At 38.9% G+C, this 72,089-nt stretch overlaps 4 protein-coding genes across 4 annotated transcripts; 1 reads left to right on the top strand and 3 right to left on the bottom strand.

Moving 5' to 3' along the window:
• On the bottom strand, window positions 22,647–23,591 carry LOC102186384 (olfactory receptor 478-like). Its single transcript, XM_005701192.2, has one exon. The coding sequence runs from the start codon at window positions 23,589–23,591 to the stop codon at window positions 22,647–22,649; it is 945 nt and encodes a 314-aa protein (XP_005701249.2).
• On the top strand, window positions 37,308–38,114 carry LOC102186675 (olfactory receptor 10Z1-like). Its single transcript, XM_005701193.2, has one exon. It carries the CDS (start codon window positions 37,308–37,310, stop codon window positions 38,112–38,114), a length of 807 nt encoding a protein of 268 aa, XP_005701250.1.
• LOC102186943 (olfactory receptor 481-like) lies at window positions 51,814–52,758 on the bottom strand. Its single transcript, XM_013976722.2, has one exon. It carries the CDS (start codon window positions 52,756–52,758, stop codon window positions 51,814–51,816), a length of 945 nt encoding a protein of 314 aa, XP_013832176.1.
• LOC102187205 (olfactory receptor 481-like) lies at window positions 68,321–69,259 on the bottom strand. Its single transcript, XM_005701195.1, has one exon. It carries the CDS (start codon window positions 69,257–69,259, stop codon window positions 68,321–68,323), a length of 939 nt encoding a protein of 312 aa, XP_005701252.1.

The raw sequence follows: 72,089 nt of genomic DNA, 5'->3' as shown, positions 1-72,089 counted from the left end.
TGTCTTTGCTTTTTAATATGCTGTCTAGGTTTGTCATAGCTTTTCTTTCAAGGAACAAGAGACTTTTAATTTCTTGGCTGCAGTCACCATCTGCAGTGATTCATTTAGTAACTATGCAGTAAATAATTACTGATCATAAAGTCCAATACACCTGACAATGAGTGGACAGCAGATAATCCTTTCAGCCTTCTGGGAGTTATTTTGAAAAGAGATACCTAGTTAGTTATATGTTTCATGATATCTATCACTTAAAATTTTTTGAAAGGAGAAATAGAAGTGTTCTTGACACTGTAACAGAAACAAATTTCAAATTTGAATAAAGTTACTACTGTAAATTTGTTGAGTATTTTTAAATTAAAAATTATATTGTTTTAACAACTAGCTTGAAATATCAATGTAATCACAATGCAAAAATCATGATTGATATTTAGCACATAATTTATTCAGATATATTTATTCTGAGATTTAACAGATCAAATCACTTCCTACTGTAACAGTATTTGGACTTTTGTAGAATGAAATATTATTTGCAACATAATACGAAGATAAATAAAGTGTGTTTGAAAACTTGAGAATTATCACCCAGATAATGATCCTCATGTCCAAATTTTCTGACTTATATCTTGAATGAAAGATCCTTCATCTTACCCATGATGTGATAATCTTGAGGCTAAAGCATCAGAGATATTCACAATATCTTTCCAAATTTAAAACTTACATTCAAGTCTTTAAACATCAATAAATGCTCAAGCATCTCTGGTAATAAATATATTAGCATTATGTTGGAGTGCTGAATTTGGTGAATGTTGAAAGACCATGTCATTTTCCATCTTATGGATTGATAAACAAGGGATCCTTGTTGTGGACTATGCCTGTTAATTCACATGAAATTAATGGTGGAAACAGCAATTCAGCCAAAGTTGCTTGCTATTAATAATTGCTTGATTATATCTGCCCTGTTCCCCAACCAAACTTGTGAGTATATTAATATAAATAACCAAGGAGTAGAATATTCTCATGGAGAAGAAAATGGCAACCCACTCCAGTATTGTTGTCTGGAGAATCCCATGGACACAGAAGCCTGGTTGGCTACAGTCCACAGGGTCGCAGAGTCAGACATGACTATAGTGACTTAGCACGCAAGCATAATGTTCTCAAATGATAAATGAAAATAAATATATCCGATTCATTAACAAAAGCCAAAATCTTACCTCTTAGAATAAGAGCTCATTCATTTGTAACAAATCATAGTTGTGGTTATAAAGCTATCTTTAATTCTTGCTTGCCTTTGGGGATAAATCTCTGGAGATTCTAGGGATTCAAATGTGAATTTAAAAGCATGTGAAACATCATTATGTTCTTTAGCAGCTATTGAACATCTCAATTCACACAGAAAGACAACTAATCTTTTAAGTGTTGTCAATTCTCAAGTGGTTAATTTATTCTTTTACTTCTAGTTAGGTGATTATACACTTTTCTATAGCCTTCTATCAGAAAGTATAACAACTTTTCCTAGAGATAATATTGGTTTCAAGTTTTCTTTGACATTTATGATTAAGAAATATTTGATACTAAACTTGAGGTTTAGAAAAAAACATAGATTTATCCCTTCAATATGTGCTTTTTCCCCCACAAAATTTATTTATTGACTGTGCTGGGTCTCATTGTTGCAAGCTTCTCTCTAGTTGTAGCTAGTGGGAGCCACTCTCTAGGTGTGTACAGGCCTCATTGTAGTGGCTTCTCTTGCCGCAGAGCATGGGCTCTAGGGTGGGCAGGCTTCAGTAGTTGCAGAATGTGGGCTCAGTAGTTGTGGCTCCCAGGCTCTAGTTCACAGGCTCAATGGTTGTGGCACATGGTCTTAGTTGTTCTGCTGTATGTTGGAGCTTTCAAGATCAGGGGTCAAAACTGTGTTTCCTACACTGACAGGCAGATTCCTCAGCACTGAGTCACCAGGGAAGCCCTCAATATGTGTTTTTGATAAGTATTTTGTGTATCTATATGATATGCTATTAACTACTTTGGGGGAATATGTGGTGGAATTTGATATAAAGTTGAATTAAAAATAGTCCAGTGGACCTTGGGAAGCATCGCTATGAACAAAGCTACTGGTGATGATGGAATTCCAGCTGAGCTATTTCAAATCCTAAAGATGGTGCTGTTAAAGTGCTGCACTCAATATGCCAGCAAATTTGGAAAACTCAGCAATGGCCACAAGACTGGAAAAGGTCAGATTTCACTCCAATTGCAAAGAAGGGCAATGCCAAAGAATGTTCAAACTACTGCACAATTGCACTCATCTCACATGCTAGCGAAGTAATGCTCAAAATTCTCCAACTGAGGCTTCAACAGTACATAAACTGAGAACTTCCAGATGTTCAAGCTGAATTTAGAAAAGGCAGAGGTACCAGAGATCAAATTACCAACATCTGTTACATCATAGAAAAAGCAAGAGAAGTCCAAAAGCATCTCCTTCTGCTTCACTGACTACGCCTTTGACTGTGTGGATCACAACAAACTGGAAAATTCTTAAAGATGTGGGAATACCAGACCACCTTACCTGCCTCCTGCAAAACCTGTATGCAGGTCAAGAAGCAACAGTTAGAACCAGACATGGAATAATGGACAGTTTCCAAATTGGGAAAGGAGTGTGTCAAGGCTATATATTGTCACCCTGTTCATTTATCTTATATGCAGAGTACATCATGTGAAATACTGGGCTGGATGAATCACAAGCTGGAATCAGGATTGCTGGAGAAATATCAATAACCTCAGATATGCAAGTGACATCACTGTTATGGCAGAATACAAAGAGGAATTAAAGAGCCTCTTGATGAAAGTGAAAGAAGAGAGTGAAAAACCTGGCTTAAAACTCAACATTCAAAAAACCAGGATCATGCCATCTGGTCCCATCACTTCATGGCAAACAGATGGAGAAGCAAAGGAAGCAGTGATAGGCTCTATTTTCTTGGGCTCCAAAATCACTGCAGATGGTGACTGCAGCCATAAAATTAAAAGATGCTTGCTCCTTGGGAGAAAAGCTGTGGCATACCTAGACAGCTACAAGGGACTTCCCTTATAGCATAGCTGAGCTGGTAAAAAATCCATCTGTAATGCAAGAGACCCAGCTTGATTCCTGGGTCGTGAAGATCCCCTGGAGAAGGGACAGGCTACCCACTCGAGTATTCTTGGGTTTCTCAGGTGGCTCAGTCAGTAAAGAATCTGTCTGCATTGTGGGAGACCTGGGTTCAATCCCTGGGTTGGGAAGGTCCCCTGGAGAAGGGCACGGTAATCCACTCCAGTATTCTTACCTGGAGAATCCCCATGGAAAGAGGAGCCTGGTGGGCTACAGTCCCTGGGGTCATAAAGAGTCGGACATGACTGAGTGACTAAGCACAGTACAGACAACACATTAAAAAGCAGAGATGTTACTTTGCTGACAAAGGTCCATATAGTCAAAGCTATGGTTTTTCCAGTGGTCGTGTATGGATGTGAGAGTTGGACCTCCAATCCATAAAGAAAGCTGAGCACCAAAGAATTGATGCTTTTGAACTGTGGCACTGGAGAAGACTCTTGAGAGTCCCTTGGACTGCAAGGAGATCAAGCCAGTCAATCCTAAAGGAAATCAATCCTGAAATATTCATCAGAGGGACTGATGCTGAGGCTGAAGCTCTGGCCACCTAATGCAAAGAGCTGACTCAATGGAAAAGACCCTGATGCTGGGAAAGATAGAAGGCAAGAGTAGAAGGGGATGACAGAGAAAGAGATGGTTGAATGGCATCACTGACTCAATGGACATGAGTTTGATCAAGCTCTGGGAGATGGTGAAGGACAGGGCATGCTGTGGTCCACAGGGTTGCAAAGAGTCAGACACGACTGAGTGACTGAACAACAACAATCATATGAAGACTAAGAGAGTAAAAGCCTTGAAAATCATATAGAGAACTACAAAGTAAAAGTGGATAAATTTCAGATAAGAACCTATGTGCACCTTATCTTTGACAAAGGGGCAAGAATATAGAATGGAAAACAGATAGTCGCTTCAATAAGTGGTGCTAGGAAACCTGGACAGATACTGTAAAGGAATGAAATTAGAATTCTTCCTAACAACATATACAAAGATAAACTCAAAATGGTTTAGAGACCTAAATGTAAGACCAGAAACTGGAAAACTCTTAGAGAAAAACATAGAAAAACTCAATATGACATAAATCACAGCAAGATCCTCTATGACCCACCTCCTAGAGTAATGGAGAGAAAAAACAAAAATAAACAGGTGGGACCTAATTAAACTTAAAAGCTTTTGCACAAAAAAGGAGACTATAAACAAGGTGAAATGCAGCCCTCAGAATAGGAGAAAATAGTAGCAAATGAAACAACTGACAAAAGATTAATTTCCAAAATATACAAGCAGTTCATGCAACTCAATACCAGGAAAACACACAATGCAATCAAAACATGGGCAGAAGACCTAAACAGACATTTCCCCAAAGAAGATATACAGATGGCTAATAAACACATGAAAAGAAGCTCAATATCACTCATCCTTAGAGAAATTAAAATCAAAACTACAATGAAATGTCATCCCACACCAGCCAGAGTGGCCATCATCAAGAAATCTACAAACAATAAATGCTGCAGAGGGTGTGGAGAAAAGGGAACACTGTTGCACTATTGGTAAATTAATACAGCCACTATAGAAGACTGTACGGAGATTCCTTTAAAAACTAGGAATAAAACTACCATATCACCCAACAGTCCCACTACTGGGCATATACCCTGAGGACACCACAAAGGAAAAAGACACAGGTACCTCAGTGTTCATTGCAGCACTATTTACAATAGCCAAGACATGGAAGCAACCCAGATGTCCATCAACAGATGAATAGATAAAGAAGTTGTGGTATATATATACAATGGAATAGATGAATGGATAAAGAAGTTGTGGTACATATATACAATGGAATAGATGAATAAAGAAGTTGTGATACATATATACAATGGAATATTACTCAGCCATAAAAAAAACAAATTTGAGTCCTAGTGAGGTGGAGGAACCGAGAGTGAAGTCAAAAAGAGAACAACAAATATTATATATTGATGCATATATATGAAATCTAGAAAAATGGTACTGATGAACCTATTTGCAGGGCAAGAATAGAGACACAGACATAGAGAATAGATGTGGACACAGCAGGGGAAGAAGAGGGAGGGATGAACTGAGAGAGTAGCATGGAAACATATATACTACCATATGTAAAAATTGATAGCTTGTGGGAATTTGCTATGTGACACAGGGAGCTCAAATCCAGTATTATGTGACAACCTAGAGGGTTGGGGTATGGTGGGAGGTGGGAAGGAGGTTCAAGAGGGAGGGAACGTATGTATAACTATGGCTGGTTTATGTTAATGTATAGAGGAATCCAATACAACCTTTTATAACAACTATCCTCCAATTAAAAGTAAATAAATTTTAAAAAGCTGATCAACAGTTACCTGGAGCCAGGGGTGAAGGGAAGCAAGAACTGCACACAGACATAAGAAATCTTTAGAAGGTCATGAAAGTGTTCTAGCTTTCAAAACTAGTTATTGAAATGAATAGCATAGAATATTACTATCAAATAATTTTTTTCTATTCCGGGACAATTTCATGATCCATATAGAATATTTCTGCATCCAAGAATATGGGTTTTATGGCCATATTTGCAAATTCTAGATCTCTGCTTTCTCTTTCTATATGTTCCCTATTGATCTTTCTCTCTCTGTTCCTTTCTAGAAGCTAGTATAGGATGTTTAAATGATTTGAAGTTAATTGGTGACTACTCTGCTTGAAAGGGTTATAGAATTATTCTTTCTTATCTTAATTTTATGGCTTATTTGCTTAATGCTAGGCCATAGTTTTTTCTCTTTCTGCCTTGGAGATGAAGGACAATAAATTCCATGAGGGCAGACATCTTTGATTGTTTGTAACTTGTATTTCCTTTAGTCTAGGACAATGCCTGAAATATGAGGCAGTCGATTTAAATTTTGAATAAAAGAATGAATGAAACAATTAATGCTCTATATTAGTATCCCTAGAAAGATTGTTAATAGTATTATAAAGAAAATGTAACATGCAAATGCTTTTTCAAATTTGAGGAGTAGGGGGTGGTGGTTGTGTCTATAACTTCGTTTTCAAGCCAGAAATGACACTGTGATTCCTATTACTATTTCTGTAGCTGAGTTATGTTGCATTTGAAAGTATAACTGATGAGATAATAGGAAAGATAGACTGAGATTCAGGGTAGAGAGACACAGAGCAGCAAGATCACGAAGTCCCATCTGTCTTTGGCATACTGTATTGCAGGCATCCATAGAAAATCAATAGTGTGAACTTAGTATTCACTAACTGTCCTCTGAATAGATGCATAAGAAAAATAAATATCAATCTCTAGTAATAAGAGCTATTTAGGGGAAGCAGAAGTCCCAGCAGTAGAAGGTGCAAGTGCAATAAGATCTAGGCACAGAAATTCAGTCTGTATGACTAGATGACTGTCAATGATGTTGAAGGGTTATAACTATTATAGTTCCTCAGCGAGGAGGACTCTGAGTCAACAATCAGAAACTGATGTGGTTACCTATAAATTTTTTTTTTATTTCAGGTGTGCTTATTTAAGTATATATAGTCCTCATTCCTGTGTATGCGTTGAGACTTGTCTTATCACAAATTCTTCAAGAGCAGGACCTTAAACTGCAATTCATATATGAGTGATTTAGTGAGGAGTGATCTCAGGGGAAAACTGTAAGGAGAGAGAGAAGTGAGACAGCCATGAAGAGAAGCCAGATAAACACGTGGGCTCTGCTGAAGTGTAGCTTTAGTCTGAAACCACAGGGAGAAGTGGAGCATGAATGGCATTGCAGAGTTCTCCTACCATGTGACAATAGGGTGTTTTTGTCCATTATTTTTTAAAACTATATCATTAACTTGTTGGCTATGGGATGCCCTGGAAATATATACTCCCAGACATTTGCAATCAGTTACATTCCTTTTATCAAAGAGTAATTCTTGAAAGAATATATTAGCAGCTGGGTCTCAAGTTGATGAAATGTTCACTGGTCTGATAAAGGAGACTGAGGAAAGACACAAATTATCTACTCAAGAAATCCCAATTAATTTTCTGTACAATTACCTAAACTGATACACCATATCTGCTAGCCTTGAGGTTCTGTGTCCATAAGGTTTACTTAATTAAGGGCTTCTTGGATGAGGTAGGATTTATGCTGAACATTTAAAAAATGGGGGAGAGTTTGGATGAGTAAAGTCAAGAGAAGGAATTTTCAGACAGATAGAATGAATAAGGTACAGATGTTAATCAGAAGATAATGTTTTGACTGGTTTACATCAAGTGTTGAGGTTCTGAAAGCAGATGTCAGAGAAGATGTGGTAGCATGTTAGACAGAAGGTAGTACAGTTTGGTGTATGACTTTGAAGGCCAGGCTGATGAGAGAGGAAACTGATTTTACAAATAACAGTGCATTAAAGGGGGAATATTTTTTTTAATTTTTTAAAATTTTAATTGGAGGCTAATTACTTTACAATATTGTGGCAGTTTTTGCCATGCATTCACATGAATCAGCCATGGTTGAACATGTGTTTCCCCATCCAGAACCTCCCTCCCACCTTCCTCCCCATTCCATTCCTCACGGTCATCCCTGTGCACCGGCCCTGAGCACCTTGTCTCATGCACCGAACCTGGACTGGCGATCTATTTCACATATGATAATATACATGTTTCAATGCTATTCTCTCAAATCATCCCACCCTCACCTTCTCCCACAGAGTCCAAAAGCCTGTTATTTACATCTGTGTCTCTTTTGCTGTCTTGGATATAGGGTCATCATTACCATCTTTCTAAATTCCACATATATGCATTAATATACTGTATTGGCGTTTTTCTTTCTGACTTACTTCACTCTGTATAATTAGGCTCCAGTTTCATTCACTTCATTAGAACTGATTCAAATGCATTCATTTTAACAGCTGAGTAGTATTACATTGTGTATATATGTACCATAGCCTTCTTATCCATTCATCTGCCAGTGGACATCTAGGTTGCTTCCATGTCCTGGCTATTGTAAACAGTGCTGCGATGAACATTGGGGTACACATGTCCCTTTCAATTCTGGTTTCCTTGGTGTGTATACCTAGCAGTGGGATTGCTGGGTCATGTGGCAGTTCTATTTCCAGTTTTTAAGGAATCTCCACACTGTTCTCCATAGTGGCTGTACTAGTTTGCATTCCCACCAACAGTGTAAGAGGGTTTAATGAGGGGATTTAGATGAAAGGGATCTTCTTTCACAGCAAGATCTTCTACTGCAGAGTTGCTTCTGAGAGAGAAATCACAGTACTTGCATTGTGTGTTAATATTCTTCCTATTTATCTTCTTCTAAATGATTCCCTAGACAATAGCTTCTCATGGCAGGCCATCCCATGTATAGCACAGAGGGATCCTGTGGGGCGTAGAAAGCTTTCAGAAAATAGAAATGATATTGTGCAGGAAGGAAAATATCCCTGAGGGAAGCATCTAAATCCCACAATTTATTTTTAATAAATTGAGTTTCCCATTATTTCAGTTGCTATTCAGAATTATAACTGCAAACATCACCAAAAATTCCCTATGATAGATCAGGATTTAAAAACATTTTTGAGGAAATCACATTGGGTGTTAGTCACAGAAACACTTCTGGTATCTAAAGCAATAGTCTCAAGAAAATGGTCTCTAGTGGCCAGAGGACTCTCATTAAAATTTTTATGGTACTGAGCTCCACCCTTAAGGAATGGAGAAGACATTTTATGATAAAGAGTCTAACGTCAGAGGGACTCATCATAGGCATTCAAAAGGAAAAATTGCCTTAAAATTTATTCCTGAATTATGCAATATATGAAATCACAGGAAGTAGTGAAGAAAGCCACACCTGAGTTGTAAGACTCTAATATAGACTGTTCTTCCTCCAATTTAATACCTCATGAATTTAAGACTAGAAAGTGATTTTTTAATTTTATTGAAGTATAGTAAAGAATAGCAAGGAGAAATAGGAAAGCCTTCCTCAGCGATCAATGCAAACAAATAGAGGAAAACAACAGAATGGGAAAGACTAGAGATCTCTTCAAGAAAATTAGAGATACCAAGGGAAAATTTCATGCAAAGATGGGCTCGATAAAGGACAGAAATGGTATGGACCTAACAGAAGCAGAAAATATTAAGAAGAGGTGGCAAGAATACACAGAAGAACTATACAGAAAAGATCTTCATGACCCAGATAATCACAATGGTGTGATCACTCACCTAGAGCCAGACATCCTGGAATGTGAAGTCATGTGGGCCTTAGGAAGCATCACTACGAACAAAGCTAGTGGAGGTGATGGCATTCCAGTTGAGCTATTTCAAATCCTAAAAGATGATGCTGTGAAAGTGCTACACTCAATATGCCAGCAAGTTTGGAAAACTCAGCACTGGCCACAGGACTGGAAAAGGTCAATTTTCATTCCAATCCCAAAGAAAGGCAGTGCCAAAGAATGCTCAAACTACCACACAATTGCACTCATCTCACATGCTAGTAAAGTAATGCTCAAAATTCTCTAATACAGGCTTCAGCAATACGTGAACCATGAACTTCCTGATGTTCAAGCTGGTTTTAGAAAAGGCAGAGGAACCAGAGATCAAATTGGCAACATTTGCTGGATCATGGAAAAAGCAAGAGAGTTCCAGAAAAACATCTATTTCTGCTTTGTTGACTATGCCAAAGCCTTTGACTGTGTGGATCACAATAAACTGTGGAAAATTCTTCAAGAGATGGGAATACCAGACCACCTGACCTGCCTCTTGAGAAACCTATATGTAGGTCAGGAAGCAACAGTTAAAACTGGACATGGAACAACAGACTGGTTCCAAATAAGAAAAGGAGTACATCAAGGCTATATATTGTCATCCTGCTTATTTAACTTATAGGCAGAGTACAACATGAGAAATGCTGGGCTGGATGAAGCACAAGCTGGAATCAAGATTGCCAGGAGAAATATCAATAACCTCATATGCAGATGATACCACCCTTATGGCAAGAAGTGAAGAAGAACTAAAAGAGCCTCTTGATGAAAGTGAAAGAGGAGAGTGAAAAAGCAGGCTTAAAATTCAACATTCAGAAAACTAAGATCATGGCATCTGGTCCCATTACTTTATGGAAAATAGATTGGGAAACAGTGGAAACAGTGGCTGACTTTATTTTTCTGGGCTCCAAAATCACTGCAGATGGTGATGGCAGCCTTGAAATTGAAAGACACTTACTCCTTGGAAGGAAAGTTATGACCAACCTAGATAGCATATTCAAAAGCAGAGACATTACTTTGCCAACAAAGGTCCATCTAGTCAAGGCTATGGTTTTTCCAGCGGTCATGTAAGGATGTGAGAGTTGGACTGTGAAGAAAGCTGAGCTCTGAAGAATTGATGCTTTTAAACTGTGGTGTTGGAGAAGACTCTTGAGAGTCCTTGGACTGCAAGGAGATCCAACCAGTCCATCCTAAAGGAGACCAGTCCTGGGTGTTCATTGGAAGGACTGATGTTGAAGCTGAAACTCCAATATTTTGGCCACCTGATGTGAAGAGCAGACTCATTTGAAAAGACCCTAATGTTAGGAAAGATTGAAGGCAGGAGGAGAGAGGACAACAGAGGATGAGATGGTTGGGTGGCATCACTGACTCAACGGACATGGATTTGGATGAACCTTGGGAGTTGGTGATGGACAGGGAGGTCTGGCATGCTGACGTTCATGGGGTCACAAAGAGTCAGACACAACTGAACGACTGAACTGAACTGATAGTTGATTTGCAATATTGTGTTAATTTCAACTATACAGCAAAGTGATTCAGTTCTACGTGTGTGTGTATATATATATATATTCTTTTTCATTATGTTTTATCATAGAATATTGAATATAGTTCCCTGTGCTATGCAGTAGAACTTTTTTGTATACCTATTCCAGATATAATAGTTTGCATCTGTGAATTCCAAACACCCAATTCTTCCCTGTTGGGGAAGAATTGGCAACCACAAATTTGTTCTCTATGTCTGTGAATCTGTTTATGTTTCATAAAGATATTCTTTTGTAGCATATTTTAGATTCCATAAGTGAATGATATCATATGGTGTTTGTCTTTCTCTCTCTGACTTACTTTGCTTAGTCTAAATAATCTCTAGATTCATCCATGTTGCTGCAAATGGCATTTCATTCTTTTCTGTGGCTCAGTTATATTTATTTGTGTATATGTGTGTGTATGTGTACCCAACTTCTTTATCCATTCATCTGTTAATGGATATTTAGTTTGTTTCCATGTCTTGGCTATTGTAAATAATGCTGCTTTGAATATAAAAGTGCAAGTATGTTTTCAAATTATAGTTTTGTCTGGGTATATGCCCAGGAATGGGATTGCTGAATCACATGGCAACTCTAGTTTTAGTTTTTGAGGAACCTCCATACTATTTTCCATAGTAGCAGCACCGAGTTACATTCCCACCAACATTAAAGGAGGGTTCCCTTTTCTCCACACCCTCTCCAGCATTTGTTATTTATAGACTTTTTTAATGATGGCCATTCTGACTGATGCAAGGTGGTACATCATTGTAGTTTTGATTTGCATTTCTATAGTAATTAGTGATGGTGAGCATCTTTTCATGTATCTTTTGGTTATCTGTGTATCTTCTTTGGATAATTGTCTGTTTAGGTGTTCTGCCCATTTTCAATTGGGCTGTTTAGTTTTTTGTTATTGAAATGTGTTAGCTGTTTGTATATTTTGGAAATTAAGCCCTTGTCACTCGTATCATTTGCAAATATTTTCTCCCATTCTAGGAGTTGTCTTTTCATTTTGTTTATTGTTCTCTTTGCTATGCAAAAGTTTTTGAGTTTAATTAGGCCCCATTTGTTTATTTTTGCTTTTATATCTATTGACTTGGGAGAATGGCCTAAGAAAACATTGGTATGATTTATGAGACTAGAAAATGATTTTCCTTCTGTAGATTGTAGGAATTTTAGTTTTATTCCTCTATACAAATTAATATTCTGTCTTTTAATGATCATGTACCTGTAGATGTAAATAACATGTTGGGATATATTGAAGAAAATACAGGCATGGATAATCTAGGAATTTGTCAAGTCTCTATTCCTGGTAGAGTTGGAACCCAGAAAACAGTTTTGGGGAAGCTTTGAAGAACTTCCAACAAAAACTAGGATGGCAAACTCAGGGCAAAAGCCATCACAGTAAAGAGAGTAATGCTTGCAAAAAACAAACAGGGAGCTGAAAAGATGGTATAGGCATCTTGTCTCCAGTGCCTCCAGGATTATTATCTGCCTTCAAGAAGAATCCAGATAATGTCATCTTAACATCATCTTCCATCATTACTGTACTACTAAAATAGTTAAAGACCAAAACTTCACATCAAAATTCAAGAAAAGTGTCATATAAGTCAAAAGTTCTCAACCAAATTTAGTGAGAAAGAATATGCAGAGTATATGTACCCTCATATGCTGGAGATTTCCTTTTCTGGGAGATCTGCCAAGAACTTGTTGTAAGTATAGATAGAGATGTATTGTTTTTTTTTTACACAGCTCCCCTAGAGAGTCTAATGTGTGTCTTAGTAGATGACCGCTGTTGTAGTTCAAGTGTGATTTGATTCTACAGTAAATTTTCTAACTTGAGAAAATGCTAGTCTCATCCTCTTAGACCCTGCTGCTGCTGCTTCTGCATCGCTTCAGTCGTGTCCGACTCTGTGCAACCCCAGAGATGGCAGCCCACCAGGCTCCTCCGTCCCTGGGATTCTCCAGGCAAGAACACTGGAGTGCATTGCCATTTCCTTCTCCAATGCATGAAAGTGAAGAGTGAAAATGAAGTCGCTCAGTCGTGTCTGACTCTTAGCGACCCCATGGACTGCAGCCTACCAGGCTCCTCCATCCATGGGATTTTCCAGGCAAGAGTACTGGAGTGGGATGCCATTGCCTTCTCCGTCTTAGACCCTATCTACTGACATTTTCAGAAGTTTATTGGATTTTTCACCATCGTTATTTCCATTAAGAGAGTATGTATAAAACTTCCATTCAGCATTCACATTGCTAGGTGATAAGATTCTTAATACCTATTTAGAGAGCAGCCAATTACTTTAGTATAAATACAATAAATTTTAAATAAACCAAAAATAAATTATAGAGGAATTAGGAAATGCCTCCAAATAATAAACATGAGAGGCTTTCTGGTGAAGAAAGAATTCCATTTTTTCCTACACTCACTGAAATAACCTTACTCAAAAGCCTACATTCACTAGACTTAGGCTGCCTAATGGGGGATGCAAAATTTTGAAACTGGTCTCCACCTGTCTAGTATATGAGTTAAACTTGAAAAACTGAAACAGAAGGAGGAGCAGAAGGAGAAGAAGAAAGGGAGGAGAACCCTGTCTCAAGAAAATGGAATGTGACTGGGAGAAATCACTAACCAAACTAGGGAAACAAGGTAGACTTCTGTGGGAAGCATTCCAAAGTTTTTCCTTTTTTGAGTGGGGAGGGGTTAGGGTTTGTAGGAAAGTGCCATTTAATGATTCATTAGAAATGCTAGACATTTAGCTGACCAAAAAGGAAGGGCATTGCAGGTTAGAGAAAATAATTTGTACAAAGTAGAAACCATGAAGGGTGTATGATGTTTGGGAAACAGGGGATTGTTCTATATATGGACAACTACTGAACCAAACGTGAGCCTTCTAGTCTGCCAGCAGTAAAGTCAACACGCTGACACCAGGTGGAGAAAAGTATGGTGTTGATTGCAAGTGCCCAATGTGGGGGTCAAGCAATAAGAATGGGCAGCTCATACTCAGAGGATCTGAACTCTGATGGTTCCGGGAAGGCTCTTTAAAGACAAGAGAGAGGGTCGCAGAGTGTGTGATCAGCTTGTGTACAACCTTCTGATTGGAGATGGTGAGGTAATAAGGTGATGTTTCATCAGCCTTCTGATTCCAAGCCTTCTGGGTCTACGTGCTGCTTCTCAGCATGCAGTTAACTTCTTCCCTCTGGTGGGAGCTTTAGTATTTGCAAAACTCAAGGATGAAGCTCAGAAAAATATCTGTAGCTCCTGAGGAGGAACTAAAAGTCCTTGACTCTGTTTTATTATGCTTGTAAATAAACTATTATTATTTTGTCTTGCTTGACTCTCTTGTTTCTGCATTTTCATACTTCTCTGATTAAATTTGCTTTTTGAAACTCAAGGAAGGCCTAGGAGCCTAAAGTTTTTCTACAAACAAGAGGCAGGTTGAGGAAAAGGTGAAAGTCTGACCCTAGGGAAACGCTGCTGGGTCCTGCTCAGTTTCAGTGGCAGGAAATGAGGCTGCGGATAAGACCTTGAATGCTGTGCTAGGGCGTTTACAGTGAAGCAGGCCTTCGTACCAGTTAGCCATGCAAATGGGTCTCCAGACACTCTCCAGACTCTTGCTGTGTCTGTGTTATACATGTACACTGACTGGCTGTATCACCTTGGCAAAGTAAGTGACTCTCTAGGCTATACTTTCTTCACTACAAACATCAGTTCAGTTCAGTTCAGTTCAGTCACTCAGTCGTGTCTGACTCTTTGTAACCCCATGAATCGCAGCACGCCAGGCCTCCCTGTCCATCACCATCTCCCGGAGTTCACTCAGACTCACATCCATCGAGCCCGTGATGCCATCCAGCCATCTCATCCTCTGTTGTCTCCTTCTCCTCCTGCCCCCAATTCCTCCCAGCATCAGAGTCTTTTCCAATGAGTCAACTCTTCACATGAGGTGGCCAGAGTACTGGAGTTTCAGCTTTAGCATCATTCCTTCCAAAGAAATCCCAGGGCTGATCTCCTTCAGAATGGACTGGTTGGATCTCCTTGCAGTCCAAGGGACTCTCAAGAGTCTTCTCCAGCACCACAGTTCAAAAGCATCAATTCTTTGGCACTCAGCCTTCTTCACAGTTCAACTCTCACATCCATACATGACCACAGGAAAAACCATAGCCTTGACTAGACGGACCTTAGTCGGCAAAATAATGTCTCTGCTTTTGAATATACTATCTAGGTTGGTCATAACTTTTCTTCCAAGGAGTAAGTGTTTTTTAATTTCATGGCTGCAGTCACCATCTGCAGTGAATTTGGAGCCCCCAAAAATAAATTCTGCCACTGTGCAAATAAATTTTGCACTGTTTCCCCATCTATTTCCCATGAAGTGATGGGACCGGATGCCACGATCTTCATTTTCTGAATGTTGAGTTTTAAGCCAACTTTTTCACTCTCCACTTTCACTTTCATCAAGAGGCTTTTTAGTTCCTCTTCACTTTCTTCCATAAGGGTGGGGTCATCTGCATATATGAGGTTATTGATATTTCTCCCGGCAATCTTGATTCCAGCTTGCGTTTCTTCCAGTCCAGCATTTCTCATGATGTATTCTACATATAAGTTATATAAGCAAGGTGACAATATACAGCCTTGACGTACTCCTTTTCCTATTTGGAATCAGTCTGTTGTTCCATATCCAGTTCTAACTGTTGCTTCCTGACCTTCATACAGATTTCTCAAGAGGCTGGTTAGGTGGTCTGGTATTCTCACTTCTTGAAGAATTTTCCACAGTTTCTTGTGATCCACACAGTCAAAGGCTTTGGCATAGTCAACAAAGCAGAAATAGATGTTTTTCTGGAACTCTCTTGCTTTTTCCAGGATCCAGCAGATGTTGGCAATTTGATCTCTGGTTCCTCTGCCTTTTCTAAAACCAGCTTGAACATCAGGGAGTTCATGGTTCACGTATTGCTGAAGCCTGGCTTGGAGAATTTTGAGCATGAATTTACTATTATGTGAGATGAGTGCAATTGTGTGGTAGTTTGAGCATTCTTTGGCATTGCCTTTGTTTGGGATTGGAATGAAAACTGACCTTTTCCAGTCCTGTGGCCACTGCTGAGTTTTCCAAACTTGCTGGCATATTGAGTGCAGCACTTTCACAGCATCATCTTTTAGGATTTGAAACAGCTCAACTGGAATTCCATCACCACTAGCTTTGTTTGTAGTGATGCTTTCTAAGGCCCACTTGACTTCACATTCCAGGATGTCTGGCTCTAGATGAGTGATCACATCATCATGATTATCTGGGTCATGAAGATCTTTTTTGTACAGTTCTTTCATGTATTCTTGCCACCTCTTCTTAATATCTTCTGCTTCTGTTAGGTCCATACCATTTCTGTCCTTTATCGAGCCGATCTTTGCATGAAATGTTCCTTTGGTATCTCTAATTTTCTTGAAGAGATCTCTAGTCTTTCCCATTCTGTTGTTTTCCTCTATTTCTTTGCATTGATCACTGAAGAAGGCTTTCTTATCTCTTCTTGCTATTCTTTGGAACTCTGCATTCAGATGCTTATATCTTTCCCTTTCTCCTTTGCTTTTTGCCTCTCTTCTTTTCACAGCTATTTATAAGTCCTCCCCAGACAGACATTTTGCTTTTTTGCATTTCTTTTCCATGGGGATGGTCTTGATCCCTGTCTCCTGTACAATGTCACGAACCTCCATCCATAATTCATCAGGCACTCTATCTATCAGATCTAGTCCCTTAAATCTATTTCTCACTTCCACTGTATAATCATAAGGGATTTGATTGAGGTCATACCTGAATGGTCTAGCGGTTTTCCCTACTTTCTTCAGTTTAAGTCTGAATTTGGCAATAAGGAGTTCATGATCTGAGCCACAGTCAGCTCCTGGTCTTGTTTTTGTTGACTGTATAGAGCTTCTCCATCTTTGGCTGCCAAGAATATAATCAATCTGATTTCGGTGTTGACCATCTGGTGACGTCCATGTGTAGAGTCTTCTCTTGTGTTGTTGGAAGAGGGTGTTTGCTATGACCAGTGCATTTTCTTGGCAAAACTCTATTAGTCTTTGCCCTGCTTCATTCCGCATTCCAAGGCCAAATTTGCCTGTTACTCCAGGTGTTTCTTGGCTTCCTATTTTTGCATTCCAGTCCCCAATAATGAAAAGGACATCTTTTTTGGGTGTTAGTTCTAAAAGATCTTGTAGGTCTTCATAAAACCATTCATCTTCAGTTTCTTCAGCATTATTGGTTGGGGCATAGACTTGGATAACTGTGATATTGAATGGTTTGCCTTGGAGACGAACAGAGATCATTCTGTCATTTTGAGATTGTATCCAAGTACTGCATTTCAGACTCTTTTGTTGACCATGATGGCTACTTCATTTCTTCTGAGGGATTCCTGCCCGCAGTAGTAGATGTACTGGTCATCTGAGTTAAATTCCAGTCCATTTTAGTTCGCTGATTCCTAGAATGTTGACATTCACCCTTGCCATCTCTTGTTTGACCACTTCCAATTTGCCTTGATTCATGGACCTGACATTCCAGGTTCCTATGCAATATTTCTCTTTACAGCGTCGGATCTTGCTTCTATCACCAGTCACATCCACAACTGGATATTGTCTTTGCTTTGGCTCCATCCCTTCATTCTTTCTGGAGTTATTTCTCCACTGATCTCCAGTAGCATATTGGGCACCTAATGACCTGGGGAGTTCCTCTTTTGGTATCCTATCATTTTGCCTTTTCATACTGTTCATATAGCACTTATCTCTCAGGATAGCCACAAGGGTATATGAGATGGAATAACTGAAGCATGCAATGAGGTTTAAAAGTTATCAGAATTATCTAGTGTATAAGCAAAGGCTAGCTAAAGCATGTTGAAAAGATGTAGCTTGATTGTAAATTCGATATAGAAAAAGTGGTAGGAGGTGGAGGTCAGGTCTGGAAGAGGCAGTGGCAAAAATCCAAATACATGACAGAGTAGAATGCAGGAGACATAGTTTAGTTAGAATTATGGAATCTAGAAAATGTGGGTGACAAGAGAGGATGAGGAATCAAGTCATTCAAGCTAGAGCCTGAAAACTGAGTAAAGGTCTAATAGAGTAAGAGGAGGGGCTACAGAGGAGACTGAGGAAACACCGCTTGCAAAGGCACAGCCGCATGAGGGATCACCATGTGTTTGGAGAAAGAGAGGGCTATTGTCTGATGTGGGTGTAGGGGGAAGAGAGGGACGTGGTGGAAACAGAGCCAGGAGCAATGTCTAGGGATCCGTTTGTGATGAGCATCAAATATCCTGTTGGGGTGCTTGAATTTCCTCCCACAGTAATGTGTAGCTCTTCACTGTTTTTGACATTATCAGTGACTTAATATATCCTGTATTCAGAAATCCAACATCTGGTATGACAGTGATTTTTTTTTTATTGTATCATAAACATTTAGGATATTTTATTATGAGACTCTGGGTCATATTCAATCCTTTTTAGGAGGAAGTCCCCTTGTTTAGGTGTCACTGCAACTACTAGGGGTGTATGCATGTGTACAGCTTCCTGCTGAGCACCACTGGCACAGCTCTGGCAAAAATGGAGTGCTGACTTCCCCTGCCTCCTTGCATACGAGTAAGGTGTAGGCTCAGGTCCTCTCACTTCCCTGCTGTCTTTTCCCCAGTAGTGATCTGATGCTGACTATCGAAGTAAGGCCAGCACCTTGTTGAGCCCTATTGTCCCTAGGGAAGCAGAGAGCTGGTTCACGCTGCTTTGTAGTTGCAGCAGGGTAGAAGCTCATCTCGTCACTGGACTCCCCTTTACAAGTAGGATTGGATATAGATGAGGAGAGGACTATTAGCCCCACCTCACACTCCCTCCTTAAGTCTCATTGCTGCCAAATGACAGGGGAGGCTCATTTCTCTCCTGTGCCCCACTGACCATGCCCTGGCAAGGGAATCAGATAGTGCGTAGGATGAAGGTCAGTTCCCTTCTTGGCCCCACTGACACTGAGGATAGGGAGGCAGGTATGATTTTTCCATCAGTGTTTATCTAGAGTGGGGCACGTATTACCAGAAGGTTTTCTGTTCTCTTGAGGCCACTCTTTTCCTTGTTCTCTGACTAAAAGGAATAGGATTTTCTTGGAGCTTTCTTCGTCTGTGTCTCTTGGCAGTTTGGGGAGGCAACACCCTCTCCAGGGTATACAGAAGCAATATGGAAACACAGGGACTCAAACTGTGTTGTTCCTCAAGTCTCAAAGTCCTAGAGTCTTCCTTCTTCTTTGTCCTTTTTAGAGTCTCCCTACGCTTGTTTGTGGGGTTGCATCCAGGATTATTTTTAGCAATAAGAGGGAGGACCTAAGGGGAATAGAGCTTCATTTTCAACAGAACCAGAAGGCTCTGCCTTCAAACATTTATCGATGTTTATCCACTTTCTGGGACTTTCCTAGCAGTCTGTGCTTCCAATGCAGGGAGCATGTGTTCAATCCCTGGGCAGGGGACTAAGGTCCCACATGCTGCATGGTGCAGCCATATATACCTTCTTATTTTGTGCTAGAAATTTGGTCTAATACAAGTTAGCTTAACATATCCAGCTACAGAAGTTTGCACACTTACTTCGGACAGAGAGTTGGCTAGAATGAAATGTGTCAGAGTCAAATGAGAGTCCTCTAGTGGTGAAATATTTTCAAAGAGCCCTTCATTCTGACCCTCCAGAGAGAGTATGTGCCTTAAGAGAAATCAGATTAATAAGAGAATATTCATGACTTTGAGCTTTTGCTTAATCTTTATATGCATCAGTAACATCCTCTGTAAAATACACATTGGGGAAAAAAAGTTTGTTGTTCTGAGGGTTAATTGGGTTAATGCTTCTAAATCACTGGGAACAGAAACTGGAAGGTAGTAAATAGTCTCATACTGTTAGTTCCTTTGCTAATACTTTTGCCACTGCTACTATTACTAACATTTGACTTCTACATTTTCTAACTCTCCTACTATGAGGAGACATAAGAGAGACATTATTCAGCAGAGGTTGGCTACAAAAATTTCACTAAACTAGCCTGGAATTCTAGTTGCCAAAATGAGTTAAACATTGACAAGGCAGTAACATAATTGTGGTGAGCAAGGGATTGTGTAAAAACCTGTCAGAGTTTTAACAAGATCAGATGCAAACATTCAGTCACTTGAATCAGGCTGACATTCAACAGATTAAAAGGCAACATAGTCAGTGGTTCATGCTAGAGCAAAACCTTTATTCAACCATCTGTTCATTTTTATTTTTTCATTTGGAATGTGCATTTATGCTTGTTATGGACTTCCCTTGTTGCTCAGAGGTTAAAGCATCTACCTGTAATATGGGAGACCTGGGTTCGATCCCTGGGTCGGGAAGATCCCTTGGAGAAGGAAATGGCAACCCACTCCAGTATTCCTGCCTGGAGAATCCCATGGACAAAGAAGCCTGGTGGGCTACAGTCCATGCAGTTGCAAAGAGTCAGACACGACTGAGCGAGTCAAGAAGATGTGCCAAGAATTGGGTGGAAATTAGATGCATGGGGAAAGGAGAAAAACATTGGAATGTCTATATACAACTTCCAATATTTTGGAGAAAATATATGCTTAATCTGTAACTGCAAGTGCACTGAGCATTCTGAAGAAAATATGCAGGTTTCTATGGGGAGATAATAGGTGTACTTATTTGGTCTGAAGTCTCAAGAAGATTTCCAAAAAGAATGAGAAAAACACTTAGGTTGGTGCCTATGGTTTAAGTGGGTATTACCCTGATGAGGGGAAAAAATGCATTCAGGTAGAGTTACTGCATGTGAGAGGCTCCTGAGGCAGAAAATAATATGGACTTGCTTAAGGATTTAAAAAACTAATTTATTTATTTCTAGGGTTTGAGTGTTTGAGAACTGAGAGAGGAGTAATAAGAAAGAAAAATAAAATGGGCCACATTCAAGATTTTTTTTTTTTTTGCCTTTAGTAGGTAGATGATAGATAGGTAGACAGATAGATTAAAATGATTTATTTTAAGGAGTTAGCTTACATTATTGTGGGAACTGTCAATTCCAAATTAAACAGGCAGTCCAACAGACTAGAAATTCTCATAAGAGTAGAAGGCATAGTCTTGAAATCAAAGACAGACTGAAAACAGAGTCCCTCTTTTCCAAGAGAGCTCAGTTTTTTCCCTCTTAAGGCGTTCAACTGATTAAACAAAGGACATCCACATAATGGAGGATAATCTACTTTACTCAAGTCTGTTGATATAAATATTCAATTCAGTTCAGTCGCTCAGTTGTGTCCGACTCTTTGCAACCCCATGAATTGCAGCATGCCAGGCCTCCCTGTCCATCACCAACTCCCAGAGTTCACTCAGACTCATGTCCATTGAGTTGGTGATGCCATCCAGCCATCTCATCCTCTGTCGTCCCCTTCTCCTTCTGCCCCCAATCCCTCCCAGCATCAGAGTCTTTTCCAATGAGTCAACTCTTCTCATGAGGTGGCCAAAGTACTAAAGTTTCAGCTTTAGCATCATTCCTTCCAAAGAACACCCAGGACTGATCTCCTTTAACCATATATAAAAATACCTTCATGGCAACATCTGGATTGGTGTTTGACCAAACAACTGGTCACTTAAATTAACACGTAAAATTAGCTATCTCAGAAGTATTATTGTAAAATGTATAAATTGATTGCTGGAAATAAAGCTGCTGACAGTAAAAGTAAAGAGAAATAGAAAAATGTAGGACTCAGAATATAAAGACTTGGTAGTTAAATGTAGATGTTTGAAGGTGAAAAAAAGAAATCAATTCAGGTTTCTGAATCAAGCAATATGTTTATTGAATGATGGTGCTACTTATTGAGGTATGGAACACTGGAGGGGAGCAAGTTGGAGGTATAAGGATATAATTAGTTTAGTTTCAGATAATTTGTGCTTGAGAGTCAACAAACAAAAATATTTCTATCTGAAGGTTTAGAAGACAGGGAAAGAGAAATAAATATGATAGTCATCAGTATATACAGATAAATTTCACAGGGGAAATATAGTCTAGTTTGCTCAAGCTTTCTTAGTAGGATGTGCACCTGACTATGAACACTCCCTAGGAATTAAAGAGCTTGCCTACTTACTCCCTAGGAATTCAGAAACCCTGCTTATCTTATACAGAGAAGTCACCTGTTTTGACCTGAAAGAATTCACAGTTGGTTTGGACAGGGGCATCTCATCCTTTTCTTTAATGGGTCCTCTATGACTAGGCTGGCGCCAGAGATCAAGAACACAGACCAGAATTTATGGGTCCAAAAGTCCCACTGCTAGAAGATAAACTTCCTGCAAGAAGAAAGTCTCCAGCAGTTTTACTGTCTGGTTCTATTTGGTCATCTCCCCACAGAATGTATTTAGTCATAACTGTAATTATCATGCTTATTTCAGGGTAAGCTGCTGCTGAAGATGGACATAGTCTGAGAGGTTTGAAAGTACAAAACCCCTAACTTACAGCAAAGAATGTCTTTTGAAAAGGTATGAATACAATTTTGAAAGAATTTTTAGCATATCAAGTGTTTTTTACATAGGAACAAATATGTTTGTTATGATAACTTCAATTTTGCTTTATTAAAGAGAACTTACTATTAGCCTCTGATTAATAATTTGGTTTCAGAAAATCTATCTTCTACCTTCACCAAGAAGCTCCACATTGGCTAATTACATATGGACCATTATATTTAGAGCACAACTACTCAATTTCTTTTTATTATTATATTTATGGTATTGTATTATATTAATTCCTACAAAACAACAAACTTCACTAAGAAAATATTTTTCTAGCAAGCTTTCTCTTCAGAGCCCCCTTAATCTCATTGTTCCTGAGGCTGTAGATGAGGGGGTTCAACATGGGGATCACCACCATGTAGAACACAGACACCACCTTGTTCTGGTCAGATGAGTAGCTGGACTTGGGCATCACGTAAATGAATGTGATGGTCCCATAGAACAGAGTGACTGCTGTGAGGTGGGACGTGCAGGTGGAGAAGGCCTTGTGGCGCCCCTCGGTGGAGTGCATCCTCAGGATGGTGATGAGGATGTAGACGTAGGATACAGTTATAACAACTGCTGTGACCACAATAATGGAGCCAGCCGTAAATGAGGGGACAACTGCAGGGATACTGATGTCAGAACAGGAGAGCTCAACCAAAGGAGCAAAATCGCAGAAAAAATGATTGACTTGATTTGGTCCACAGAAAAGTAAAAAATAGAAGCAAATAGTAAAGGAGGAAGCATCGAAAAAACCACCTATGTAAGCCACTGTGAGTAACTGGACACAGACTTGTGTGGACATTTTGGTGGAATAAAGCAGTGGGCTGCAGATTGCTGTGAAGCGATCATATGCCATGGCAGCCAGAAGGATGCACTCAGTTGACCCAAAGAAAACAGCGGAACCAAGCTGGATGGCACAGCCAGGGTAGGAGATGGTATTTGTCTCCACCAGGAAGTTTACAAGCATATTGGGTGTAACAGAAGATGAATAGCCCACATCAGCAATGGCCAAGTGGCTCAAGAAAAAATACATAGGATGATGGAGCTGAGATGAGATTCTGATAAGAATGATTGTGCTGAGATTCCCACATATGGTCACCAGGTAGATACAGAGGATGATCGTGAAGAGGATGATTTGAAGGACTGGGTCATTTGTTAAGCCCAGTAAGATGAACCCTGTCATTGCAGTATCATTCCTCTGCCGCAGGGAATCCATGAGATAAGGCGGCTGCTACAAAAATGAACCTATGATGAAACACTGCATTAAAGAAATTGTAAATTCAATAGTTCTATTTTCATGAATACATATAGAAGCTATTATAAGCAAATTATTCAAGCTAAGTTTGGGGGTTTTATACATTTCTTATACATTTTTATACATTTTATACATTTGTCTTCTATATTTAAAAAATTGTTTTTAGTAAAAACACTTAAAAAAAACCCAGCTTCAAATAATGTAGATTTTTCCCTCTATATTTAATATTGATAAAATGTTCTTAAGAGACTTTAAAGCTAAATATTTAAAAAATTAAGGCATGAGAAGAGCAAAAAGGAATGATCAGTATAACAAAGATTAAAATGTATAAATACATATAGGATTATGTTAAGGGAAATCAATAGCTAATATTTATAAAATGCTTAATTAATGATGGGCATAATATTAAGAGTTTTATATGTTAAGTTCTATTTTTAGTTTGCATGAAATGATATTAAGTACTTTTATTTTTAGAAGAAGAAACTGACTTTGATAATATTAAGAAACTTACCTAAGTTTATACAGCAAGTGGTAAAATCAAAATGTGGATCTCAGGTAGTTTGAAACCAGTACATTCCTTTAGAAACTACAGCCTAAATGAAATTAAACAATACTTGAGATGAAGTCATATCTCTTGGATAAGGATGGATAACAAATTACCTTTCCACTTTCTGACAGCTAATGTATAAACAAGGTCCCTAGTTAGTCACAATATTTACATTTTCTATCAGTAAAACAAGACCATGTTTTTGAAAGGAGAAATATAATAGAAGAAATAGAAAGAAATTTCTAATTGAAGTTATGGATGAGGTCTGCCTTGTGCTCAGTCACTTAGTCATGTCCAACTCTTTGCAGCCCCGTGGACTATAGCCCACCAGGCTCCTTTGCCCATGGAGTACTGTGAAACAAAATAATGTTATTTTCAACATGATATACAGCTGAATACAATTACAGCCTGGAAGGAAGTTTACCCAGCTTCATCTAGTGAGTGGCCAGGTTGAAAATCATCTCGAGATTTTCTGGATTCATTTTGCTGACTTTGTCCAAAGTCTCTGGTTGCCTGTCAGTTAAAGTCTGCAGAGCAATAAACAAAGGAAATCTTTCCACAAGACATTTACAAACAGTAAATCTGCAAAGCATCTCAAAGCTACTGAATCTATTAGTTTAATGACTGAGTGCCAAGTGTAGATGGTGTCAAAAGACCATGTGGACTTCTGATCTTATGGGTGGAAAATGATGAACCCTAGTACCTTGAATTATGCCTGTTTATACACACTAAATATACTGTAGAAACTTTGGTTAATTCAGCTAATGTTACTTGCTAGCTGACTGCTGGATTACCTCTGCTCGAGCTTGTGAGTACAGATGCAACTTTAGGGTAAAATATTCTCAAACGGTAAATGAAACTCAGTACAACAGAGTACTTAATTCACAAAGCAAAGTCTTACCTCTTGAAATAAGAATTTGTTCATTTATAGAAATAAATTCAGAGTCATTGTTATATAGCAGCCATTCTATCTTTCATTATTGCTTGTCTTTAGGGATAAGTCTCTGAAGATTTTAGAGATTCAAACGTGAATTCAAAAGCACCAGAGGTCATTATTACATTCTCAAGTGAGTATGAAACAATTTACTTCAAATAAAAACAAGTAATCTTTAAGGTTACTGTCAATTCTGAACTAATCATTTCTTTTTATCAGATTTTTGTGTACTTTCAACTGGTAGTTACTGAAAGTACAAGTAATGAATTATCTTAAAGCTAAATATTGATTATGTTTACTTTGTTATTTAAGGTCAAGTAATACTAAACACTAACTGTGGAAAATTTTGAAAGAGATGGGAATACCAGACCACCTGACCTGCATCTTGAGAAACCTGTATGAAGGTCAGGAAGCAATAGTTAGAACTGGACATGGAACAACAGACCGGTTCCAAATAGGAAAAGGAGTACGTCAAAGCTGTATATTGTCACCTTGCTTATTTAAGTTCTATGCAGAATACATCATGAAAAACGCTGGGCTGGAAGAAGCACAAGCTGGAATCAAGACTGCCAGGAGAAATATCAACAACCTCAGATATGCAGATGACACCACCCTTATGGCAGAAAGTGAAGAGGAACTAAAAAGCCTCTTGATGAAAGTGAAAGAAGAGAGCGAAAAAGTTGGCTTAAAGCTCAACATTCAGAAAATGAAGATCATGGCATCTGGTCCCATCACTTCATGGGAAATAGATGGGGAAACAGTGCAAACAGTGTCAGACTTTATTTTTGGGGCTCCAAAATCACTGCAGATGGTGACTGCAGCCATGAAATTAAAAGACGTTTACTCCTTGGAAGAAAAGTTATGACCAACCTAGATAGCATATTCAAAAGCAGAGACATTACTTTGTCAACAAAGGTCCATCTAGTCAAGGCTATGGTTTTTCCAGTAGTCATATATGGATGTGAGAGTTGGACTGTGAAGAAAGCTGAGTGCCGAAGAATTGATGCTTTTGAACTGTGGTTTTGGAGAAGACTCTTGAGAGTCCCTTGGACTGCAAGGAGATCCAACCAGTCCATTCTAAAGGAGATCAGCCCTGGGTGTTCTTTGGAAGGAATGATGCTAAGGCTGAAACACCAGTACTTTGGCTACCTCATGCGAAGAGTTGACTCATTGGAAAAGACTTTGATGCTGGGAGGGATTGGGGGCAGGAGGAGAAGGGGATGACAGAGGATGAGATGGCTGGATGGCATCACCGACTTGATGGACTTGAGTTTGTGTGAACTTCGGGTGTTGGTGTTGGACAGGGAGGCCTGGCGAGTTGCAATTCGTGGGGTCACAAAGAGTCAGACATGACTGAGCAACTGAACTGAACTGAACTGAATACTAAACATCAAATATTAAGTAGTAACCTTAGCCTGGGGCAAGTACACAGGAAGGTCAGTCTTATAACTAGGGTGTAGGTGAGGCAGACATTGATCCAACAGAGGATGTACAGAGAACAAGAGAACAGCTATCTTGAGTGCCCTGACCATACAAGGAGTGAGGTGGTATCTCATTATGGTTTTACTTTGCACTTTCCTGATGATTAATGATATTAAGCACCTTTTCATATTGCTGTTGGCTATTTGTATATCTTCTGTGGAGAAATGCCTTTTCATTCCTTTAATGACATTTTAATCAAGTTATTTAATTTTCTTTTTCTACTGATTTATGTGCTTAGTCGTTCGGTCATGTCCGACTTTTTGTGACCTCATGGACTATAGCCCGCTAGGTTCCTCTGTCCATGGGGATTCTCCAGGCAAGAATACTGGAGTGCCCTTCTCCAGGGATTCTTCCCAATCCAGTGATTGAACCCAGGTCTCCCACATTATAGGCAGATTCCTTACCAACTGAGCCACCAGGGAAGTCCACTGATTTATGATTTCCTTATATATTAGGCAAAGATATGTGGTTAGCAAGTATTTCTCCCACTCCATAGGTTGCTTTTTTACTTTATTGATTGATAATGTGATATACTACATTAATAGAATGCAGGATAAAAATCATATCATCTCCATAGATGCAGAAAAAGCATTCAATGAAATTCAACATCCTTTCATGATCTAAAACTCTCAACAAATTATGTATGGAGGCAATGTACCTCAACATAATAAAAGGTTACATATGACAAGCCCACAGCTAAAATCATACTCACCAGTGAAAAACTGAAAGTTTTACCTCTAATATCAGGAAAAAGTCAAGGATGCCTATTCATACCAGTTCCATTCAACTTATAATCCTTTAAATTCTATCAAGAGAAATTAGACAACATTTAAAACATAAATTTTAAAAGGCATCCAAATTGAAAAGGAAAATGTAAAATTGTCTCTATTTTCAGGTGGCATGACCTTATATGTGGAAAATACTAGAGACTCAACAAAAAAATTGTTAGAATTAATGTTAATTTAGTAAAGTTTCAGGATATAAAATCAACATACAAAAATCAGCTGCCTTCCATGCCTCATAGACACTAGTGTTCTTGTCTTGGCTTGTCCTTCCTTCCACATGAAAGTGGTCCTTCCCTTTTGCCACCAGCTATTGAGTACTAATTAGTTACATAGAGATGTCAGGTGACCTTGGCTGAGCTCGATGACTGGTTTCTGATGACTATGTGATGGTTTTGCCAAGTTCATTGTTCCATTTTGGAGAGAAAACCAATAAATACCACCAAATATGAAAAAATCAGTTGCCTTTGTATATACTGGGAAAAAAAAAACACACAAAAAAAACCTGTGAAGCCTTACAAAACAATAGGGCATACTGTATGATTCCATTTGTATGAAATTCTAGAACCTGCAATGCTAAGCCTGGGTGAAAAAAAATCATCAGAATAATGAATACCTCTATATGGGGGATCTCCGACTAACTGGAGAGGGGTATGGGGAAATTTCCTGGGCTGATGTAGTGTTCTGTATTATGAGAGGTGTTTGAGTTACAGAGCTTAATGTATTCCCCAATATATATTGATTGTATACTTAAGATTAGCATATTTCACTTTATGTAAATTTCTTTAAAATTGCATAAAGCATAACTTGTAAAACATATTGAACTCTAGTTATTGATATGAGTACAAAAGTACTTATGAGGAAGTGTACTGATACCTGTAATTTCCTTTGACGTGTGTCATAAAATCAGATGAACTAATAGATGGATAAAGTACAAGAAGATGAGACAAACCAAAGATAATAAAATATTAATGGATGGCATAAAGTATTTTCCAAAATAATGAGAGCAGTAATTCCAGTTTCAGATGCTCTTCCAGATCTTTGTCACTGTCTCATCAAGAGTTGGAATCTATTTAAATGTCCTAAAACTAGATAGTACTTCAAAGTTGTCTGAATGAGGGACTTCTCTGGTGGTCCAGTGGCTAAGACTCCGGGCTCTCAATGCAGGAGGCCCAAGTTCAGTCCCTGGTCAGGGAACTAGATCCCACATCCCACAACTAAGACCTGGCATAGCCAAAATAAATAAATATATTTTTTTAAAAAGTTGTCTGAATGAAAAGAATGCAGTGCAAGTACAATAGAGAATAAAAGGTGGTATGGTGTCCACTTGGCTCTCATGAAGTGCTCACCTACAGAATCCATCACCATGCACATGCAGAAAGGCTGAATCCCCGTTTAAGATCTCAGACAACAGCCAGCATAAGCAGCCAGATCTGATAATGAACAACATAGCCAATGTTTCTGTTATCCCTGTTGAGCAATGTCTACATGAATTTAGTTAAGTCCATTAAGTTTTGCGGTATGTTTATTACTGAGTTCAAGTTCACTATGCTCACTGCATGACAGGCTAATAAATCTGTATGACATGTCAATAAAGAGACAAGGTGTTGAAGCAAGGAATATGACTTTATTTGGAAAGCTGGATGACCAAGAAGATGGCAGACTAATGTCTCAAAACAACCATCTTGTTGGGAGGGTGGTCTAGATGCCAGGTTCTTCTCAAAGTAACCATCTTGTAGGGGGTCTGCAGGAAGTAGGAAGAGTTGAGAAAGTAAAGTAAAAAGGCCATTATCTTGCAAATATCTCCCGGAATGGCCAACCTTGGGGAGGGGATGTATTAATCTCTTTATTCTTATAATCTAGTCAAAGCTATTATTTTCCAGTAGTCATGTATGGATGTGAGAGTTGGACTATAAAGAAAGCTGAGCGCTGAAGAATTGATGCTTTTGAACTGTGGTGTTGGAGAAGACTCTTGAGAGTCCCTTGGACTCCAAGGACATCCAGCCAGTCCATCCTAAAGGAAATCAGTCCCAAATATTCATTGGAAGGACTGATGCTGAAGTTGAAACTCCAATACTTTGGCCTCCTGATGCGAAGAAGTGACCCATTTGAAAAGACCCTGATGCTAGGAAAGATTGAAGATGGGAGGAGAAGGGGACAACAGAGGATGAGATTATTGAATGGTATCAACGACTCAATGAACATGAGTTTGAGCAAGCTCCAGGAGTTGGTGATGGACAGGGAGGCCTGGTGTGCTGCAGTACATGGGGTCGCAAAGAGTTAGACATGACTAAGTGACTGAAGTGAACTGAACTGATTCTTATAGCCATTCATACATAGGTGGGCAGGGTCAGATTATCTCCCTGTGAGCCAAACAAAGGCACTTTAGTTTAACAATCATGCAAAGAGAATCTTGCTGTGATTTATGTCAAAGAGTGTACTGCCTATGTTTTTCTGTAGTGCTCAGCCATTAGAAAAAAAACAAACAAACAAAAAACAAATTTGAGTCAATTCTAGTGAGGTGGATGAACCTAGAACCTGTTGTACAAAGTGAAGTAAGTCAGAAAAAGAAAAACAAGTATTCCATATTAACACATAAATATGAATCTAGAAAAATAGAACTGATGAGCCTATTTGCTGTGAAGGAATGAAGAGGCAACTATAGAGAACAGTCTTATAGACCCAGTCAGGGAAGGAGAGAGTGGGACGAATGGAGAAAGTAGCATAAACATATATATACTACATGTGTAAAATAGATAGCTGGTGATATGTTACTGTATAACACAGGGAGTGCAGCCAGGTGCTCTATGATGACTTAGAGGAGTGGAGTGGGAGGAGGGGAAAGAGGCTCAAGAGGGAGATAATTATGGCTGATTTGCATTGCTGTATGGCAGAAGCCATCACAACATTTTAAAGCAATTTTCCTCCAATTAAAAATTTTTTAATTGTAATTAAAAACCAATCAAGTAGAAGAGCAGAGTTCCCTGAAGCAGACCCTTATGTATGATTATAGTAACAAAAACAGAAAAAAACAAAGGTTAAAGTCAGTGAAACAGATCCATCATGGAGTCAGAATTGGCTCTTCCCTGCAATAGTTTCTTACACAACAGTAGATACTACAAATTCTCTAGGTAGTGCATATACAGGTCTAACAGCATAATTGTTTCAGAATGACTTTATGTCTTCAAAATTTCATGAAGTACTGGAAAAAAATTTGAGTGGCACTGCAGTAAATGGAGATTTCAATTACAATGGATTTTCCTCTTCAGCATGGCCTTCTATAGAAGATTTACGTCATGAGAATGCTGTCATCAGAATCATTCTATGAGTTCTTTTTCTTTTCCATCTTTCTTCTGACTGATTCCCTAGGCAATACCCTATATGACTGGCCTCTCCCTAGCCTTGTATATAGGCCAGAATACCTGTGGGACTTGGTATTAAGTAGGACTTTTTAAAAAAATATGATATAATCATCCACATTCCAAAATATATTTGAAGAAGTTGAATTTCAGTTACTTGATTTTTCTTTTGAAACAAATAAGAACAAACTTTATTGAATAATCAAGATGCTACCTCAGAATAAAAACAATGTTTTGTGAATGTCACAATGAGTTCTGGGTCCACAGAGAACAATCTTCCTGGTATTTAATGGAAAGGAAGAAACTCCCAAGTAGTGTCAAGGGACAATGGTCTCAGGTGACCACAGAATTCTTATTAGAATGTGCATGAAACTCAGCTCCAGCCATGAGGAATAGAGAAGACACCACACTATTATTATAAGACACTTTGTAATTTCAGGTATAGAGTTAATGCATCAAGGACATTCAAAGGGCAAAGTGGCCTAAAAATTTACCCCTGAATGATGTTAGAAAAAAAACTGTAGACAGATGTGAATGAGCCGTGACTTTCTCATTCAACTTAATGTTTTCTTCTTTTTAATAGATTGGCAGTGATTCCTCTTTGGCATTAAGGTAGGATTTTATTCAATATATATATTTTTCCCATAAACATTGTGCTCTATCCACTAATAAATAATAAGTAGATGTATGGGTTAATAGATGATACTGAAAATACTAAGAGTTAAATTGGACTGGAGATAAATACTGTTGTTTTGCTATTCCACATGGACAACAGCAATGAGAGAAGGTTAGAAAGCTGCAAACTGAGAACAGTTTGCAAACTTCAGACCAAAGTGAAGTGTGTGGAGAAAGACTGACTTCACACAGCTAACTCAGCAGAAGAGTAGGTACCACATTAAAAGGCCGAGTGTGAACAGGTCAGTATTGCTGAGCGCCTGCATGTGATGTTTTAGTAACTGAACTAGCAGGAACTGGGTACTTATCATCTGATAGGTCTATATGCACAACATTGTCACTGTGCAAGGAGGTATATTTAAGGCCATTTACAGAGGAGAGAAGTGCTCATTAGGGATTTTGAACTACGCACTTTTGTAAGAAATAGAAGCAGAGGTTGGATTTGATCACAGGCCTTTCTAACTCTCCTCTATCAACTATCCCTTTACAAAATACACTCCTATATAATTCTAGATCTAATCTCAAGGCTAATTAAGTGATTTCATTCTATCAGTACAGTTAAACAGGAAAGAGCAAAGAAAAACATGTATAAAATCCCTATGTCTTTTCCATTCTTTAATTGTAAATTTTACTGTAAACCATTGGCAATTGAATTTTTTTGTGTTTTCCTCCCCCATCTCCATTTTTCCTTTGGCTACTCAGTATGGCCATTTGGCTTCATAATTAAGTTGTTGTGATTTATGTAACACAACAAGCATTCCTTTGGTGGGTCTAATATTATAGGCTCATTGAAAGAAGTAGGAAATAAATTTTCATCTATCTACAAAAGTCATTTATAATGAGAAAAAGCATAAGCATCATGAAACTTGAATTGTGTAAATTTTCTTAAATTATCTATTACTCAATAAAGCATACTCCTTGATCTTCTCATTTCAAATATTGGTATCTTTCCTGAAAATTATAGAAAAACTGACTCAAAGTTGACTTTCAGTTTAGTTGGGTTGGAAGTGAGTTAAATGCATTTTTCTAAAGACTTGGTGGTAAATATTTACTGTTTCTCCAGCTTTAAACACTACCCCATGAACAGAAATTAAGTGGAATTGCCAGAAAATTCCTCTAGTTCAGCCTGAAAGGAAACGATGAGTGACATAGAGGTTCCAGTAGCCCCCAGGCTGGCTATGGTTTTGATGTACCTCTTGGGAGTTATATTGGTTTACAGGGTCCATTGTCCAGGATTTTGATATGGTGATGAAACAAGAGAGTCTGAAAGGTGACTTGAGAAAGAACCTTAAAATTTCTGCAAGTCTCACTGCCATCTCAAAGAAATTAGACTTACTAAATCCACTAGATCTCTCCGCAAGGATGGGTAATGGACAAACTGGGAAACTGGTTTTTCAGGTAAATAAATCTATTTTGTCCCTTTTCCTCTATAGAAATGGTCTAGCCCAAGGAGGATGAATTTATCACAAAATGCTGGGCCAGAAAAGAACTCCCTCAAATTCTGTCCCTTGGAGAGTGACCAGAAGTAATGGGAATATTGTCATATTGACATGTTTTCGATCACTAGCTCCCTTGAGTGTTGTGAGAAAAGTAGGTTTTATGAATATAAATGGGAAAAGGAAGTAACAGAGTCACAGTGGGAGTTTATCAAATCCTAGACATGCCAATTTTTTCTAATTTTTTTTTTTCCCTCTTCTTGGAAAGACCTAACAGAAACTTGGGATGGATGCGAGTGAGGTATATAACTTTCAAGAAGGCTCCCTTGGTGATTCTTGTATACTCCCTACTATAGGAGTATGTGTGTATGTGTGCTAAGTTGCTTCCGTTGTGTTAGACTCTTTGCGACCGCGTGGACTGTAGCCCACCAGGCTCCTCAGTCCATGGGATTCTCCAGGCAAGAAAATGAGTGGGTTGCCATGCCCTCCTCCAGGGGACCTTCCCAACCCAGGGATCAAACCTGCTACTCTATGTCTCCTGCATTGGCAGGTGGGTTATTTACCACTAATGCCACCAGGAGCAGTTATGGCAACTGTGTCTTATTTGATGCCACAGAAGGTGAAGTATATTGTCCAGGTCAGAAAGCAATTCTTTTTGCTTTGTTCCACGCAAACCATTCCTAGAATTTAGAGGGATTTGGGGAGATGGGGCCAGGGTAGAATATGAAATACACTTTATTCATTAAACAAGCATGTATTAAATAGTTTTGCATGTATTTTTTTCTTTTCTGAGTCTTGCATTTATTTATTTTAATTAATTTCATTTCTAGTTCCCTATTATTTTGCTTGCCCTTAAAAAAATTAAATTATAGTTTATTTACAATATTGAGTTAGTTCCAGGTGTACAGCTTCAGATTCTTTCCCATTATGGGTTACTGCAAGATATTGAATATAATTCTCTGTGCCATACAGTAGGTCTTTGTGTTTATCTATTCTTATATATAATAGCGTATATCTGGTAATCCCAAACTCCTAATTTATTCCTCCTTTTTGGTCACCATAAGTTTGTTTTCTGTGCCTATATCTGTGAGTCTTTTTCATAAATAGTTTGTTTGTATCTTTTAAAAAAATTCTACCTGTAAGTGATATCATATGATATTTGTCTCTTTTTTTGGACATGCTTTATTTATTTATTTGTGGCTGCACTGGGTCTTTGCTGCTGTACGCAGGCTTTCTCTAGTTGTGGAGAGTGGTTTCTCAATGCAGTGGCTTCTCCTGTAGAGCACAGGGCTCAGTGGTTGTGACTTGCTGGCTCCAGGGTGCATGGGCTTCAGTAGCTGTGGCACAGGGGCTCATTAGCTGTGGTTCACAGGCCCTAGACTGTGCAGGCTTAAGTAGTTGTGGTACATGGGCGCAGGCTCTAGAGCACAGGCTCAGTAGTTGTGGCACATGGGCTTAGTTGGTCTGAGGTATGTGGAATCTTCCCTAACCAAGGACCCAAACCATGCTTCCTGTATTGGCAGGTAATTCTTATTCATTGCATCATCAAGGAAGTCCTTTGTCTTTCTCTTTCTGACTTACGTCACTTAGCACATGCTGTGAATGACATTATTTCATTCTTTTTTATGACTGAATAGTATTCCATTGTGTGTGTGTGTGTGTGTGTGCGTGTGTGTGTGTGTGTGTATCTTCTTCTTCTTTATCCATTCATCTATTGATGGACATTAGGTTGCTTCCATATCTTGGCTATTGTAAATGGTGCTGCTATGAACACTGGGGTGCATATGTCTTTTCAAATTAGCATTTTTGATTTTTGGAGTATATACCTAGGAGCGGAGTTGTTGGGTCATATGCAGTTCTATTTTTAGTTTTTTGAGAAATTTCTGTACTGTTTTCCACATGGTTGCACGAATTTACATTTAGGGATGTGACATTTAAACTGGGTTTGGAACAAAGACTGTGGTTTAAGAAGCGCAGAGGGAGAACCTTGCAATTAGAGAAACAGTGTGTATATGTGTATACAGTAGGAGAGCCACCAAGGGGCACTCCGTGCTTGGGGGACAATGGGATGCTTCTCACATAGAGGAATTTAGTGGCAGAAGATGAGATGGACAGGTAAACCTTGAATGCCATGCTAGGGCACTGGCACTTGCAGGAACACTCTTTAACCCACTAGTTAAGAAGATCTACACCTGAGTAACTCTGTCTGGGTATAAATGTCAGCTCCTCCTCTAGCAAACTTTATCACCTTCACTGTTAAGTACCTCTCTAGACTATAGTTTCCTTATCTCAAACATGGACACAATACTACTATTTATCCTGTAAGCTATTTAAGAGGCTATGTGAGAGAGGTGTTCTGGGTACATTAGAAAGTGTTAGTCACTCAATCATACCTGACTCTTTGTGACCCCATGGACTGTAGCCTGCCTGGAATTATCCAGGCATACTGGGGTGGGTATGTGTGTGTTAGTCGCTCAGTCACTCTTAGCAACCCCATGGACTATAGCCCACCAGTCTCCTCTGTCCATGGAATTCTTCAGGCAGGAATCCTGGAGTGGGTTGCCATTCCCTTCTTCTGGGGATCTTCCAGACCTAGGGACTGAACCTAGGTTTCCTGCATTGCAGGCAGATTCTTTACCATCTGAGCCACCAGAGAAGCCTTTCTGGATACACTGGATATCTAGATATTTTTTAAGCATGTCAAGCTCATTCTCACCATGGGATCCTTGTAGTAGCTGTTTCTTGCATGTATCATGTTTTACCCCTAGATCTTATATGGGGCATGCTTACCACATTCTAATCACAAAATGTCAGTTCCATAGAAAGGGCTTTCCTGACTCTATAGTCCAATGTAGCCACCCAGTCCCTCACTTCCACATCACTTTCCTTTAATTCTCTTCATGGCATTTTTCTCTATCTGAGATAGGAAAGGTCATATGTGTCTTGTCCTATATTATATTTTTCATATAAAGAATTGACTATTTTATACAGTAACTAAATATTTTTGAAATCAATGTATTTATTGACTTTAGATAGTCAATTAAGCAACCCATACCTTGGTGTCAATTTTTGTAACCTCAGGATTGAAATACTACCACACATAATTGTTGGGAGAAATCTAGCGAGAAAAACACACAGAATTTTTTCCAGTGTATTTGAAATTATGAATACTGGTTACCTACATCACTGCCTTGTATATTTTTTGCCCAGTAATTCAGTACTTAAACAACACACAAACTTTGCAAATAATGGTATATTTTCTCTCTTATTCAAGCTTTGTGGATCCTGCAAAAGTACTTTCCAGTGTGCTTCTACCAGTCTGTCTCCAATCTACAACTCCACACCAATGTCTTCTTACTGTTTTTCTTTCATTCCCTAACAACACTGCCTGAAATCAAGCTCCGTGTTATTTGGAACATCTGTATGTTACTTTCATGCTGTCATCTCAAACACAGAGTAGATACTTTAACAACTGATGAAGACAACCTGAGATAGTTCTTATGAGAGCTATGCTGCAAAGAAGCCCTGTCCACCAGTATATCAGTTAGCTTTATCCTGGACGTTTTCCTGAAAGCTCAAGAATTGATCAGAACATCCTGAACCAGATGAGCCATCCATTATTAGAACAGTCTCCATAACCATTTTGCTTCCATGATCTGCCTGAATGACAGACAATTATTGAACAACTCTGCTTCAGCTCATAGTTATGTACAGAAAATTATACATTTCAAACTGGCGTAAGTTTGAAAGTCCACTCATTCTTAAGTCCATCCACTGACATAATTGTCAGCCAAGCAGCTACTGCCTTCTGCAGAGCACCTCTAAGGATAGAATTATTTTCCAAGAATGTTCGGAAGCTATTCAAAAGTTTTTCCTTACTTCTCTTTAATATTGATTCAGTCAACATTGTTAAGTACTTCTCTATGCCAAGTTATGATTAGACCACACATAAAACATTTTATGTCCTTTACTCCTCATACTCTCATGAGAAAATAAATACTTTCTGTATTTCTATTACTCGTGAAGATTCTGATTGTAGAAGCTGGAAAGGGGTGATAAATTAGGGAGCTCCTAGAATATATATTTGGGCCTACTCTATGGAATTTATATATACTCTCCTATGAGAATCTTTTTCTTCATCACTCTGAGTCCTGACATGGAATTAAGCCAGCTACATTTAACTTCCATTTCTCAGGCTTTTTTGTTAAGAGTTGTCTTGTCAGTGTCTATGATTAAAAGCATCAGTACATCAGTACTTTCAGCAGTCTTATCAGAGTCTTAACCCCAAGAACCTCTGTACCTTTGGAGGAGAGTTGCTACGTATACCAAGAGAATGGGCAATCATACTACAGTGAGCACATTCCTTCTGTGGGGATTTTCCAGTTTCTCAGACCTGCAGGATCTCCTCTTTGTGATGATTTTCTTCTCCCATGTGACCATCCTAGCTGCAAACACATCCATAATGGTGGCCGTCAAGCTTAGTCACAACCTTCACACTCCCATGTACTTTTTCCTCTGTGGCCTCTCCTTTTCAGAAACCTGTACCACGGTGGTAGTCATCCCTCGCATGTTGGTGGACTTGCTATCAGACAGTAAGTCCATTTCTATTCCTGAGTGTGCCACACAGATGTTTTTCTTCTTTGGCTTAGGAACCAACAACTGCTTCATCTTGGCCGCCATGTCCTATGACCGTTACACGGCTATTCACGACCCACTGCACTACTCCAGCCTCATGACCCATAAGATCTGCTTTCAGCTGATGATGGCTTCTTGCATGACTGGGGTTGTGGTGGCACTGTGCATTGTCCTCATAGTATTCAACCTGTCTTTCTGTGACTCCAGCATCATCCAGCATTTTTTTTGTGACATTACACCTGTAGTCTCCCTTGCCTGTGATTACACCATTTTTCAGAAAATGATTCTTCTTGCCTTCACTGCCTTTGTGTTGGTGGGCAGCTTTATTTTAATTATGATTTCCTATGTCTTCATTGGGTCCATAGTTATGAAGATGCCTTCAGCCAAGGGGCGGTATAAGGCCTTCTCAACTTGCTCCTCCCACCTCACTGTGGTGTGCATACACTATGGATTTGCTGGCTTTGTCTATTTGAGGCCCAAGAGCAGTGACTCATTCCGTGAAGATATGCTGATGGCTCTGACATATACAGTGCTGACACCTCTGCTTAATCCCATTGTTTACAGTCTAAGAAACAAAGAAATGCAAACAGCCCTAAAGAAAGTACGAGGCAGTATATGTAGGTTTTCCCCTTAGGTAGTAAATAAAACAGCCCTGAACATTTCTAAAATTTTTATAGTGCAAGCGTTGATAAATAAAAGTAGAGAAAGTGAAGTTATTTTTGTTCAGTTGATAAGTTGTGTCTAATTCTTTGTGACGCCATGGACTGTGGCACACCAGGCTCCTCTGTCCTCACTGTCTCCCAGAGTTGGTTCAAATTCATATCTATTGAGTCGGTGATGCTATCTAACCATTTCATCTTCTGCTGCCCTCTTCTTTTGCCTTCACCTGGAGTATTTCCAATACAAATCATCACTTTGTTATACAAAGCAATTAAAATGTGTTCTAATTACTAATATGCTCTGGTCTTATTCCTTTTCTACCATAAAAACTAGATGTAGTTTTAAAATATTTTTAAACAAAATATTTAAGAATTTTATTACATACGTATGTATACACACATATGTATGCATGTGTGTGTGCGTGCTTAGTCGCTCAGTTGGTGTGACTCTTTACAACACCATGGACTGTAGCCCACCAGGCTCCTCTGTCCATGGGATTCTCCAGGCAAGAATAATGGAGTGGGTAGTCATTCCATTCTCCGAGGGATCTTCCGGGCCCAGGAGTCAAATCCAGACCTTCTGCAATGCAGTGGAGTCTTTATCATCTGAGCCATCACGGAAGCCCAGGTATATGCATACACACAAGCATATATGTATGTAGGAGGTGTATCACAATGTTTTAGAATATTGTATTTTCTTTTTTTATTCAAGTGTAGATGATTTGGGAATACTATACTTTCATAATTTTGGTTTCTTTTGGAGAAGGAAGAAAATTATATTAAAAAGGATAAGAGAATGAAAGAGGGAGAGAGAGCAAGAGAGAGAAAGAAAGGAAAGAGAAAGATCAGTAATTTACATAATCAAAAAAGGAGAAAGCACAAACACACAAATTTAGTGTTGAAATGAGTGAAAGACCACATAGAGAGAAATTTTTAAACATTTTAATACCCCAAAAGGAAGAGGATATATGCATATGTACGCTGATTCATTATCTGTACAGTAGAAACTAACCAACCTTGTAAAACAACTATACTCCAATAAAAATGAAAAAAATTGGAGTATAGTTGCTTCACAATGTTGTGCTAGTTTCTACTGTACAGCAGAGTAAAACAGCTATACATATACAAATATCTCCCTTTCTTTTGGATTTCTCTCCCATTGAGGTCACCACAGAGCACTGAGTAGAGTAGGTTCTCATTAGTTACCTATTTTCTGGGTATCAGTAGTATATACATGTCAGTCCCAATCTCCCAGTTCACCCCATCGCCTTTTCCCCCTTGGTATCCATACACTTGTTCTCTCTGTCCGTCTCTCTATTTCTATTTTGTAGATAAGATTGTCTGTGCCAATTTTTTTTTCAGATTCTACATGTATGTGTTAATGTACAATATTTGTTTTTCTTTTTCTGACTGACTTCAACTCTGCATGACATTCTCTAGGTCTATCCATGTCCTTACCAATGACCCAATTTTGTTCCTTTTTATAACTAATATTCTATTGTGTATGCATACCACATCTTCTTTATTTATTCCTCTGCTGGATATTCAGATTGCTTCCATGTCCTGGCTACTGTAAATCGTGCTGTAAGGAATATTGGGGTGCATGTGTCCTTTTGAATTATGGTTTTCTCTGGGTATATGCCCAGAGAAAATTAATTTTAAAAAACTGAAAAATAAAAGGAAAAAGAAAGAAAGAAAATATTTGTTTAACTCTATTCAAAGAAATAAGGAAACTAGGTGGGAATGGATGAATTTCTGAAAAAAATAATGTGATGAAAGTTACTTCAAAATTAATATGCACTTTTAGCATGTCAAATTCCAGGAATAATACAGATACCTGTCAAAGAGCTACTCTTTTCAACCCCAAGGAAGGAGTATGCTAGATGATTTCATAATGGACTTCCACAAGTCCTCAAAAAGCAAATAATTGAAATGCTGAGTTAGAGCATAGACAAAGATAAATAGCTTTGAATTTATGCAAACCGCAGAGGTGGAGGGTGCTGTACATAACTGAATCTGAGGCCACTTGAAATAAGGGAGAGGCTGTAGGGAGGGCTGGGCATCTGAGGCCACATTGCCTAATAGCTCATCCATATGGTGAGTGACATTCCCAGTGTTGCAGCTGGACTCAGGGACTGAGATGGGAGAAAGAATCAAGGGGCTGGTGGTAAAGTCTTTAATAAATAAGAAGAAACTGGATGGTTAGTAAAGGACTCTGAGGAAAAAATGGTATATTGTTTCATTGCTGGATAGTATTGGTGTCAATAAGTGAAACATTATGTCATGAAGATTGCTGGTAAATGATTTAGCAATGTGGTGAGGGGCTAGGAGATGTCAACATTATGTGCAGGTGTTTGTAGAACTGGAAAGTGAGCAACTTCTCTTCAGTAGAGCTGAGAAATCCCCTCCTTGGATAGCTAGGTTTGTTTTAGATGGAGAGGTAGATCATGTACTTTGTGAGAAGTTGGTAGGTGGAATAGAAAGATTTCAGAATCTACGTTAAACTTATAGGAGAAAGCTTAGCAAGGAAAGAGAATTTTGAAGAGACAAAGCAGGGAGTTGTGTATGAGTGAGTACTGGTGAAAAGAGCTCCCAAGTGGCTTGCAATTGGGATTCACATCACAGTTTCATTGATTGTAGGTAGTGTCAGAGACTATTGGGTCTGTGGTTCTCATTCTTTGCTCAACATTGAATTAAAGTTTGGCTAGAGGTTCTCTGCAGAGAAGGCAACGGCACCCCACTCCAGTACTCTTGCCTGGAAACTCCCATGGACGGAGGAGCGTGGTAGGATGCAGTCCATGGAGTCGCTAAGAGTCAGACATGACTGAGCCACTTCACTTTTACTTTTCACTTTCCTGCATTGGAGAAGGAAATGGCAACCCACTCCAGTGTTCTTGCCTGGAGAATCCCAGGGATGGGGAGCCTGGTGGGCTGCCATCTATGGGGTCGCACAGAGTCGGACATGACTGAAGCAACTTAGCAGCAGCAGCAGCAGAGTTTCTCTGACCAGCCATTTCACAAACTTCATCATTCCACTTTCACAAATCTCCCTGCTAGTGTGAAAAATCTCTAATTCCTCATATAGGTATCTAAACTTTGTATTTCATTAATTGTTTTAAGTCCCCCAATTTTGACCATATTGAATTTATCTCTGGGGTGCAAGTTTGGTTTAACATATGAAAAATCAATGTAATATATCACAGAAACAGAATGAAAGCTAAAACCGCATGATCAGGTCAATAGATACGGCATATACACATAATGAAATGTTATTCAGTCATTAAAAAAAATAAGGAAATGTTGCTATTTGTGACAACATGGATGTATCTGGAGACAAAGGAAGTTAAATTCATAGTAGTAGAAAATAGAATGATATTTACCAGGGTTGGGGAGGTAAGGGGAATGGGAAGATGTTCGTCAAAGCATACGAAGTTACAGTCATTTAGGATGAATAAATTCTAGAGGTTGAATGTACAATATTATAACTATAGTTCATAACACTGTATTTTATACTGGAAATATTCTAAGAGTCAATTTAAGTTACTTCTATCACACCTAAAAAAGATAAGGAGATGTGAGGAGATGAATGTGTTCAGTTCAGTCGCTCACTTGTGTCCGACTCTTTGCAACTCCATGGATCACAGCACGCCAGGCTTCCCTGTCCATCACCAACTCCCAGAGCTTACTCAAACTCATGTCCACCGAGTCGTTAGCTTGGTTGTATTTATCAATTCACTATGTATATGTATGTCAAAACATCAGGCTGAACACTTTAAACACAAAAAATTTTTATTTTAAAAGTCTTAAAATTGTTTTAGAGGTTAAAAAGAACATGGCAACTAGCACTTTATATCATACCATTTGAATGGAAACCATTGTGTTTTTAAGAAACATTTTCTTTGATTGTTGTGAAAAATACATAACATGCTCAAATTTTGTTTCCTCAGTTCATAAGCTAGTGCTAGGAATAAAGGAGACACTAAATAAATAATTCATGGATTAGAATTAATATTTAACCAACAGATACTTGTTGAATGCTTGCTCTGTACCAGACACTGTACTTTGAGTTAAGGATAATTAGTTCAACCTCCCACAGTACTACTTTTACCCACCCACAAAAGTTTCTGCAACTGCATTTCCAACCCTCAATGACCGGTTAACTCCATTTTTCCTTCGTGTCTCAGTTTAAATGTCATTTCCCCAGTAAAGCTTTTCTTGAGCCTCACAAATACATGCATTTGCCAAATAATATTATGTAAGGTAGAGACAGAGCAAAAAGATACAACCTGGGGCTTTTGGTAGTGAGGTAGGTTATACATAGAACTTTGAGGTCAAAGATGCCTAAGACTTGTGAAGCCCATACACTGGAGAGGGAAAAGAAAAACAAAAACTATAGAGCAGTGAGCCTGAAATTCTATGTATAATTTCTCATTATGGAATTTGACTATTTCCAAGTTGCACATGGGTTTGTGAGATATCAAGCACCAACTGGAAATCAGCTTATGAGAGCTTGAAGATCTTAGCAGAGATTTGGGCATTTCACAGCATTGGTTTCATAGAGTTTGGTATATAGGCTGTTTAAGGTAGAGGGGACCCACAGCACCATATACTTTTGGGAGTCCTGAAATACTACACCTTAGGAGTAATTGCTACATCCTAGGAACAAGGTCAAACCATAAATAGATCATCCCCAGCAAAGCACAACACTCAACCTACACTGGAAACACCACCACTTTCTATTAGGGATGCACCTTTAGGAATCATACTGTACATGGAGACATCAGTCCTTTTTTAATTTGAATGACACCTTTGGGCACTATATTTTCATTTCCTCAAAGGGATCAAGCTAGTGCTTTATTTTCCTGCCAGAATAAAATTGAATATGTTATGGAAGAAGATTAGCTCATCTAGAACCTCTAAAATGTTTTTTTCTTTTTTAAAAAAATATCTATTCTTAATTGAAGGATAATTGCTTTACAATATTGTGTTGGTTTTTGCAAAACATCAGCATGAATCAGCCATAGGTATACCTATGTTCTCTCCCTTTTGAACCTACCCCCCAACTCCCTCCCCATCCTAACCCTCGAGGTTGTTACAGAGCCCCAGTTTGAGTTCTCTGAGACATACGGCATATTCCCATTGGCTATCTATTTTTACATATGGTTATGTATACGTTTACATGTTACTCTCACCATACATCCCACCCTCTCCTTCCTCTGTCCTTCACCATGTCCATAAATCTGTTCTCTATGTCTGTGTGTCCATTATTGCCCTGCAAGTAGGTTCATCAGTACCAACTTATCAGTGCCATCTTTCTAGATAAGTCATAGAGGATCTTGCTGTGATTTGTGTCATAGACTGTTCTGCCTATGTTTTCCTCTAAGAGTTTTATAATTTCTGATCTTAAATTTGTACCTTTAATCCATTTAGGGTTTATCTTTGTGTATGGTGTTAAACAGAAATGGAGTTCTTCTTAGAAGAACTGGAGTTCCTTAGAAGAACTAGAGTAGCCATCATAGTCAATAAGAGTCTGAAATGCAGTACTTGGATGCAATCCCCAAAATGACAGAATGATCTCTGTTCATTTCCAAGGCAAACAATTCAACATCTCGGTAATCCAAGTCTATGCCCCAACCAGTAATGCTGAAGAAGCTGAGGTTGAACGGTTCTATGAAGACCTACAGGAACTTTTAGAACTAGCACCCAAAAAAGACGTCCTTTTCATTATAGGGGATTGGAATGCAAAAGTAGGAAGTCAAGAAACACCTGGAGTAACAGGCAAATTTGGCCTTGGCGTACAGAATGAAGCACGGCAAAGGCTAATAGCATTTTGCCAAAAGAACGCACTGGTCATAGCAAACACCCTCTTCCAACAACACAAGAGAAGACTCTACACATGGACATCACCATATGGTCAACACAAAAATCAGATTGATTATATTCTTTGCAGCCAAAGATGGAGAAGCTCTAGACAGTCAGCAAAAACAAGACCAGGAGCTGACTGTGGCTCAGATCATGAACTCTTTATTGCCAAATTCAGACTTAAACTGAAGAAAGTGGGGAAAACCACCAGACCATTCAGGTATGATGTAAATCAAATCCCTTATGGTTATACAGTGGAAGTGAGACATAGATTTAAGGGGCTAGATCTGATAGAGTGCCTGATGAACTATGGATGGAGGTTTGTGACATTGTACAAGAGACAGCGATCAAGACCATCCCCAAGAAAAAGAAATGCAAAAAAGCAAAATGGCTGTCTGAGGAGGCCTTACAAATAGCTGTGAAAAGAAGAGATGCAAAATGCAAAGGAGAAAAGGAAAGATACATCCATTTGAATGCAGAGTTCCAAAGAATAACAAGGAGAGATAAGAAAGCCTTCCTCAGTGATCAATGCAAAAAATAGAGGAAAACAATAGAATGGGAAAGACTAGAGATCTCTTCAAGAAAATTAGAGATACCAAGGGAACATTTCATGCAAAGACGGGCTCAATAAAGGACAGAAATAGTGTGGACTGAACAGAAGCAGAAGATATTAAGAAGAGGTGGCAAGAAAACACAAAAGAACTATACAAAAAAGATCTTCATGACCCAGATAATCACGATGGTGTGATTACTCACCTAGAGCCAGACATCCTGGAATACGAGGTCAAGTGGGCCTTAGGAAGCATCACTACAAACAAAGCTGGCAGAGGTGATCAAATTCCAGTTGAGCTATTCCAAATCCTAAAAGATGATGCTGTGAAAGTACTGCACTCAATATGCCAGCAAATTTGAAAACTCAACAGTGGCCACTAGAACTGGAAAAGGTCAGTTTTCATTCCAATCCCAAAGAAAGGCAATGCCAAAGAATGTTCAAACTACCACACAATTTCACTCATCTCACACACTAGTAAAGTAATGCTAAATATTCTCCAAGCCAGGGTTCAACAGTATGTGAACCATGAACTTCCAGATGTTCAAGGTGGATTTAGAAAAGGCAGAGGAACCAGAGATCAAATTGCCAACATCCATTGGATCATCAAAAAAGCAAGCGTTCCAGAAAAACATCTATTTCTGCTTTATTGACTATGCCAAAGCCTTTGACTGTGTGGATCACAACAGACTCTAGAAAATTCTTCAAGAGATGGGAATACCAGACCACCTTGAGAAATGGCTCCTGAGAAATCTGTGTGCAGGTCAGGAAGCAGTAATTAGAACTGGACATGGAACAACACAATGGTTCCAAATAAGAAAAGGAGTACATCAAGGCTGTATATTGTCACCCTGCTTATTTAACTTCTATGCAGAGTATAGCACGAGAAACACTGGGCTGGATGAAGCACAAGCTGGAATCAAGATTGCTGGGAGAAATATCAATAACCTCAGTTACGCAGATGACACCACCCTTATGGCAGAAAGTGAAGAACTAAAGAGCCTGTTAATGAAAGTGAAAGAGCAGAATGAAAAAGTTGGCTTAAAACTCAACATTCAAAAAACTAAGATCATGGCATCTGGTCCTATCACTTTATGGCAAATAGATGGGGGAACAGTGGAAACAGTGAGAGATTTTATTTTTGGGTAGCTCCAAAATCACTGCAGATGGTGACTGCAGCCATGAAATTGAAAGACACCTGCTCCTTGGAAGAAAAGTTATGACCAACCTAGATAGCATATTCAAAAGCAGAGACATTACTTTGCCAACAAAGGTCCATCTAGTCAAAGCTATGGTTTTTCCAGTGGTCATGTATGGATGTGAGGGTGGACTATAAAGAAAGCTGTGCACTGAAGAACTGATGCTTTTGAACTGTGGTGTTGGAGAAGACTCTTGAGAGTCCCTTGGACTGCAAAGAGATCCAACCTGTCCATCCTAAAGGAAATCAGTGCTGAATAATCACCGGAAGGACTGATGCTGAAGCTGAAACTCCAATACTTTGGCCACCTGATTCAAAGAACTGACTCATTGGAAAAGACCCTGATGCTAGGAAAGATAGAAAGAAGCAGGAGAAGGGAACAACAGAGGATGAGATGATTAGATGGCATCACCGAGTTGATGGACATGAGTTTGTGTAAACTCTGGAAGTTGGTGATAAACAGGGAAGCATGGCGTGTTGCAGTCCATGGGGTCACAAAGAGTCAGACATGACTGAGCAACTGAATTGAACTGACCTAGAATTCTACCTAAAATAGAAATCTCTCTCAAAAATGAGGGTTCGATAGAGATCATTTTATAATTTAAAAATATCTACTAAAATTCATCACCAGCAAACTTGCCTTAAAAGAGAAAAAATGTTTTTTTAAAATTAGTAGTAAAACTAATGTAAGGTTTAAAGAAAGGAGTGAAGGACACCAAAAAGAATAAATATATAGGCACCAAAAGGAGGTACCCTAGATGAGGGAATAGCTTTGAGAAATAATTAAGAAACTCAATTGACCTACATGGGTAGGTAGATGATGGTACTGTCTTAGCACTTCTATGGCCTCAGATTAAAACAGAAAAAAAGAAAGAATACCCTCTTGCTGAACGTAAAATAGCAAGTTTATTGTAGTATAATTTACATATGCACAATTTAGGTATACAGGTTGATGACTTTTGGCAGATGTATAAACTTTTGAAACCACCAATGGAGTCACAATATACAATGATTTCCTCACCCCTAAGGAATTATCTCTTGCCCCTTCGCTTCCAGTCTTCTCCAGCACTCCACTACAGATAAGTGTTTTATGGAATCTTGGAAATGTCAGTAATTTCATAAGTTCTAATTCACTTCAGATGAACATCTTCCTGAAATTTATATAGACTAACTGTCTTTAAATATCAGAACAACTCAGGATCTTTCACAGTTTCCCCAAGTTCAAATCCTGCCTTTTATTAATATGTAACAATCTACAACCCATAATGGAGAAGGCAATGGCACACCACTCCAGTACTCTTGCCTGGAAAATCCCATGGACGAAGGATCCTGTTGGGCTGCAGTCCATGGAGTCACTAAGAGTCGCACATGACTGAGTGATTTCACTTTCACTTTTCACTTTCATGCATTGGAGAAGGAAATGGCAACCCACTCCAGTGTTCTTGCTTAGAGAATCCTGGTGGGCTGCCGTCTGTGGGGTTGCACAGAGTCAGACACGACTGAAGTGACTTAGCAGCAGCAGCAGCACAACCCATAATAAGTAGGAAACTTCCCCCAAAAAATCATTCAGAGGATTTTTTTATTGTTCCTGCAGTGGTGTCCTTGACCCTTAGTTTTGGGCACACCGTTTAGGAAAGACACTTTTTACCATTCCTGATATACTTTCCCCCACTTTTGGAGAGGGATCACTAGCATAACACTCCTGACATCTAAGCCTTTGCTTCTTATTCCTCTAGGAATAAATTAGCTGATGGTAGGTTTTGAAGAGAAAACTAGATATGCGATTGTATTCATTTGTGAGGGCAGAGGTACCAAAATACAATAAATGAGCTATCTTAAGCAACAGAATTAAGACTCATTGGAAAAGATCAGGATGCTGGGAAAGATTGAAGGCAGGAGAAGGGGACAACAGAGGATGAGCTGGTTGGATGACATCACCAACTCGATGGACATGAGTTAGAGCAAGCTCCAGGAGTTGGTGATGGACAGGGAGGTCTGATGTTGCAGTCCATGGGGTCGCAAAGAGTTGGACAGGACTGAGCAACTGAGCTGACTAAGCAATAGAAACATATGGTCTCACAATTCTGGAAGCTAGAAGTCCAAAATGATTATGTCAGCAGAGTTGGTTTCTTCCAAGTGCTGGGGGATCTGCTCTATGCTTCATGCTTAGCTTCTGGTGGTTTACTGGCAATCGCTGAAGTTTCTTAACTTGTAGAAGCATACCCATACTTCTGCCTTTATCTCCATATGAGGTTCTTCTTGTCTGTTATCTGTGTCCAAATGGTTCTTTTTAAAAGAAGGATACCGATCATATTGGATTAGAAGCCCAGCCTGCTCCAATATGACTTCATCTTAATTACATCTGAAAGAACCTTGTTCCCAGTCAAGGTTATATTCTAAGGTACTGGTGGCTAGAATTCAACATATGAATTTTGGAGGGACACAGTTCAACCCATAACCATCTCAGCCCTCCTTCTTCACCCTTTCTCTTGCGACTGAGCCTGGCTTCAGTGTTCTTGGCTGCTCTTGGTCAAACCATAAGCTGATGGGTAAAGGGCTAAACTCATTGGGGAGATCTGTTTCCATTACTGCCAGTGACAGAGAAGGAAAGAGAATCAAATTCTGGGATTCAGGACACAAAAATATATGTGTTCATACATATGTACCCCATTCTCTAATATAACTACTTGATTCATACAGGTAATATTTTGCTCTCCCATATATCTTCTCTTTTTGTCATTTACTTAGCTGATTTAGAATTTAGGAGGAGAATATGAGTATCAATGTATATCCTCTCCAATAAAGACTGTAGCAGTGCCATACCTCACTCCCTACATCTGGATGACTGCAGTGTTTGAATTCCCTTAGAGTGGAAAAATGAAGGAAGCAATCTCTGCATGGATTTATTGTAATCAATCAGGGAGTGTTTACCCAAAGAGACTTAGATAGGAAGAGGTCAATGTGTGATGCATAGAAGGAAGGGGATGGAGGGGGAGCTGACCATTTTGATGGGTGTGCACTGAGGATCACCCCAAATTTGTTGGAGTACTAAACTTCAGAAAGGTTTGTCATTTCTTGAGGAAGGAACAGAGGAGAAGAAACAGTTTTGCAAAGAAGTTAGTGAGGGAACACTGAGCTTGAGAGTCTTGGAGAATAGGCCAGTGAAGAAGTTCACTGATCCTCCAAGGAAGGTTGTATTTGGAGATAGGAATACTGCCACACAGAATTTGTCTGACATTACTAATATGCTATAAATAAAATACATTAGCTAAAATATTAATCATAAGTCATCATGAAAGTTGTGTAGGAGGAAGAGAATTGGTTCAGAGGCAGCTGCCATAACCAAACTAGATCATAAGCACTTTGGAAAAAGGCAATGGAAGTAATGACACCGGACGACTCCTTAAGTAATGGTACAAAATAGACGGCAGATATTCTTTGCCTAAACCATGATTTCATATCTCCTATCTATCAACTGTTGTTAAAAAAAGTCCCAACAACCCAGTCTCCCACTCCAAGGAAATGTCAGTGTCCAAAATCTCACTCTAGTAGCCATCTGTTAAGACAGGCTGTGAGAGGAGTCAGCTGAAATTTATAGAGTTTCTTCTTTGCTGTCTCAGTTGGATTTCTTAATTATCAAACAGAGAATTCACGATCTTTGCTCTGGCTCAAGTAAAGTAAAAATAAACAGAAGCTTTTCTGAAACACGAACAATGTTTCCATAAGTTGAATTATTCCTTTACCAAGGCAGGGCTGTACTTTTAAGGGTGTACCCTGAACTGCTGACTTGTCAATGTTATTGTCTATTACGTGCTGCTGATGAGAAGCTTCTTTTCCAAATGTTATTTTACAAGATGGTATACAATGAAATTTGATCGTTGAGGCCTCTCTCAATTTAAATAGGATTCTATAATTGGCAAGGGGGATTTTAAATAGAAATTGTTTTTCAAAGGTGTTCTCAGCTTGAAGAATCCATATTTAGTTTTAACCAAGCAAACACAAATAGCTGTGAAAAGAAGAGAAGTGAAAAGGAAAGATATCAGCATCTGAATGCAGAGTTCCGAAGAATAGCAAGAAGAGATAAGAAAATCTTCTTCAGCGATCAATGCAAAGAAATAGAGGAAAACAATAGAATGGGAAAGACTAGAGATCTCTTCAAGAAAATTAGAGATACCAAGGGAACATTTCATGCAAAGATGGGCACAATAAAGGACAAAAATAGTTTGGAGCTAACAGAAGCAGAAGATATTAAGAAGAGGTGGCAAGAATACACAGAAGAACTGTACAAAAAAGATCTTCATGACCCAGATAATCACGATGGTGTGATCACTCACCTAGAGCCAGACATCCTGGAATGTGAAGTCAAGTGGGCCTTAGAAAGCATCACTACAAACAAAGCTAGGGGAGGTGATGGAATTCCAGTGGAGTTATTTCAAATCCTGAAAGATGATGCTGTGAAAGTGCTGCACTCAATATACCAGCAAATTTGGAAAACTCAGCAGTGGCCACAGGACTGGAAAAGGTCAGTTTTCATTCCAATCCCAAAGAAAGGCAATGCCAAAGAGTGCTCAAACTACCGCACAATTGCACTCATCTCACATGCTAGTAAAGCAATGCTCAAAATTCTCCAAAGCAGGCTTCAGCAATACGTGAACCATGAACTTCCTGATGTTCAAGCTGGTTTTAGAAAAGGCAGATGAACCAGAGATCAAATTGCCAACATCTGCTGGATCATGGAAAAAGCAAAAGAGTTCCAGAAAAACATCTATTTCTGCTTTATTGACTATGCCAAAGCCTTTGACTATGTGGACCACAATAAACTGTGGAAAATTCTGAGAGAGATGGGAATACCAGACCACCTGACCTGCCTCTTGAGAAACCTATATGCAGGTCAGGAAGCAACAGATAGAACTGGACATGGAACAACAGACTGGTTCCAAATAGGAAAAGGAGTACGTCAAGACTGTATATTGTCACACTGCTTATTTAACTTCTATGCGGAGTACATCATGTGAAACGCTGGACTGGAAGAAGCACAAGCTGGAATCAAGATTGCCAGGAGAAATATCAATAACCTCAGATATGCAGATGACACCACCTTTATGGCAGAAAGTGAAGAGGAACTAAAAAGCCTCTTGATGAAAGTGAAAGAGGAGAGTGAAAAAGTTGGCTTAAAGCTCAACATTCAGAAAATTAGGATCATGGCATCCGGTCCCATCACTTCATGGGAAATAGATGAGGAAACAGTGCAAACAGTGGCTGACTTTATTTTTCTGGGCTCCAAAATCACTGCAGATGGTGATTGCAGCCATGAAATTAAAAGACGCTTACTCCTTGGAAGGAAAGTTATGACCAACCTAGACAGCATATTAAAAAGCAGAGACATTACTTTGCCAACAAAGGTCCATCTAGTCAAGGCTATGGCTTTTCCTGTGGTCATGTATGGATGTGAGAGTTGGACTGTGAAGAAAGCTGAGCGCCGAAAAATTGATGCTTTTGAACTGTGGTGTTGGAGAAGACTCTTGAGTGTCCCTTGGACTGCAAGGAGATCCAACCAGTCCATCTTAAAGGAGACCAGTCCTGGGTGTTCATTGGAAGGACTGATGCTGAGGCTGAAACTCCAATACTTTGGCCACCTCATGCGAAGAGTTGACTCATTGGAAAAGACACTGATGCCGGGAGGGATTGGGGGCAGGAGGAAAAGGGGACGACCAAGGATGAGATGGCTGGATGGCATCACGGACTCGGTGGACGTGAGTCTGAGCGAACTCCGGGAGTTGGTGATGGACAGGGAGGCCTGGCGTGCTGCGATTCATGGGGTCACAAAGAGTCGGACACGACTGAGTGACTGAACTGAACTGAAGCAAACACACATTTTAGTGATACACTTAACTTTACATGGTCTTTTATATTTACAGAAGCTTCTCACTATAAAAGCAATAAAGTTAGTGATGTATGTATGTGTATATATGTTAGTCACTCAGTCATGATAAGTATCAATAAAAATATCCAGCAAAAATATCTCCCAAATGAATAGTTTGTTATATATAGATTTATATCTGATTTAATTCAGAAAAAAACAGTGTATTCTCACCACTAGTTTTCTCATAGCCTCTTTCACCTCCTTGTTCCTCAGACTGTAGATGAGTGGGTTCAACATGGGGACCACCACCGTGTAGATAACAGATGCCACTTTGACCTGGTCAGCTAAATAGTTCGATTTGGGCATCACATAAACGAATAAAACTGTCCCATAAAACAAAGTGACTGCAGTGAGGTGGGAGGTGCAGGTCGAGAAGGCCTTCTTCCTCCCCTCAGTGGAGCGCATCTTCAGGATTGAGTGGAGGATGTAGCTGTAGGACACAATTATGGTAAACAGTGTGCTTATAAGGACTGATGCTGAGGAGACGGCTGGAGAGATCTCAGCAATATAAACATGGCCACAAGAAAGCTTCAAGAGTGGGAAGAGGTCACAGAAAAAATGATTGATTTTATTTGGTCCACAGAAGGAGAGATTCATCAAACAACCGGTAAACGATAAAGCATTCATGCAACCACCCAAGTAGGAGGCCCCCAACAGGAGGAAGCAGACCACTGGGGCCATCTGGGTGGAGTAGAGCAGGGGAGAACAAATGGCCACGTAGCGATCATAGGCCATGGTGGCCAGCAGGAAGCACTCTGTAGTCCCAAAGGCAACATCAGAGGCAAGCTGGACTACACAACCAGTGATTGGGATGGCAGTTCTCTCTTTTAAGAAACTCATCAGCATGATTGGTGTAACTGATGTGGAATACCCAAGGTCCACAAAGGCCAAATGGCTAAGGAAAAGGTACATAGGTGTGTGAAGCTGTGGGCTACTTCGGATTAAGATGATTATGCTGATGTTTCCCACTATGGTAACTACGTAAACTCCAAGAAAAACCACAAAGAAGATGGCACATAGTGTCACATCATCCGTTAATCCCAAAATAATGAACTCTGTCACTGTTGTACGGTTTGCAGCCTCCATCCATCCATTTAACATACCTATTGAAATCAGAACCAGAGGAGATTAAATTGACTGGAATGACCCTACATTTTATATGCATACCTAAGCATAACCTAAATATAATCTTATACATATGTCAAATGGTAAATTTGCCTTATTTACAGAATACTTTTTGCACATAAGCTTTCTTTTCAGTTTCCATGAAAATATTAAAATTGAAGCCTCAGTTACCTTATGAGTCAGCTATTTTATTCCTATGTGTATACCGTGGAATAAGTCTTACCTGTGTGCAAGGGAGATATGCAAAGGAATGTTTACAGCAATATTGATTGCAATAACATGAACTGTAAATAACATGAATGTTTATAGAAAGAGCAGCTCTTGATATTTCAGCCCCATCCCAAATATACCTCTAGTCAGTAATCTCTGTCTTAGTAAATGCTGTCTCCGTTTAACCACTGATCAGGCCAAAAAATATGTTAATGTTGACATCTCTTTCTTACTTGATCATTTTCCTGGAATAAAAAAAAAATTGATAGCAAGGCCTAAAAGGTGTCCATGTTCAAGATGAAAAATGGAAGTAGAACTTTTACTGTTGTGAGCAAAACCGCCTGGATGTTTTGCAAAATCTTCCATGACTTAACTTCTATACCATACCTTTTTATACTTATGGGATTGTATGAAGCAATACAAAGAGTCTAGATATTTTTATCTAGACTTTTTTTATGGGCAAGGATTAAATGCAAGAAAACTGAAAGATTTGGGAACTTGGATTAGCTATGTTTTGGTTTCTTCAGTTCTATTAAGCAACTACAGAGAAATAAGAAGCAGGGGCATATGATGAGGATGAGAGGAAAGGGTAGTTAGGGACGTAGAGACAAAGTGAAGAAAGCTAGGAAACTGGACTGAAAGATTAGCACTTCAGAATATTGCTCCCTTACTTCAAAATAGATCACACAGATCAAGGCTGGTGAGAATGTATTAATTACCTTCAGTCATTTCCATGACTCCTCTAATTTAATGATCAACATACTCTTATTAATAATTTGTTTTTTAAAGAACCTCTATTTCAAGGATTAAGAAAACATATAAGCTATGATAAACCTAGACAGTGTATTAAAAAGCAAAGACATAAATTTGCTGACAAAGGTCTATATATAGTCAAAGCTATGATTTTTCCAGTAGTCATCTATGGATATGAGAGTTGGACCATAAAGAAGGCTGAGAGCCAAAGAATTGATGCTTTTGAACTGTGGTGCCAGAGAAGATTGAGAGTCCCTTGGGCTGAAAGGAGATCAAACCAGTCAATCCTAAAGGAAATCAACCCTGAATATTCATTGAAAGGACTGATGCTGAAGCTCCAGCTTCAATATTTTGCCCACCTGATGTAAAGAGCTGACTCATTGGGAAGGATCATGATGCTGGGAAAGATTGAAGGCAGGAGGAGAAGGGGGTGACAGAAGATGAGATGGTTGGATGGCATCACCAACTTAATGGACATGAGTTTGAGCAAATTCGGGGAGATACTGAAGGACAGGGAAACCTGGAGTGCTGTGGCCCATAGGGTTGCAAGGAGTCAGACAACTTAACAACTGAACAAAAACAAGAAAACGTATATACATACAATCAGCAACCACAAACATTTTACTCAGTGTTACATGTGAATCATGACAGTGGCAAGCTATAGTATGAGTAGTACCAAGATTATGGACAAGTGAAGTGTTGATTGCTCAGTTCTGTCTGACTCTTTGCAACTCTAGGAACTGTAGCCCGCCAGGCTCCTCTATCCATGAAATTCTCTAGACAAGAATACTGGCGTGGGTACCCATTCCCTTCTGCAGGGGATCTTCCCAGTCCAGGAGTCAAATCTGGGTATCCCACATTGCAGGCAGATTCTTGACTGTCTGAACCACCAGGGAAGGATTACGTAAATGAAAGATCAAATTTTGGCCATTTAACTAGACAAAGACCCAAACCTGAAATGAATTGTATATGTTTAAAGAAAATAGATGTATGAAAGACACAAAAGTTTTGGAAGTTAGATATGAGTGCCAGCGTGGAAGGCAAAGTGACATGCAGAATACTGCGGACTTTGGAGCCATGCAGACCTAGGATTAGTTTCTAGCTCTGCCTCTATCTATTAAATCATAGGCAAGTTATAAGAAATGCTTGCTCTTCTGTTTCCTTACTGGTGAAAATGAGAGAATAATACATACCTCATGAGATTCTTAGGTTAAACCACATGATATTGGTGATTACTCATAGCACTGTTTACACAGCAAGTTCAGTTCAGTTCAGTCGCTCAGTCGTGTTTGACTCTTTGCAACCCCATGAACCGCAACACACCAGACCTCCCTGTCCATCACTGACTCAATAAATGCTCAATTACTAATAATTGACCTGAAATAAATAACTTGCAATTTCTGATACAGAGAAGAGAATCAAATATTTCTGTGTTCTTAAAAAAGAACAAGTATGCACTAGTGATATATGCACCACAACAATAGCGATAGTCTTTAAGGATTTGTTGCTATACAGCAAGGCATATTTAAGTGAGGTTGGTGTCATTTGGGATAAGGCCCAATCACCTATGTCACCTGTAATTACTAATTAATTGCTTCACTTGTTTTGGAAATCTACTTTGAGAATCCATTGGGATAGAGAAATTGTAGGTATACATCTATTGGGACAGAGAAATAATGTGTAAACATAATTATGGAAAAATGTATGAATAAAATATTTTCTCAATACCTTCAGGTTCTATTTATTTTTTGCTTACATGGAAAAAATGAAAATTTTGATTTCATTAAATTGAAAAACCTAATATTTTACTATGTTTGAAGTTGATTATTAGATCAACATGACTACTACGGTTGTCACAATTTGTGGTTCTGAAATGCAGCTGTACTCAGTGGTTCAGATTTTCTTTTTTTGGTTTTTTTTTAGACTTTATTTTTTAAATTTTTTAAAAAATTTTATTTTATTTTTTTTACTTTACAATGCTGTATTGATTTTGCCATACATTGACATGAATCCGCCACGGGTGTACATGAGCTCCCAATCCTGAACCCCCTCCCACCACCCTCCCCATATCATCTCTCTGGGTCATCCCAGTGCACCAGCCCCAGGCATCCTGTATCCTGTATCAAACCTAGACTGGCGATTCATTTCTTACATGATAGTATACATGTTTCAATGCCATTCTCCCAGATCATTCCACCCTCTCCCTCACCCACAGAATCCAAAAGTCTGTTCTATACATCTGTGTCTCTTTTGCTGTCTCACATACAGGGTTATCGTTACCATCTTTCTAAATTCCATATATATGTGTTAGTATACTGTATTGGTGTTTTTCTTTCTTTACTTCACTCTGTATAATCGGCTCCAGTTTCATCCACCTCATTAGAATGGATTCAAATGTATTCTTTTTAATGGCTGAGTAATACTCCATTGTGTATATGTACCACAGCTTTCTTATCCATTTGTCTGCCGATGGACATCTAGGTTGCTCCCATGTCCTGGCTATTATAAGCAGTGCTGCAATGAACATTGGGGTACATGTGTCTCTTTCAATTCTGGTTTCCTCGGTGTGTATGCCCAGCAGTGGGATTGCTGGGTCATAAGGCAGCTCTATTTGCAATTTTTTAAGGAATCTCCACACTGTTTTCCATAGTGGCTGTACTAGTTAGCATTCCCACCAATAGTGTAAGAGGGTTCCCTTTTCTCCACACCCTCTCCAGCATTTATTGCTTGTAGACTTTTGGATTGCAGCCATTCTGACTGGCGTGAAATGGTATCTCATTGTGGTCTTGATTTGCATTTCTCTGATAATGAGTGATGTTGAGCATCTTTTCATGTGTTTGTTAGCCATCGTTATGTCTTCTTTGGAGAAATGTCTATTTAGTTCTTTGGCCCATTTTTTGATTGGGTTGTTTATTTTTCTGGAATTGAGCTGCATAAGTTGCTTGTATATTTTTGAGATTAGTTGTTTGTCAGTTGCTTCATTTGCTATTATTTTCTCCCATTCAGAAGGCTGTCTTTTCACCTTGCTTATATTTTCCTTTGTTGTACAGAAGCTTTTAATTTTAATTAGATCCCATTTGTTTATTTTTGCTTTTATTTCCAGTATTCTGGGAGGTGGATCATAGAGGATCCTGCTGTGATTTATGTCTGAGAGTGTTTTACCTATGTTCTCCTCTAGGAGTTTTATAGTTTCTGGTCTTATGTTTAGATCTTTAATCCATGTTGAGTTTATTTTTGTGTATGGTGTTAGAAAGTGTTCTAGTTTCACTCTTCTACAAGTGGTTGACCAGTTTTCCCAGCAAGTGGTTCAGATTTTCATATCACTTGTATTTAGAGATAATTTGGCTTTGTTAGTACAATTTAGTTTACAAACATACATCTAATGGAATTGGAGTATTGTTATCAACATAAAAAGTGACACACATTTTTTAAAATCATATGAGTTTTCCATATGTATTATAGGTTTATACTAGGGCACTTGAGATACACACCAGGCTAGTTGGCAGTAGACATTGCTGCTGCTGCTGCTAAGTCGCTTCAGTTGTGTCTGACTCTGTGCGACCCCACAGACAGTAGCCCACCAGACTCCTCTGTTCCTGGGATTCTCCAGGCAAGAATACTGGAGTGGGTTGCCATTTCCTTCTCCAGTGCATTCATGCATGCTAAGTCGCTTCAGTCGTGTCCGACTCTGTGCAACCCTATGGACATCAGCCCACCAGGCTCCTCTGTCCACAGGATTCTCCAGGCAAGAATAACGGAGTGGGTTGCTATTATCTTCTTCTGGCAGTGGACGTTACTCACATGCAAAATCTTCTTTCTCTCCCCATTGACCTACCAACACATGTGCTTTCTAATAGAACAATGAAGTTCACACTAACATTTTTCTTATCACTCTCCCACATTTTCTTATCACTTTGCCACATGTTCTTATCATAGCTGCCACACTGATTAGCAGGTTGTCCGGGATACATGGCCACAGTTGATTCTGGCTGTGTTCTTAGATCATGGCCGTATAGCTGAACATTCTCTAGCTTGAAGATCAGGTTCCTTTGACTTTGGGCTTGAAGGAACCTATAGATCAATAACCTTCAGAACAAAGGTAAGCCTGATAATCCACATCAGGAGGCTCTAACAGCTCAAACACATCTACTCCAACAAGTTAGGAAATGGACATGCTGCAAGGTTTCATCTGTCTGAGAAAGACATACCTCCATTAGGCATTAAGAAAGCCTAGTTGTGGCCGATAAGAGATACAAAAACCTTCCAGATGACATCTGGAAGAATTAAATTCCCTTCACCCCTGCCCTCTTCCTAATATTTTTTCACATCACTTAACATCCATTATAGTTGAAGACTTTACTCTGTCCCTAAAGGGACAATGCAATGTCTGTGGCTAATTATTTTTGTATCCCTCTTTAATGATGCAGTGTTGGGAATATTGTTGTTCTTGTTCAGTCACTCAGTCGTGTCCTACTCTTTGCAACCCCATGGACTGCAGCACACCAGGCTTCTATGTCCTTCACCATCTCCTGGAGTTTGCTGAAACTCATGTCCATTGAGTTGGTGATACCATTCAACCGTCTCATCTTCTGTCATCCCCTTCTCCTTCTGCCTTCAATCTTTCCCAGCATCAGAGTGTTTTCCAGTGAGTCAGCTGTTCACATCAGATGGCCAAAGTATTGGAGCTTCAGCTTCAGCATAAGCCCTTTCAATGAATATTCAGGGTTGATTTGCTTTAGGATTGACTGGTTTGATCTCCTTGCTGTCCAACTGAATCTCAAGAGTCATCTCCAGCACCAGAGTTCAAAGGCACCAATTCCTTGGCATTTAGCCTTTTTTATTGTCTAGCTCTCACATCAGTATATGACTATTGGAAAAACCATGTCTTTGATAATATGGACCTTTGTTGGCAAAGTAATGTCTCTGTTTTTTAATGCTGTCTAGGTTGGGCATAGCTTTTCTTCCAAGGAGCATCTTTTAATTTCATGGCTTCAGTCATCATCTGCAGTGATTCTGGAGCCCAAGAATCACTGTTTCCATTGTTTTGCCATCTATTTGCCATGAGGTGATGGAACCGGATGCCATGATCTTAGTTTTTTGAATGTTGAGTTTTAAACCAGTTTTTTCACTCTCCTCTTTCACCCTTATCAAGAGACTTTTTAATTCCACTTTTGTTTCTGCCATAATGATGGTGTCATCTGCGTATCTGAGGTTATTGATATTTCTCCCAGCAATCTTGATTCCAGCTAGTGATTCATCCAGCCTGGCATTTTGCATGATGTACCTTGCATATAAGTTAAATAAGCAGGGTGACAATATACAGCCTTGACATACACCTTTCCCAATTTTGAATCTGTCTGTTGTTCCATGTCTGGTTCTAACTGTTGCCTCTTGACATGCATAGATTTCTCAGGAGGTAGGTAAGGTGGTCCGGTAGTCCCATCTCTTGAAGAATTTTCCACAGTTTGCTGTGATCTACACAATCAAAGGTTTTCACATAGTCAATGAAACAGAAATAGATGTTTTTCTGGAATTCTCTAGCTTTTTTGATGATCCAATGGATGCTGGCAATTTGATCTCTGGTTTCTCTGTCTTTTCTAAATCCAGCTTGAACATCTGGAAGTTCTCAGTTCACATACTCTTGAAGCCTAGCTTGAAGGATTTTGAGCATTACTTTGCTAGGAAGTGAAATGAATGCAGTTGTTCAGTAGTTTGAACATTCTTTGGCATTGCCTTTCTTTGGGATTGGAATGAAAACTGAACTTTTCCAGCCCTGTGGCCACTGCTGAATTTTCCAAATTTGTTAGTGTATTGAGTGCAGCACTTTCACAGCATCATCTTTTAGGATTTGAAATAGCTCAACCAGAATTTCATCACCTCCACTAGCTTTGTTCATAGTAACGCTTCCTAAGGCCCACTTCAACTTGCATTCCAGGATGTCTGGCTCTAGGTGAGTGATCACACCATCGTGGTTATCTGGATCATGAAGATCTTTTTTGTATAGTTCCTCTGTGTTTTCTTGCCACCTCTTCTTAATATCTTCTGCTTCTGTTAGGTCCATACCATTTCTGTCCTTTATTGTGCCCATATTTCCAGGAAATATTCCCTTGATATCTCTAATTTACTTGAAGGGATCTCTATTCCCTCCCATTCTACTGTTTTCCTCTATTTCTTTGCATTGTTCACTTAGGAAGGCTTTCTTATCTCTCCTTGCTATTTTCTGGAATCTGCATTCAGATTGACATACCTTTCCTTTTTCCTTTGTCTTCTCTTCTTTTTTCAGCTATTGTTAAGGCCTCCTCAGACAACCATTTTGCCTTTTTGCATTTCTTTTTCTTGGGAATGGTTTTGATCACCACTTTCTGTACAGTGTTATGAACCTCTGTTCATAGGTGTTTAGGCACTCTGTCTATCAGATCTAATCCTTTAAATCTATTTGTCACTTTCACTGTATAATCATAACGGATTTGATTTAGGTCATACCTGACGGACTAGTGGTTTTCCCTACTTTCTTCAATTTAAGGCTGAACTTGGCAATAAGGAGTTCATGATCTGAGCTACAGTCAGCTCCTGGTCTTGTTTTTGCTGACTGTATAGAGCTTCTCCATCTTTGCTGCAAAGAATATATTTAATCTGATTTCAGTATTGACCATCTGGTGATGTCCTTGTGTAGTCTTCTCTTGTATTGTTGGAAGAGGGTGTGTTCTCTTGGCAAACTTTGAAAGGCTTTGTCCTGCTTCATTTCTTACTCCAAGGCCAAACTTGTCTGTTACTCCAGGTATCTCTTGACTTCCTACTTTTGCATTCTAGTCCCCTATGATGAAAAGGACATCTTCTTTGGGTCTTAGTCTAGAAGGTCTTCATATAACAATTCAACTCCAGCTTCTTCAGCATTGGTGATTGGGCCATAGACTTGGATCACTGTGATATTGAATGGTTTGCCTTGGAAACAAACAGATAATTCTGTTGTTTTTGTGATTGCACCCAAGTACTGTATTTTAGACTCTTGTTGACTGTGAGGGCTACTCCATTCCTGTCCAGTTTAGTTCACTGATTCCTACAATGTCAATGTTCACTCTTGCCATCTCCTATCTGACCACTTCCAATTTACCTTGATTCATGGACTTAACAATCCAGGTTCCTATGCATTATTGTTCTTTACGGCATCAGACTTTACTTTTACCATCAGACCCGTTCACAACTGGGCATATTTCTGCTTTGTCTCAGCCACTTTATTCCTTCTGCAGCTATTTCTCTCCTCTTTTCCTGTGGCATATTGGATGCCTACTGACCTGGAAACATCATCTTTCAGGGTCATATCTTTTTTGTCCTTTCATACTGTTCAGCAGCATGCTGAAGTGGTTTGCCATTCCCTTCACCAGTGGAGCACATTTTGTCAGAATTCTCCGTCATGACCTGTCCATTTGGGCGGCCCTACATGGCATGGCTCATAGTTTCATGAGTTAGGCAAGGTTGTGGTCCATGTGATCAGTTTGGTTAGTTTTCTGTGATTGTGGTTTTCATTTTGTCTGCCCTCCAATGGATTAGAATAAGAGGTTTGTGCAAGCTTCCTGATGGGAGGAACTGGCTGTGGGGAAAACTGGGTCTTGTTCTGGTGGGCAAAGCCATGCTCACTAAGTCTTTAATACAATTTTATGCGGATGGGTGGGGCTGTGTTTGCTCCCTGTAGATTGGCCTGAGGCCAAATTTTGGTAGGGGCAATGGTGGTAATGGTGACCTACTTCAAAAGGACTTATGCCAGCATGCTGGGCCTCCCAAGACTGGTGTAGTCAGTGCCCCTGACCCTGCAGCAGGCCACTGTTGACTCATGCCTCCACCATAGACTCCCAAGCACACTCAGGCAAGTCTGGCTCAGTCTCTTGTGGGGTCACTGCTCCATGCTCCTGGGTCCTGGTGCACACAAGGTTTTGTTTGTGTCCTCCAAGAGTCTGTGTTTCCCCAGTCCATTGGAAGTTCTGTAATCAATCCTGCTGACCATCAAAGTCAAATTCCCTGGCTATACTCAGTCCCTCTACCAGATCCCCAGATTGGGAAGTCTCTTGTGTGGCCTAGAACTTTAGCAGCAGTGTGAGACTTCTTTGGTATGATTGTTCTTCAGTTTGTGAGTTGCCTACCCAGCGGCTCTATAGTAGAACTAATGGCCACCTCCTTCAAAAGGACTTATGCTACACACTACACCTCCCAGGACTGCTATTGCTGGAGCCTGTCTCCGCAGCAGGCTGCTGCTCACTCATGCCTCTGCAGGAGACCCTAAAACACTCAAAAGCAGGTCTGTCTCAGTCTCCTTGGGGGTCACTGCTCCTTTCCCTTGGTCCTGGTGTGCACATGGTTTTGTTTGTGCCCTCCAAACCTCTAGTGGCTGTGAGGTTTGATTTTAAACCCCCTTCCTACCATCTTGCTGCAGCTTCTTCTTTGCTCTTGGTCATGGGTTATCTTTTTTTGGTGGGTTTCAACATTCTCCTGTCAATAGTCATTCAGCAGCTCATCGCAGTTTTGGAGTCCTCGCAGGGGAAGATGAGAGTACATCCTTCTACTCCACCATCTTGGATTTGATTTAGGAATATAGGTGGCAGTAAATAGATATTTATTAATTTAGTGCTCAACAATTTTTTAAAAAGTCTTTCTGTGTGTCGTACACTGTGCTATGACCTAAAGACAGATACTCCCACATCTCTATCTTTACCCAACTACAAACCATTTTATAATTGTATCCATCACTCAGCCCCTTCCAGTGAAAGACTAACTTCTTGTCACCTTAGATCTCAGGTTTAAATAAATTTATTTCACTACTGAAACCTCCCCTGGTACTTTAGACTAAGTCATATTCTCCTGGCAAGCAATTTCATAGAATTCTGAAATATGTTTTGCACTTGCACACTTTTAATTGTATAGGCACTGTAGTGAATAATTGCATAATGTCTTTTTTACCTACTGTCCTATAACTTCCTTGAGGAAGCGGTCCTATCTACCTTGGTCAACACTTTCTATTTAGAATATTGCACAGTACCTGGTACATAGCAGTACTAAATGAATGAATGAATGACTGAATGAGTGAATAAATAATCTATTTTTAATGTTCATTTTATTGTGATAGGAATGGTTAGCATGAGACTTATTCTCTTAATAGGTTTTAAAGTATACAGTATAATATTGTTGTACAGATATAATATTTTATAGCAGATCTCTACAGCTTATTCATGTTGCTTAACTGAAACTTTACGTCTATTGATTTATGTCTCCTCGTTTCACTTCAACCTCAGCCCCTGAGAACCATCATTCCATCTTGTTGCAGCTTCTCCTGTGAGCTTGACTCTTTTAGATACCTTATAAATTAGAATCATGCAGTCCTATCCTATGACTGGCTTATTTCATTTAGCATAATGTTCTCCAGGTTCATCTACATTATCACTACTGTAGGATGTCTTTCTTTTTAAGACAATAATATTCCATTATTATTCCACATCTATTATTTTTCCATGTCTACCAAAACTTCTTTATCTATTTCTCTGTTGATGGATATTTACATTGCTTCCATATTTTTGGCTGCTGTTAATAGTGCCACATTGGGCTTCCCTGGTGGCTCAGACAGTAAAGTGTCTGCCTACAATGCGGGAGAGCTAGGTTCGATCCCTGGGTCGGGAATTTCCCCTGGAGAAGGAAATGGCAACCCACTCCAGTACTCTTACCTGGAAAATCCCATGGATGGAGGAGCCTGGTAGGCTACAGTCCATGGGGTCGCAAACAGTCGGACACAACTGAGCAACTTCACTTCACTTCACTTCAGTAGTGCCACAGTGAACATGAGAGTGCTAAATATCTTTTTGAGATACTGATTTCAGTTTTGTTTTAGGTAAATATCTAGAGGTGGGATTAGTAGATTATATGGTAATTCTATTTTTAACTATTTGAGGGAACTTGCCACTGTTTACCATACCAACTGCATCATTTTTCATTTCCCACAAAATTGTACAAGAGTTTCCTCCTGCCCCATCTCCTTGCTGATACTTGTTGTCTTGGTTTTGTTTTACTTTGTAACAGCTATCCTAATACTTGTGAGGTGATATCTCATTCTGGTTTTGATTGGTATTTACTTGATGATCAGCAACGTTCAGCACCTTTTCACATACCTGGTAGGCTACCTCTATGTATGCTTTGAAGACGTCTATTCAAGTCTTTAGCCCATTTTTAAATTGAGTTGTTAGTTTTTATGCTGTAGAGCTGTATTAATTCCTTACATATTTTAGAAATCAACTCCTTATCAGATGTATAGTTTGCAAATATTTTCTCCTATTCTATAGTTGTCTTTTCACTCTGTTATTTCCATGCTGTGCAGAAGCTTTTTAGTTTTATGCAGTCTCATGTGTCCATTTTTATTTTTATTGCCTGTGCTTTCCGTTTGGTATTAAAGAAATCAATGCCAAAGCCACTGACATAAATCATTTTCCCCTATGTTTTCTTCTAGGGGGTTTATTCTTACAGTTTTAGGTCTTACATTTAAGTCTTTAATCCATTGTGAGTTGATTCTTTTGTATAGACCAATACAATAGTCAATTGTCTTATACTGTATGTGTGCACTATAGCATATATATTACATTTTCTTTATCCATTTATATGTTGATGGACACTTAGGTTATTTCTATGTCTTGGATATGGTTAATAATGCTGCAGTAAATGTGGGAACACATGTATCTCCTTTGAAATAATGTTTTCATTTCCTTCAGATATATATCCAGAAGTGGTATTGTTGAATCATATGATAATTCTGTTTTTACTTTCTATTTATTCTTGATTCAGTCTTAATAGTTGTTTGCTTCTAGGATTTATGCATGTTTCTAGGTTATCCAATTTGTTTACATACATTTGTATTAATCCCTTATGATACTTTTTTATTTCTGAGGCATCCATTTAATGTTTCTTCTTTCACTTATGATTTTATTTATTGAGCCCTCTCTTTTCCTTAGTTTAGCTATAGATTTGTCTACTTGGTTTATTTTTTAAAATTCAGTCTTAACTTTATAGATTTTTTAAATTATTTTTCTATTCTCTATTTGATTTGTTTCTGCTGTAATCTTTACTATTTCCTTCCTTCTGCTAATGCTGGGTTTTTTCTTCTTATTCTAGTCCTTTGAGATATAAAGTTCAGTTCTTTATTTTAAATTTTTCTTCCTTTTAAATGTAGACATTTATCACTATAAACTTCCCTTTTTGGTACTACATTAGCTGCATATTATAAGTTTTATTAGTTGCATTTCCCTCTTCATTTATCTCAAGATATTTATACATTTTCTTTTGATATTCTGTGACTCAGTGTTTGTTCAAGAGTGTTATTTAGCTTCCATGTATTTGTGAGTTTTTTCGTTTTCTCGATGTCATTGATTTCAAGTTTCATTCCATTTGCAGTCAGAAAAGAATATATATATATATATATATATATAAAACTAGTATAATTTCAATTTTCTTAATTTTGTTAAGAACTATTTTGTGATCTCATATGTGGTCAGTCCTGAAGTGTGTGCTTGAGAAGAGTGTGTTTCCTTCTGCCATTGGGTGAAAAGTCCTGTGTATGTCTGTTAGGCTCACTAGGTCTGTTTGGTTGGTCAGTTTAGTTGCTAAGTCATGTCTGACTCTTTGGACCCCATGGACTGTAGCCTGCCAGGCTCCCGTGTCCATGGGATTTCCCGGGTAAGAATACTGGAGTGGGCTGTCATTTCCTTCTCCAGGGGATCTTCCTGACCCAGGGATGAACCCAGGTCTGCTGCATTGCAAGAGGTCTCCTGAATTGTCGGTGGATTCTTTACCTACTGAGCCACCAAGGAAACCCCTCTTTGGTCTAAAATGTTGTTCAAATCTGTTATTTCTTTACTCATTTTCTGGCCAGGTGTTCTATCCATTATTGAAACTGGAGTATTTAAAAATACTATGATTGTATTGTCAATTTATCCTTTCAGGTTTATCAATATTTGTTTCATTTAGGTGTTTTGATATTGAGTGCATAAAAAGTGAAAGAGTTAGTTGCTTAGTCATGTCCGGCTCTTTGTAACCCCATGGACTGCAGTCTGCCAGGCTCCTCTGTCCATGGAATTCTCCAGGCAAGAATACTGCAGTGGGTAGCCATTCTTTTCTCCAGGGGATCTTCCTGACCCAGGGATCAAACCTAGGTCTCCCACATTGCAGGCAGACTCTTCACCACCTGAGCCACCAGGGAAGCCCCTGTTGAGAACATATATATTTACTGTTATATTTTCCTGTTGAATTGATCTTTTTATCGCTGTGTAATGATCTTCTTTGTTTCTAGAGACAAAAGTCTTTTTGACTTAAAGTCTTCTTTGATGTTAGCAGAGCCACTAAAGTGAGTTTCTTGATTTTTTTACATGGTATATTGCAAAAAAGATGGAAAACTGTTATCAAAATGTCTTTCTCAAGGCTTCTCAAGAATTTAAATAAAAAACTTTAAATTATACAAACCCAAAGAAATAAAGAAGAAAATAGTAAAAGTTGAATATAAATTATGAAATAGAAAATTAATGTACAGTGCAAAAAAGCACAAATCAAAATTTTATCCTTTGAAAATACTGATAAAATTGATAAAATACTAGCATGATTTATTAATAATATATATAGAAAATACAATATTGAAATGAAAATAGAACCTTACATATTTTATGGAAAATAAAAATAAAATATAATTTTGAAATATAAAGAAATCGGAAAACTATTTTGAAGAATATGTTATCAAAAATGACAAAGAAATAAATTGAGGAACTAGATATTTCTTTATTCATTAATGAAAATGAGTCTTATAGTAAAAAAGTTTTCTATAAAAATGGAAAGCCCAAATGGCTTCACCATTGAAGTCTTACAAATATTATACGTATAAATATCACTGATCCTATAAAAAGTTTTCCTGAGAAAAGACAACAAAGAAACCCTTTCCAAATCATTTTTATGTTTTGATATCCCCACTTGTAAATTTCATTTCAAGAATGAAAAATGATACGCCAATTTCTCTCACAAACAGAGATGCAAACATCCTAAACCAAATATTAGGAAATCAAATCCAATGCTAATAAGATGAATAAAAATCCAACCAAAGTTGGGTTTATTTCAGCAATTCTAGATTGCATCAATATTCATAAGTCAAAGTGGTACTTTCATGTCTGAATTAGAATGTACAAGGAAGGATATGAAAAACATTTAATCATATGGTGACAAGAAAAACCTCGAAGAAATGAAGATCATATTTATGTATTTGATGAACTAGGAGCAGAGGATTCAAGAAAGCCTTGATGAAATGACATCCATATAGGTGAGCAGGTTGCACACCTAAGGACAAGTGCATAGTCTCGTCTGCCTTACAGAGACACTTTGAAGGGAAGAAAAGGCATTAGCCAATTCTTGATGACAGTATAAATTGTCTGCACAAACAGAAATTTAGAAGAAACCCAAATGTAAAAGTGGTAACAGAAGTAGTGGCAATAAACACCTTCTTGAGACATATTACAAAGAGGGATGGCAGGTATAGTCTATGTTTGCATCAGCCGAGGCTCTTAATCTTAATTTTATGCTCTGAAAATGCCAACTAGCTTGCTAAAAGAAAGCTCCACTATGCCTTAACCCCCGTTCCTGCCTGATACTCCCCAGTAGTTTTTCCTACTACTGGGCTTGTCTGCAAAGTTCAAGTCAAACTTTGCAAAACAAGCTTTGCAAACCAACCTTTGAGAAGTAGGAAAAACTTAAGGGAACTCTCAAAGGCTAAGCCTTCAGGATTTCTTTAGTATCTGACTGAGTCTTCCGGTGGCAAAAGCGTAAAACAAATTCTTTTGGTCTGGCTTAGATTAGATGGGAATGAAACTTTTCTAGATTTCAGCATCACTATTTCCAAAGAAAATGATAACCCCCGTATAAGAGAAACCAAGTCTTCCATAGAAAGTAACCTGTACTGTCAACACCACCATCAGTTGCTTTTCTAGTTGAGTACATGATGCTTTTTGAGATGTTAATTTGTAAGATGACTTTTTAAACTGTATAATTTAACAGAAGAAAAAGAAACATCCTCTAATCAGACTCTCTAAATAATGAACAGAGAAGAGAAGAAGTAAAAATATATTCTGTAGATATCCTCATCCTGAAATATACACATTTCATTTGAACCTAGCAGATTTTCACGAAAATGCTGTACTCTGTGACTCCAGAAAATTATAAGTTAAAGTTGGCATTAATCAATGTGTGGGCATTTTATGTTTAAGATAGGTCTTCACATAAAATGATAAGACTAATGGACAACATAAACACTCATCACGTATGTTTTTTAATATTTATTTTTATTTATTTATTTGGCTGGGTCTTAACTGCAGCATGCAGGATCTTTGATCTTCATTGCAGCATATAGTATCTTTGGTTGCAGCATGTGAGATCATTCCCTAACCAGATCCTCCTGCATTAGGAGTGTGGCATCTTAGCCACTGGATCACCATAGAAGTCCCCATCAAAAGTTCTTGAAATTATTTTTTGCCATTTCTGGATTCACATTGCATTTGTTTCAAAATGACTGATGTATTCTAGTCATCAGCTTTCTCATGGCCTCTTTCACTTCTTTGTTCCTCAGACTGTAGATCAGAGGGTTCAACATGGGGATCACCACTGTGTAGAAGACAGATACCACTTTGATATGGTCAGGTGAGTAGCTTGACTTCGGTATGACATAAACAAATGTGACTGTCCCATAAAACAAAGTGACTGCAGTGAGGTGGGAAGTGCAAGTAGAGAAGGCCTTGGACCTTCCCTCTGTAGAGTGCATCTTCAGAATTGAGTGGAGGATGTATAGATATGAAACAATTATGGTAAACAGTGTGATTACAATTATTGACCCAGCTGAGATGGCAGGAGATATTTCAGCAACATAAACATGAGTACAAGAGAGCTTCACTAGTGGTGGCAGGTCACAGAAGAAATGGTTGATTTTATTTGGTCCACAGAAAGTCAGGCTCAGTAAACATCCGATAAATGATGACGCATTCACACATCCTCCCAGGTAGGAAGCAATCAGTAAGATGACGCAGACTGTGGGAGACATGTGTGTAGAGTATAGAAGTGGTGAACAGATGGCCACGTAGCGATCATAGGCCATGGCAGCCAAAAGGAAGCACTCAGCTGTTCCAAAGATAACATCAGAGCCAAGCTGGGCTATACAGCCAGCAACAGGGATGGTAGTTCTTACTTCTAGGAAACTCACAATCATAATAGGTGTGACTGATGAGGAGTAACCAATGTCCACAAAAGCCAGATGGCTGAGGAATAGATACATTCGGGTGTGAAGCTCAGGGCTTCTGTGAATTAATGTGATGATGCTGATATTGCCCAATATGGTAGCAACATAGATTCCTAGAAAAACCACAAAGAAGATGGAGCAAAGTGTAGGATGCTCTGTTAGCCCCAAAATAACGAATTCTGTCACCATTGTGTGGTTTCCAATCTCCATCTTACTTGGAATGATGCCTTTTGAAATGAAAATCAGTGGATATTAAATTAAATGGAATGATCTTGTAATTTATATATTTACCTTACCAGCCAACCTATCAAAAAAGTCAGAACATTGATCTCAATTTAGTCTAATGCTTATACTTTACAAAATGTTCCCAAATATATTTACATGATTCACAATTTGAGAATATTAATGTACATTATCTTAAGTCCAAAGATACTCACAAAAGACCAATGGCTCAGATCAGAACACAGTGAGCACTCACATTTGTATCATTTGATCAAAGCAATGATGTTTGGAAATTCGATGAGAACCAGAGGTAAAACACAATCACTTTGCAGTATTTAACAATATCCATATTTTTATTACAATTATAGTATAATTAATATAATGTAATATTGTTAAAACAATATCTGTTTCTTGGTCACACTGGTCACTCTCCAGCCCCAACACAGGTGAGACTGAACAGTACATGCCAGTGCATAATAGAAGGAAATGCCCTGTTTCTCTTCGGAATCAAATTAAATTACCAGTGGATCAGTCTCTCTTTCTCTTCCATTAAGAGATGTATTAAGTGATGTATTAGCATAATATGTATTAGCATAATACATTTTGAAGGAGGTCACCATTAACTTCATTACCTCCACCATGGTTTGGTCTCAGGCCAAATAACAGGGAGGGAACACAGCCCTGCCCATCAACAGAAAATTGGATTATAGATTTATTGAGCATGGCCCTGCCCATCAGAACAAGAACCAGTCTCCCCCACAGTCAGTCTCTCCCATCAGGAAGCTTCCATAAACCTTCTATCCTTATCCCTCAGAAGACAGACAGAATGAAAACCACAACCACATAAAACTAATCAAACTGATTACATGGACCACAGCCTTGTCTAACTCAGTGAAACTGTGAGCCACACAAGATGTGTAGGGCCACCCTAGATGGACGAGTCACGGTGGGGAGTTATGACAGAACATGGTCCACTGGAGATGGGAGTAGCAAACCACTTCAGTATTCCTGCCTTGAGACCCCATGAACAGGATGAAAAGGCAAAATGATGGGACACTGAAAGATGAACTCCCCAGGTTAGTAGGTGCCCAATATGCTACTGGAGACTGGTGGATGAATATCCCCAGAAAGAATGAAGAGATGGAGCCAAAGCAAAAACAACTCCCAGTTGTGGATTTGACTGGTGATGAAAGTAAAGTCCAATACTATGAAGAACGATATTGCATAGGAACATGGAATGTTAGATCCATGAATCAAGGCAAATTAGAAGTGGTCAAACAGGAGATGGCAAGAGTGAACATAGACATTTTAGCAGTCAGTAAATAAAATGGTCTGGGATGGGTTAATATAATTCAGCTAACCATCATATCTATTACTGTGGGCAAGAATCCCTTAGAAGAAATGGAGAGGACTTTGTGGTCAACAAAAGAGTTTGAAATGCAGTACTTGGGGGCAGTCTCAAAAAGGACAGAATGATCGTCATTTCTTTCCAAGGCAAACCATTCAGTATCACAGCAATCCAAGTCTATGGCCCAGTCACAAATGTTGAAGAAGCTGAAGTTGAACCGTTCTATGAAGGTCTATAAGACCTTCTAGACTAACACCCCCAAAAGATGTCCTTTTCACTATAGGGGACTGGAATGCAAAAAGTAGGAACTCAAGAGATACCTGGAGTAACAGAAAAGTTTGGCCTTGGAATAAAAAATGAAGCAGGACAAAGCCTAGCAGAGTTTGCCAAGAGAATGCACTAGTGATAGCAAATACACTCTTCCAGCAACACAAAAGATGACTCTACACATGAACTTCACCAGATGGTCAATACTAAAATCAGACTGATTTTATTCTTTGTAGCCAAAGATGGAGAAGCTCTACACAGTCAGCAAAAACAAGACCTGAAGCTGACTGTGACCTCAGATCATGAACCCCTTATTGCCAAATTCAGACTTACAATGAAGAAAGTAGGGAAATCCACTGGACCATTCAGGTATGACCTAAATCAAATCCCTTATGATTATATAGAGGACATTAGAAGTAAATTCAAGGGATTAGCTCTGATAGAGTGCCTGAAAAACTATGGATGGAAGTTTGTGACACTGTACAGGAGGCAGGGATCAAGACCATCCCCAAGAAAAAGAAATGCAAAAAGGCAAAATGGTTGTCTGAGGAGGCCTTACAAATAGCTGTGAAAAAAAAAAAAAAGAGAGAAGCTAAAAGCAGAGGAGAAAAGGAAAGATATACCATCTGAATGCAGAGTTCCAAAGAGTAGCAAGGAGAGATAAGAAAGCCTTCCTCAGTGATCAGTGCAAAGAAATAGAGGAAAACAACAGAATGGGAAAGACTAGAGATCTCTTCAAGAAAATTAGAGATACCAAGGGAACATTTCATGCAAAGATGGGCACAATAAAGGACAAAAATGGTATGGACCTAACAGAAGCAGAAGATATTAAGAAGAGGTGGCAAGAATACACAGAAGAACTGTACAAAAAAGATCTTCATGACCCAGATAATCACAATGGTGTGATCACTCACCTAGAGCCAGACATCCCGGACTGTGAAGTCAAGTGGGCCTTAGGAAGCATCACTACGAACAAAGCTAGTGGAGGTGATGGAATTCCAGTGGAGCTATTTCAAATCCTAAAAGATGATGCTGTGAAAGTGCTGCACTCAATATGCCAGCAAGTTTGGAAAACTCAGCAGTGGCCACAGGACTGGAAAAGGTCAGTTTTCATTCCAATCCCAAAGAAAGGCAATACCAAAGAATGCTCAAACTACCACACAATTGTGCTCATCTCACACACTAGTAAGGTAATGCTCAAAA

The sequence above is a fragment of the Capra hircus genome, chromosome 15, assembly GCF_001704415.2.
Source record: "Capra hircus breed San Clemente chromosome 15, ASM170441v1, whole genome shotgun sequence".
NCBI classification, from domain to species: Eukaryota; Metazoa; Chordata; class Mammalia; order Artiodactyla; family Bovidae; genus Capra; species Capra hircus.
Note: the sequence above shows the minus strand (reverse complement) of the source record. Positions and strands in the feature narration are given on the sequence as shown.

Excerpts from the sequence above, each read along its gene's own strand:
- LOC102186384 (XM_005701192.2), bottom strand. The coding sequence starts at position 23,591 with ATGGATTCCCTGCGGCAGAGGAATGATACTGCAATGACAGGGTTCATC.
- LOC102186675 (XM_005701193.2), top strand. The coding sequence starts at position 37,308 with ATGGTGGCCGTCAAGCTTAGTCACAACCTTCACACTCCCATGTACTTT.
- LOC102186943 (XM_013976722.2), bottom strand. The coding sequence starts at position 52,758 with ATGGAGGCTGCAAACCGTACAACAGTGACAGAGTTCATTATTTTGGGA.
- LOC102187205 (XM_005701195.1), bottom strand. The coding sequence starts at position 69,259 with ATGGAGATTGGAAACCACACAATGGTGACAGAATTCGTTATTTTGGGG.